At 41.7% G+C, this 60948-nt stretch overlaps 4 protein-coding genes across 6 annotated transcripts; all 4 read left to right on the plus strand.

Annotated features, from left to right (window-relative positions):
* The first annotated feature begins 3946 nt into the window (after window positions 1-3946).
* LOC107376785 (gastrula zinc finger protein XlCGF57.1) lies at window positions 3947-10168 on the plus strand. 2 transcript variants are annotated; one of them, XM_015946052.3, is made up of 4 exons: window positions 3947-4008; window positions 4124-4174; window positions 4457-4547; window positions 8308-10168. In XM_015946052.3, the coding sequence occupies exons 3-4, from the start codon at window positions 4538-4540 to the stop codon at window positions 9936-9938; spliced, it is 1641 nt and encodes a 546-aa protein (XP_015801538.3). In that variant the 5' UTR covers window positions 3947-4008; window positions 4124-4174; window positions 4457-4537; the 3' UTR covers window positions 9939-10168. The 2 variants fall into 2 exon arrangements, with proteins under 2 accessions (XP_015801538.3, XP_015801537.3); XM_015946051.3 differs by lacking the exon at window positions 3947-4008 and having other exon boundaries at window positions 4015-4174.
* A 6006-nt stretch (window positions 10169-16174) lies between these two features.
* On the plus strand, window positions 16175-19860 carry LOC107376786 (gastrula zinc finger protein XlCGF57.1). Of its 2 annotated transcripts, XM_015946054.3 has the most exons (4): window positions 16205-16289; window positions 16405-16455; window positions 16740-16830; window positions 17483-19860. In XM_015946054.3, exons 3-4 carry the CDS (start codon window positions 16821-16823, stop codon window positions 19027-19029), a joined length of 1557 nt encoding a protein of 518 aa, XP_015801540.3. In that variant the 5' UTR covers window positions 16205-16289; window positions 16405-16455; window positions 16740-16820; the 3' UTR covers window positions 19030-19860. The 2 variants fall into 2 exon arrangements, with proteins under 2 accessions (XP_015801539.3, XP_015801540.3); XM_015946053.3 differs by having other exon boundaries at window positions 16175-16455.
* A 4463-nt stretch (window positions 19861-24323) lies between these two features.
* Window positions 24324-51616, plus strand: LOC107376782 (zinc finger protein ZFP2). The gene is made up of 3 exons (XM_070548144.1): window positions 24324-24616; window positions 26936-27298; window positions 49078-51616. Exons 1-3 carry the CDS (start codon window positions 24445-24447, stop codon window positions 50025-50027), a joined length of 1485 nt encoding a protein of 494 aa, XP_070404245.1. The 5' UTR covers window positions 24324-24444; the 3' UTR covers window positions 50028-51616.
* LOC129165479 (piggyBac transposable element-derived protein 4-like) lies at window positions 28408-44958 on the plus strand. Its single transcript, XM_070548129.1, has 7 exons — window positions 28408-29604; window positions 29695-29871; window positions 30714-30803; window positions 30891-30980; window positions 31731-32101; window positions 40669-41951; window positions 42038-44958. Exons 1-7 carry the CDS (start codon window positions 29408-29410, stop codon window positions 42449-42451), a joined length of 2622 nt encoding a protein of 873 aa, XP_070404230.1. The 5' UTR covers window positions 28408-29407; the 3' UTR covers window positions 42452-44958.
* Window positions 51617-60948: the final 9332 nt, after the last annotated feature.

The following is a 60948-nucleotide window of genomic DNA, read 5'->3' on the forward strand; positions in this document are numbered from 1 at the left end:
TGAAAAGAGGACATGTCCGAGGGATAGAGGACATATGGTCACCCTAAGGGAAAGTCTACTCGGGCCAGTCAGAGGGTATAAATCCCCTGCCTCTTCCTCCACCTTGGCCTCCCCGCTTCGGACTAGCACCTTGGTGGCAGAGGGTTCCAGATTCCTGGAGGCTTTTTATTTACTTGTTTAGCTACGTGCCTGATCCACTGCATGCTGGCAATGTTCATTTCTACATTGTGTTTTCTCACCCATGTGCTGGTTCTTGGGTCTAATCCATTCAGTAGAGCCTTTTAAAATTGTTGTTGGTATGCACTGTCTGCAGTTTCATAAAAGAGAATTCCAAATGTGTGCGGAATTCCTTTTCAAACCTTATTCTGAAATCATCTAGCTCTTCGTCTGATTTCTGTTTTATTCCAGCTAAGTGGCTGTAATTTGCTCGTGTTCTCACGGACCCTGTTGCACATGGCTCTCTATTGTGCGAGATATTCCCCACCTAGGATCCTATCTTCAGAATATGGCAATACTACTGTTTGCGACTAACCTGCCAGTGCAATCTCCCCTTACTCTGGCCCAATCTTTTCCCAGACAGGATATCATAGCTTTTCCGAGCTCTTGTCCATTTAAGCGGTAAGAGTTTAACACACCTGTCATGTCATTAATATATTCCTCTGGGTCCTGTCGGGGGAATGTCACCGCCTCAACAGCTCTCCTTGCCTCCTCTAGGTTCCAGCGGAGGAACACATAGAGGGTGGGTGGCTGGCCTGGCCCCACATTGGGATTTGGGACTTATTGGCAGTTTTTCAGCAGCTAATTCTGAAATTTCATTTTGTTTCTTCAATTCAAAGATACTCTATTAATCCCAGAGGGATCTTTGTGGTTTTCTTACTTTTGTCCTGTCCCTTAAGTCATGTAGTTGTTGCAGAGGAGAGTCACTACTGGTAGCAGTTTCATAAGTTAGCAATTTGTTTAGGTTGGGGTACAACGGGGGAGGACTGGTGACACTGACACAGTGTCCCAGCATTCTCATTCTGAGCCTCTTGTTCGGGCTCAGAAGCAACACTTATGTAGTTTATCTACATAACTAGAATTTAACGCTGTGCTATTCAGCTTTGTTAGATTCTGAAAAAGATCAAACGACTTGGAAAACGAAACTTGTATCATATATAAATATATCCACGGATATTTATATAATCGATAGAAGTTCATGCACCAACTGGCTTGGTCTATATTTAATCCAAAGATTAATATTTAATTTAACAGATTTAAATTAAAAGCAAAAGTTTTGTCAGAACCCAAGCCCCCGGACCGGCCTCTCCCAGCTAACCGGCCTCCATCTTGGACCACATTTCCCAGTATGCTCCTCGCGGGAACTCCCGGCATTCTCCCAGTCACACCCAAGCCTATATATGGAAGACGCCGCACCGGCTCTTCACTCAGTCATCGTTTCATTGAAACCCATGATCAGAGTTCTCTACCTAATAATCCAGACATCAAACATCCTTACCAAGCTCAACTCCCGTACCCAGTCGACCATCGTGACAAGTTTATTTATTAAATCAGAAGATTTAAAGAGATCTTTGCTCGTTCAATGACCAAATATACACCGATCTGTGTTTTATTTCAAAGAAGAGTCAGGTTTAAAAATTTAAGAATTTATTACTAACAATTTAAAGATGAGAATTTCAAAGACAATTTATAAAAGCGTTGGTATTAAAACTTGGTATTGAAGCAACCTGTGTCTGGATGGAACTAAAATGAAACGTGTGTGTTTGGATGTGTGAATGTGTCTCAGAAGCTTTCTATCAGAGAGAGAAAACGCATTCTGGGTGAAAGAGTTTGTTGTGCAGCTGAGCTAAATTATTTCTTTAAAAAACAGGCATACGGACGCAATCTGTCGGAAGTGTCTACCTCACTCAGTTAGGAGACCCCCCTTCTTGGATCCGAGATGTCCGGAGGAGATGATGACCTCCGGACACGAGGTGGGTAGAAGAACCGTAGTGCGACCAAATCGGTCCTGAGATGTCTCCGGATCACAACGACTGATGAAACTGGTTGCGTCTGAAAAATCAATAACTCTGAAGGAGTTTTGCGTCAGCTGGTTGCAGATGGCGTTTTGTTGGAGCAATTCTATCAGCGTGACAGAACGGCCTAGTGGAGGCTTCGTGCGGCCGACCCGATCCTCTGGGACTCTCGTCGCCACGGAGAGATTTTGGTGAGCTCAAGAACTGAACTTGAACTGAGGAGTTTAGGTTTTAACAAACCTCAAAACACGCCCTCTCAGAGGTAGAAAGCTTTGGTGTTATGGAACAAAGACGTGTGAATGTAGTCACCTTTAACCGGATTTCAGTGTCCTGCATGGTGTGTATAAGTGCACGTGACCTTCTGTTACTCATCAACATTACTGATTATCATAAATAATTATCATTAACCAAAGAATAATAATTCATTTGAGTAATTAAATACATTTATAATGAACCTTGATGAGTATTTATGAACCTTGTAATAAGACAGTGAAGAGTTTATTAAAAATGATTCTTTTAAATCTTGAAGTGTCCTTCATCTTGCGGATGGAACAGCAGACAGATAAAAGGCAGTCAGATTAAAGATGGTTTACAGCAGACTTCGTGTCTCCTGTGATGGATAATCTGTAGATAGAAGTACAGCCAGGACAGCTCGACCCAGCTGAGGAAGTGTGACCTTTGGGTCACAAATGAGGCCATTCATGTCGCTACACTTGCCGCCTTCCTACAACCGTCTCATTGTCTTCCGGCCTCAAACATAGCTTTTGCCTCCTGTTTTTCCTTTTTCGCAACTTTACTTTTTATCATACTGTCTCGTCTGGCTTGGGACTATTTTAACCACAACTTAGCAAATTCTAACTCCTTTTCCTTCTCTTCTTTCTTTTTTTCTGTTGTAGAAACCATGCTCGTCTCTAGTTCTCCCACTACATAAGTCCATTTGTTTACATTCAGCTTCCCATCTATCTCATGCTTTCTTTTCCACTTATCCATGTATTTTAGATAGTCTGGATGTTTTTGTAACATGAATTTTTCATCCCCTTGTGGGTTTGTGTTTTTACTGACTTTTTCCTATGATTAATTTACAATGGTTCATTAAAGGTTTTAAAAGTTATTATTCAGGTTATTACCTTCGACTACATGTTTCAGGTAACACTTCTGAAAGTCACTCACACATACACACTACTTTTCCGTTGCAACACCAAGGGTCTCTCAGCTCTACGAATCCATTCAGCGGAGAAGACCTTTAACGTTCCATGCGGTTTACACCAAACTCCCAGCAGGTATTCTGTAATGTTACAATCTCACTGAAGCCATACTAATAAAATAATGTGGATTTACAGCGATTTTATAATCATTTGCTTGAGCGAATCAGCGTTAGTGTCAGCGCTGCTAGACAGAAACAATATTCACAAATGATTTAAGGTATTGGGGAAATATCACACAGTTACATTGGTTAGCCTGAACAACAAAAGAAAACTAACCACATTTCTGGGAATTTCCGAGAGAAAACCTCAAAAGGGACTCAAAACCTGGCTGGACTTTTAGAGGGATTTGAACACATAGTGGCAATATCTTGCTGACATCACATGAGTGCTAGAATTTTAATTGAATATTAATTGAGTCAATTTTTTTTCTTTTTTCTGTGGCCTGTATGGTTTGATTTGACTAATAGTTTTTTTTTCTCTGATGATTTTCTGATAAAGGTCAGGTTTATGAGAATGCATTATTGTAATCTAATCATCATGGGATCCTTAAATAAGCTGTTTCAGCTTCTTTGAGTCCCTTTCACAGATCTCATTTATGTAGTAGAGTGATATTGTGTATATTGTGTATAGGAATGTTGTGAAAATGGTCTGTGAACAAAGAATAAAAGAAAGAACACGGAATTATTCTCCAGCAGGTGGCGGTAGTGCACCTTTACGCTGGTTACCATCCACCGGAAAAACCAGAAACCGGAAGCTGCTAGCATATCTAGCTTGTTGTTCTGGTGTGTGAGGTGGGTATTTAAGGCTCTGCAGTAAAAATGTCTTCACTTGTGTCTCTGGGAGAGTTGAGCAGCCAAAGAGACTAACTTTAAACTTTCTTCTCCTCAACAACTTGGTTCTTTCCAGAACCAGAGAAGACATTCTGCAGTCTCCGTTGCAACCCGAGCTCCAAAATAGGTGAGCGGTCATGAAAGCTTTTTTCTAGACTTGGTCATGATGCAGGATCACTGCTCGCTCTCTGATCCATCCCGCTCACACTCAAACGGAAAAGCCCCGAATCTGAATGTGACTCGGGAGGAAAAGGCGGTTAGCTCTACTCCCGTGAACTCAGGTGACCAAAGGTCCTCTTGAAATCTGGATCAGTCGTCAGCTAATCAGAACCAAACCGTTAGATTTTCTTCATCTGTGTTCTTCTGAAGCATCATCTTAATCAGCTCCCCTGCTTTGTTTTTACTGCAGCTGTTAGCTAAACACGGCTAAATAAAACCTGCTACCATTTCTGGGATTTATCGTGATGTTCATCATCTGGATCTGGACAGCATGGATACAGGTACGTGTGTGTGTGTGTGTGTGTGTGTGTGTGTGTGTGTGTGTGAGAGAGAGAGAGAGAGAGAGAGAGAGAGAGAGAGAGAGAGAGAGAGAGAGAGAGAGAGAGAGAGAGAGATATAAATAAATTGGTTTCCGTCAATATCTCAGCTTATTTATTCAACATGTCATCTCATCAGAACTTCCACAAGTCATTTCCACTTGGACTCCACTTCCTGCTTTGCTCCCTGCTTGCTCACATTTTATTACTGGGATTGTTGTTTTTCCGCTCTGACAACCAGACTCTTATAAACCACTGAGGCCCTCTCTAGTAGACATAGGCGCCTACAACAGTGACCGACAGTTTGTTACTTTTGTTTCCACCAAGTTTGTGGATGAGAAGAAAACCAAGACAAGTTAAAGATTAAAGCAGTTTTATTATCAGATTAAAAGTATGTCTAAATTGTCCTTAGGTGTGAGTGTGTGCGTTCATAATTGTTTGTCCTGTGTGTCGCTGTCTTGCCCTGCGATGGACTGGCACTTTGTCCAGGGTGTACCCCGCCTGATTGCCCATTGACCACTGGAGATAGCCCCCCCGCCCCCCCAACGACCCTACTTGGACAAGAGGGTTCAGAAAATGGATGGATGGATATCAAAAGTATTAAATGAATAATATTCCCACAGGTGTACCTTGAGACCTCATAGCAGAAACAAACAACTTGTGTGTCCCAGAGAGTCTGAAGAGACACATCATTAGCTTCTAGTTTGAAGTGTGATCAGCCATGTGCCATCTAATAATAAAGACAAGATGATATCTTATCAAACTACTTTTTACTAACTTGGTAGCCTGTTAATACAAATGCTACAGTCAAATGGAGGCAGGCACCTAAAAGGCTCTTGTTCACAGTCAGGTAAGTTAGCATTTTGACAAGTTCTGGAGAAAGGATTGGTCCCTTTAGAGAGCAGACCTTCCCAGCTGCAGAGAAGATCCGTTCCAATGGGGTGGCAGGTGTAGCATTTAAATTGTCCAAAAAAGTTATTTGTCCACACCAATGTCCGAGGTCAACAGACCATTGAGTGAATAGCAGTTCTTCTGCCAGGACTGTTGTGTGCTCCTCCATACAGAACAGTCCTGTTCATCTTCCCTGACCGTGGCACTGGGAAGAGTAATCCTTTACATTCCTCTTCTGGGGTGCACTGACAGAGGCGAGGCTGCTGAACACTGGCGCCACCGGTCCCTCCGACCACCACTCATCAACAGTGGCGGTTCTACATGGAATTACTCCCCGGGCGAGGCCCCCTTTGAGCGCCCCCCCACCACACCACCCCACCTGCACGAACACACATGTTTTCTACAAACAGGCATGTTTTATTAGAACGAGTATTGAACATTCATTTTTCTAAGTTGCACATATTTACATTAATTACTATGAAGTTGTCAGAATGTAAAGCAATATACATTATATACTGTATCAAAAATATATAGAATCAAATATACAAAAACAACTAAACTAACTAAATATTAAGAATATATGCACATAATATATAATAAATATTCTAAATAGCAAAAATATTTCACACATAACAAACTAAAGATAATCACTACAGCACTGCATTTAGAACAGAAAACACAAACTAAAATTAAAACCTAACCTTGATGCAAAGTCATCAATAATGTCATCATATGAAATCTGCTCCCCTACTGAGTGATTGATACTAATCAGAGCCAGGTTAGTGAGCCGCCCCTGAAACATAGTTGACCTCAGGTATGACTTGATCAAGTTTTGAAAAGCTCCTCTCAGCTTGAGCCACAGTGACTGGCAGAGCAGTCCAAAAGTTGGGGTAGATCTCCAATAGATCTTTATCATGATCCATAATATTTTAGAATTGCCTCTGAAATTGTAATTTAAACTGACAGAAAAAAAACTGTAGACTAACAAAAATGCCAACTTTTACAGAACAAATCATGTAAAAAATAATCAGTGCAGCCATCTGCAATAAATAAACAGGATAGTTAGTGGTGACTGGGGAGTTTTCTTCTGCTTGTAGAGTTGTTTTATTTATTATTATGTGAACATGATCAACATGTGTGTGTTGTTGTTCAGGCAGGCCACGGGCTGCAGCGAGCATTTAACAAATCCTAGTTTGAATCAGTAAAAAACGATTCAAGGAATTTTTTCGAACCATTTGAATATTCGTTTCAATATTTCAGCCCTATTAGCTCTGTTAGCAACTAGTTGACCGCATTTAACCGTTAAAATCCCAGTTAACTGGTTCAAAAAATTGAAAACATGCATCATGAGAGCGAACATACCTTTATCTTTCTCCTCTTTTTTTTTCCTGAATCGGGCACCTGGTGGTTTTAGCCTTTTTATGTTCATCTCTTCTGTTTGGCTCTTGACTCAATAAGTTTCCTTTAGTCAGGACTAAACAATTTGGCCTTGATGGGGGGGTGACCACAAAATCGTTTTTTTTCCTTTTTTTATTCGGCCATTTCACACAATTCAGAAACACCTGAAAGAATGATAGGCCTGTGTTTATGATATTATGAATGAAATGTGGAAGAACATCAAGATGTGATTGACTTTAGCCATGTTAATACAGTTGATTCAGCGCCTACCCGCTCATTTCATTTGGACCCACCCAGAGGTGAATTCCCCCGCTGCATCCCTCCCCTTCCTCTTCTTCATAGACACACGGTGCACGGAGCGCCGGCAGCTGCAGGGGGCGCCAACTTGCTGTTTCCAATCCAGACACTGTCATATGACAGATAATAGAAAACCCTCGGTGCGGCGCAGGTTTCTTTATTTATTTATTTTTTTACTCAGCGCCTGTGTGCCCCTTTTGTGTCATGAAAAAATGCCGCCCCGGGCAACTGCCCTGTCTGCCCGTGCCTAAAACCGCTACAGCTCATCAAGCAAGACGCATCATGAGTTTAGCTTAATATGATAGAAATTCATGATGCAATTGTATCTACTGAAGATTATACTCACAAGAGTCGTGCACAGAGGATTTATTAGGGTGAACATGGCTGGAATCTTATCAGTTGTGACGCATATCAGCGATCATAATGTAATGACTCAGACTCTCTGGTTGCTCTTTTATGGGCATGATTTTCAAACTACTGTCGGCTGTGACCCGCGGCTTACAGACTCTAACCCTAACCCTTTTTTTAACAGAATTGCTCGTAATGGAGCGTTTTCTAGCATAAAAAGGCAGAAAAAACTGAACCGGAACAAACTCTCCTGCCCGCTGAACTCACCTTCAGAATAAAATGTTAAACCTAACGTTAACTATTCCAACTGTTACAAAACTTTTGAGGTAATTTCTGCTCCGGCTCTACCGGGAATGTACACGGGAAAGGGGTTTGGCCCATCTCTCTGCTCTGCTCTCAGGATAAACAAAACTCTTTTGGCAGCCACTGTGAAAAGGCTCGCTGAAACATGAGCGAACGTCCCCAAATAATTAAAAACCAGGAAGCCAAAAGCAAATTTTAAGGCAGAACATTGACCCAGAAATTTTCTGATTGAGCAGACTTGTGAGAATACTTGTAATGACCGTTTAGAGACGGAGCAAGCTAGTCGCTAGCGGCTTGACTAGTTATATCATCTTGTTCGAAATGAAATTGATATTTTATATTGTCCAGCCCTACTAGCGCTAAAGAGTTAGTAGCCTCTTTGACAAATATCAAGATCTTGCAATATTGTGAGATGTTACACCTCTTGTGTGAGTATGAAGTTCCATCAGTTGGTAATTCACGTCATGCATTTTTGTGTTTTTTACAGATATTCAGCAGGTGGTGCTAGTTAAAAAAGAAACTTCTGAAAAACAGAGTGCTGGTGTGGACCAACGGGACCAAGAACACCTCCACATAAAGGAGGAACAAGAGGAACTCTGGACCAGTCTGGAGGAAGATCGTTTCCATTTGAAGGACGAGAATAATGCTGCCTGGTTTTCATTCACTACTGTTTCTATAAAGAGTGAAGATGATGAAGATAAACCTATGTTCACACAGCTTCTTCAGCAGCAAATAGAAGACCGAGATGGTCCAACCAGCAACTCAGCTGACCAGATGACAGCAGAAACTGGTGGAGGAGCAGAAGCTAGCAGGAACCGTGATCTGAACCCTCATGACCAGTCATCCAATTCTTCAGAGACTGAAGTTAGTGGAGATGATGGAGATGTTGATGATTTGAATTTAAACACTGAGCTGTCAGACTCGGGGCCTGAAACTGGGGACAGAGACAATGACTGGAGTGAGAACAGGTCTTCTGAGTCAGATCTTAAGCCTGTCAACAAATCCTTTAGCTGCCCTGAGTGTGGTGAACAATTTCTCCACAAGTGGTCTCTCCAGAAACACGTGACAAGTCATTCAACAGCAAGGTCTTCAGGTTGTGTGGTTAATAAGAAATGTATCATAATAAAGCAACATATAGACAAGTGCAGGAAAGTCCAGACAAAACCAAAATCATTTAGTTGTGACGATTGTGGAAAAAGATTTGGGACAAAGTCAATTTTAAACAGACACATGAGTGTCCACACAGGACAGAAACCTTTTGCCTGTGAGCTCTGTGGAAGAAGATTTAGCCGAAAGACACATTTAAACCGACACATGCAAGTCCACGCAGGCCAGAAGCCTTTGGCCTGTGAATTGTGTGGACAAGAATTTAAAGAAAAGACAGATTTAAATGAACACATGAGAGTCCACACAGGCCAGAAACCTTTTGCCTGTGAGCTCTGTGGACAACTATTTAATTCAAAGGCATCTTTAAACCGACATATAAGAGTCCACACAGGACAGAAGCCTTTTGCCTGTGAGCTCTGTGGACATCTATTTAATTCAAAGGCATATTTAAACCGACATATAAGAGTCCACACAGGACAGAAGCCTTTTGCTTGTGAACTCTGTGAACACAAATTTAGACAAAAGGCAAATTTAAACGCTCACATGCGAGTCCACACAGGACAAAGGCCTTTTGTTTGTGAACTCTGTGGACAAAAATTTAGACAAAAGACAAATTTAAATGAACATATGCGAGTCCACACAGGACAGAAACCATTTGGCTGTGAGCTCTGTGAACAAAGATTTAATTCAAAGCCAAATTTAAACCGACACATGAGAGTCCACACAGGACAAAAACCTTTTGCTTGTGAGCTCTGTGGACAAAGGTTTAGCCAAAAGACAAATTTAAACACTCACATGGGAGTCCACACAGGACAAAGGCCTTTTACTTGTGAGCTCTGTGGACAAAAATTTAGCCATAGTTCTAGCCTAAACAGTCACATGAGAGTCCATACAGGACAGAAACCATTTGCCTGCGAACTCTGTGGACAAAGATTTAGCTATAAGAGAGGTTTAAATAGTCATTTGAGAGTCCACACAGGAAACAAGCCTTTAGCCTTGGAACTTTGTTGAAGCATATTTAAACAGATAAATGAGGGTCCACAGGTGGACGCAAATAACATATTTAACTGCCAAGTTTACCGAAAAAGGGACCATTGTAGTTTATACATCCCATAATTCATAGCTACACTACATATACCAAACCAGGGGTTGGCTACCCACGGCTCTTTCATCTATCTGATACAGCCCTCTGTGCTTGTTAAAGAATGAATTAATGTTTAATTAAAATGTATTTTATTTGACTGCATTCATTTTTTTCTGTATGCCAATTCTTAATGTACTGGAAAACTGAATGAAACAAATAACTAAAGCGAAACAGCGGCGCCTCCGGCCGGACCACAGAGCAATCGATCCTCCTGCTAGTAACGCCTGAGCAGAAGAGAACTCCCTGCCCAGAAGCAACGAGGATTCAATAGGCAAGCGATGACGTCACACCCAACACTGACCCAAACGCCCAAGCACAGTTGGAGCAGGGCGGATTGCACCAGAAACGCAGCCTGAGGACACAGCTACACAACAACAAAACACAGCGGCATAATGAGACCATCTGTTTCCCGAGCCTACTTCCTCACCGGAGGAGCTCCCCTTTTATAGTAGCAGCGCCCTCCTACGTACGGAGGGCGTACTGTTCTAGACCAATAAAATTGGAGCAGGCATTTCGTACTGCTACACTAATAAAATAATGTGGATTTACTGCAATTTTATAATCATTTGCTTGAGCGAATCAGAGTTAGTGTCAGCGCTGCTAGACAGAAACAATATTCACGAATGATTTAAGGGATTGGGGAGATATCACACCGTTACATAGACTTATATTTGTCAGCCTGAACGACAAAAGAAAACCAACCACATTTCTGGGAATTTCTGAGAAAACCTCAAATTGGACTCAGCTGGGCTTTAAGAGGTACTCCAACCCTGTTGGGACTCGAACCCCACAATATCCTTCACAAAATGTCTATGGGTCTTTAACCCAACACAGAAAGCAATAAATGGGACTCGAACCCAAAAACAAACTTTCTACTCACTCGCTCTGGAGATTTTTGGTATAAATGTATCCCATCAATCTGTCGTTGACTGAAGGAGTTGACCTATAGCGCCGGCCTGGCAAGGAATGCCACCTCCCGAGACTTTTATTATACGTTCAGGCACTCACAGAGCACAGAGGCTTCTGCTTTTGCTCCCTTATCTTTTTTCCCAAGGCTCTTTTTGTTCTGTCTGCCTACAGAGCGCTTCTCTGCATTTCTTCTGGAAATCCCTATTTTTCAGAAATGGATTTAATTAATATGTCATTCAATGCGATTGACAAGATTTATTCTACGATGAGAACGGAGGAGGGGGCTCCCACTTGCCCGCAAGGGACACACGCAGCGGGATATATGCTCGATTCCTGGAAGGAGTGGAAGATCGTATCTCTCTCTCAGCTGTCCATTGAGGACGTCGAAGATATGTGGATATTTGGCCTGATGATCACTGGATTTCCTCTGATTGGAGTGGGAGGATATCTGGTTTTCTGGAAATTTGGGAAGACGGGAGCGATTGGAGGGCGACCCGCACCCACGGGAAGCACCGCCAGGGTGGAGACCTCACAGACTGGGACGTTACTCGAGGTGAATCGTAAACTGGACAATGTTTTAGCTGCGTTACCGGTGTTAGTGCGCAAAGTGGATGTCATCTCGGAGAGGGTCACCGGACGGTATGGACAAGTGTAATAGCCAAAATTGGCTTCACTGAAGGACTGGAATGACCAGTTACAGACTGAAGGCAGAGAGGAAAATGATCTCTGCCTGACCCAAACACAGTCTTGTTATCCAAATCTGACGCCACGGCAGCCTTGAGCTGCTAACAACAACCCCCACGAAGGAAGGAATGCAGACAGATGCTGTGAAAACCCGTCCTACCCCCCCGCCTTCAGAGTGTGGACTTCTGCCTAGCGAGGTCATCAATCTGCAGGAACTCAAATGTGCTCTGCGCTCCTCCAAATCTCCCTCCCTCCTGTGGAAACAGCTGGCTGAGCGCCACACAGAGCTGCTCCCGCTGGGGAATCAGGATCCCAGCCCCCCCCCTTCCCCGCCTCCCTATCGGAGTCTCATGTTGTGAACTGTGATGTTCGTGCTTATATGTTTGAGGCGTTTTTTATTTTTTTGCATAGTAAAGCTACACCCTGCCGGGAGTAACTCTGGTATGCCTTTTTTCCCTCCCCCAATTTATCCTCATGTAATTCCCTTTTCATCTTTTTAAGGTAGCGCGACTCATGTTGCGAAGGACCACAGTCACCAATTCTTGTCATGTGTCTTGCCCATGTATGTCTGATCTCTGAATTGTGTGTACTGAAACTCAATTTCATTTCTCTGTATGTCTTGCACATGTGGTAGAATTGACAATAAACTGACTTTGACTTTACTTCAGAAGTCCTATTGACTCTGGCCGTGCACGGGCTTCGGCATGTCTTCCTCCTTCCATCAGCGATCGGGTATGTTGGGATCCCGAACGAGCCCCCAAGTTGTTAGGGTTTTGCCTTTCTAACGTAACGATCTTGCAGAAACGAGTATTGTCTGTTTTAGCTTTGCAGGAGTAAAAGAGCAATGGAGAAGTTAAACAGGATACAGTCGTGACTCCACCTCACTGCTCAACTCCAAAGTTCTCCCCCGCGTGGCTCGTTTTTATTAGGCACAGGAACACATGGGAGGGGTTACACATTACAATGATGTGGTGTGGTAAGATTGCGTTCAATCAGCTGCAACATGACTTGGAACTGAAACATAATGTTCCAGACACAAAGCTGTGGGTGAATGTGTGTGAATCGTCAGAATGAGGAACAAACATGTACATACATGGTCACACATATGAAATAAATGGTATTCAAAAACTCCAACATAAAAACTCTGATAAAGTCCTTACATGTGAAGGGATTTCCTCTGTATCTTTCTGGTTGTGGTTTCTGGCTGGGAATAATCAACTAGATAAACTGCTGAGTCCATGCTGGTCAGTACAACCTAGAGGACTAAAGCTGAACAAACAAAACAATAAGATGCAGAAACATAAGACACTAGAACTAAACGCTGAATAGGGAAAAGCTAAATAATGATGATTAAAGACACAGGTAAAACATGGAGCTGGATTATGGCAAACAGAACACAATGAACAGAAAAAATAATTATAACTGAACTAGAAGGATGAACAAGAAATGACTTGGAGAATACATGAACTAAATAGAAATCTGACATGGGGAAAACAATGAAGGGTGGAAGAGTGGCTAAAAGTAACTGTGGCTGGGGATGATATGGCTGAATTTATCTAAGGGGACAGGAAGCACATCTAAGAGAACAAAGGGGTCAAGGGTAAGGGACATATGAACATATGATGAGGACTAAAATGAATGCTGGGGAGACAAGGGAGAAGGGGTATGGCAGAGCCAGGGAGGACATGGACAGGACATGATAGAAAGTAGCTCATGGCTGAATCTAGAGCATCTACACACAAAGTAATTACTAAGTGTTCATTAATGTGGATTGTCCTCTTTAAAGAGGTAGTCACCCACTACCAGAGTATTACTCTGCTCCCACTTCCTGTTTGAAAAATGCAACAAACGCTGTTACCTAGCAGACCGAGAGGGCGTAGCCGCTAACAAACACACACACAGACTCACAACGACATTGTGACATCATATGGTACGAGCTAACGTTATAGGGTACTTCTTAGCCAATAGCGATGGCAGATTTAAATTCAAATGCAGCGCAGAGTTTTTACCTGACAAAGGCACAACACCGACAGTTTTAGGCAGAAAATTCTAATTTTAACTAAAATGCACTAAAGTGCAAAACTGTTGACTACAGGTATCTGCAGCACGATTAGACACACATTTATATAGATGACAATAAACTCAAATTAAATTTGGCAAAAACAAAGTTAATTATTTTTGGAAATAAAGACAATGATCTAAATGCTAAATTAAGGATAAATAATATTGAAAGGGTAACAACAATCAAGTTTCTTGGAGTGATAATAGACGATAAATAAAGGTTATCAATACGTCTTCTCTGTTAACCATATATTTTTCTTTTATTGTCCCTTACTTAATATATGGCGAAGAAGTATGGGGCAATACATACAAAACCAATTTAGAATCTCTGTGTACTGTACAAAAAAAGCAATACGAATAGTGGCTGATGCAGAATATAGACAACATATTCATTCACTGTTTCTTAAATTAAAAATTCTCAAGTTTAAAGATCTTGTTAACTATAGAATAGCACAACTTATGTTTAAAATACTTAACCAGGAAGCCCCTTGCAGTGTCCAGAAGTTGTTTCCACCAAGGGATGGAAATTATCCTTTACATGGAACATTTATTTATAAGACACCCAGAGGAGTACAAACACTGAATAATTGGAGTGAAGCAATCAAGAAATGTAAAACAATTAGTCAATTTAAAACTCTCTTGAAGATGGAAATGTTAAATACATATGGTATGAACACATAGTGGCAATATCTTGCTGACATCACATGAGTGCTAGAATTTTAATTGAATATTAATTGACTCCATTTTTTTTCTTTTTTCTGTGGCCTGTATGGTTTGATTTGACTAATTGTTTTCTTTTCTTTTTTGTTTTTCTCTGATGATTTTCTGATAAAAGTCAGGTTTATGAGAATGCATTATTGTAATCTAATCATCATGGGATCCTTAAATAAGCCGTTTCAGCTTTTTGGAGTCCCTTTCACAGATCTCATTTATGTAGTAGAGTGATACTGTGTATATTGTGTATAGGAATGTTGTCAGGGCCGGCTTTGCTGACAGGCGACACAGGCGGCCGCCTGGGGCGCCATCTGATGGATAGGGCGCAAAAAAAAAAACTAAGTTTATTAAATTTATGTTTGTAATATGAAATGCACTCTCTACATACTCGAAATTCCCCTCTGAAATGACATGAAATTAAAACATCAATATTTAAATTCTAATGATCTGGCTGCATGACGAGCTCCCGCTTGGACCACCGCTCCGATGCATTTGACCGTTAAGGGTGCCGTACATCATGTGCGTGGGTAGCACAGAAGGACATCCTGTTGTTGTCGCGTTTAAATTTTTGGTATTTTACGATGAAAAGAACACCTAAGCCATCGGGATCAGCATTCCGAAAGCGAAGGAAGGAGGAAGAAAAAAAAACCGGGCCCAAAGCAGAGGTATGTAGACTTTATAAATTTGGCAAAGGAACTTTTTGCGTTACAATTTTTAGCTAACTGCCTCTCCTGCCACGCACGGTCCACGGACGGACCCTTGCTAGCTGTTTACATACACAATACAGTATCTCATAACTTTAACCAATTATTTTTACTTTTGAATCGTCGTGTCCAGATGCATTGAGACAATATCTGCAGCCATACAGGCACCTGTTGACACCACGGGGGGTGGGACTGTCTTCTACACCTGTTGAGTCTCACTGTGAAGATGAAGAATGTAAGATGTTTTTCATAGAACAGATTAAAAAAAGATCAATAAAAGAAAAAGTCCAGTAACATTAAAAATAATGAAAAGCATCACTGCACATGACTGAAAAATATTGAATGTGAATGTGGCACTGTTCTTGAGTAATTCATTCATCAGAGGGTTAGGTTGCGTTGTGTGTGTGTGTGTGTGTGTGTGTGTGTGTGTGTGTGTGTGTGTGTGTGTGTGTTTATTTATTTACTCACAGAAGATGAACCCAACACCAGCAGACTTAGTGCTCCAATCCAACAGCCTGAAGAGACATCATCATCAGCTTCAACAGATGTCTGTGAACATGTATGAGCTGCTGAACCCATGGATCCTGCTGACTGGCCACCAGTCGAACAAAATGGAAAGTAGAACTTTCTTTATGATGACACTGATATTTGAGTTTTGCTTTTGATTGCACAGTTTAATGCTGCTTTTGATTTTGCATACCCCCAATGACATTTGCACAACATTTTGAGTTGTTGGTTATTGTAATATTCTCAGGTTACTTATCTTTCAAGCTTACATTTATTCTTCAGGCTGTTGACTTCAAAGAGTTACTGTGTGAATATTTAAAATAAAAAATTTGTAACTGAAGAATAACTGTGGAGTTGCTCTTTCCAATGTGTGGTGGGTGGGTGGGTTTTGGGTGAGAGGCATGCAGGCACGGGGGGAGGGGGGGCGCACATGGGCAGTCTCGCCTTGGGCACCAAATTACCTAGAGCCGGCCCTGAATGTTGTGAAAATGGTCTGTGAACAAAGAGTAAAAGAGAGAACACAGAATTGTGCTCCAGCAGGTGGCGGTAGTGCACCTTTACGCTGGTTACCAACCACCGGAAAAAGCAGAAACCGGAAGCTGCTAGCATATCTAGCTTGTTGTTGTTCTGGTGTGTGAGGTGGGTATTTAAGGCTCTGCAGTAAAAGTGTCTTCACTTGAGTCTCTGGGAGAGTTGAGCAGCTAAAGAGACTAACTTTAAACTTTCTTCTCCTCAACAACTTGGTTCTTTCCAGAACCAGAGAAGACATTCTGCAGTCTCCGTTGCAACCCGAGCTCCAAAATAGGTGAGCGGTCATGAAAGCTTTTTTCTAGACTTGGTCATGATGCAGGATCACTGCTCGCTCTCTGATCCATCCCGCTCACACTCAAACGGAAAAGCCCCGAATCTGAATGTGACTCGGGAGGAAAAGACGGTTAGCTCTACTCCCGTGAACTCAGGTGACCAAAGGTCCTCTCTTGAAATCTGGATCAGTCGTCAGCTAATCAGAACCAAACCGTTAGATTTTCTTCATCTGTGTTCTTCTGAAGCATCATCTTAATCAGCTCCCCTGCTTTGTTTTTACTGCAGCTGTTAGCTAAACACGGCTAAATAAAACCTGCTACCATTTCTGGGATTTATCGTGATGTTCATCATCTGGATCTGGACAGCATGGATACAGGTACGTGTGTGTGTGTGTGTGTGTGTGTGTGTGTGTGTGTGTGTGTGTGTGTGTGTGTGTGTGTGTGTGTGTGTGTGTGAGAGAGAGAGATAAATTGGTTTCCGTTAATATCTCAGCTTATTTATTCAACATGTCATCTCATCAAACCATCAAAACTTCCACAAGTCATTTCCACTTGGACTCCACTTCCTGCTTTGCTCTCTGCTTGCTCACATTTTATTACTGGGATTGTTGTTTTTCCGCTCTGACAACCAGACTCTTATAAACCACTGAGGACTTCTCTAGTAGACATAGCCGTCTACAACAGTGACCGACAGTTTGTTACTTTTGATTCCACCAAGTTTGTGGATGAGAAGAAAACCAAGACAAGTTAAAGATTAAAGCAGTTTTATTATCAGATTAAAAGTATGTCTAAATTGTCCTTAGGTGTGAGTGTGTGCATTCATAATTGTTTGTCCTTGTTTCTTTTTCGAAATGAAATTGATATTTTAAAACTATTGATATATTGCCCAGCCCTACTAGCGCTAAAGAGTTAGTAGCCTCTTTGACAAATATCAAGATCTTGCAATATTGTGAGATGTTACACCTCTTGTGTGAGTATAAAGTTCCATCCGTTGGTAATTCACATCATGCGTTTTTGTGTTTTTTACAGATATTCAGCAGGTGGTGCTAGTTAAAAAAGAAGCTTCTGAAGAACAGAGTGCTGGTGTGAACCAACGGGACCAAGAACACCTCCACATAAAGGAGGAACAAGAGGAACTCTGGACCAGTCTGGAGGAAGATCGTTTCCATTTGAAGGACGAGAATAATGCTGCCTGGTTTTCATTCACTGCTGTTTCTATAAAGAGTGAAGATGATGAAGATAAACCTATGTTCACACAGCTTCTTCAGCAGCAAATAGAAGACAGAGATGGTCCAACCAGCAACTCAGCTGACCAGATGACAGCAGAAACTGGTGGAGGAGCAGAAGCTAGCAGGAACCGTGATCTGAACCCTCATGACCAGTCATCCAATTCTTCAGAGACTGAAGTTAGTGGAGATGATGGAGATGTTGATGATTTGAATTTAGACACTGAGCTGTCAGACTCGGAGCCTGAAACTGGGGACAGAGACAATGACTGGAGTGAGAACAGGTCTTCTGAGTCAGATCTTAAGCCTGTCAACAAATCCTTTAGCTGCCCTGAGTGTGGTGAACAATTTCTCCACAAGTGGTCTCTCCAGAAACACGTGACAAGTCATTCAACAGTAAGGTCTTCAGGTTGCGTGGTTAATAAGAAATGTATCAGAATAAAGCAACATATAGACAAGTGCAGGAAAGTCCAAACAAAACCAAAATCATTTAGTTGTGACGATTGTGGAAAAAGATTTGGGAGAAAGTCTAATTTAAACAGACACATGAGTGTCCACACAGGACAGAAACCTTTTGCCTGTGAGTTCTGTGGAAGAAGATTTAGCCGAAAGACACATTTAAACCGACACATGCAAGTCCACGCAGGCCAGAAGCCTTTGGCCTGTGAATTGTGTGGACAAGAATTTAAAGAAAAGACAGATTTAAATGAACACATGAGAGTCCACACAGGCCAGAAACCTTTTGCCTGTGAGCTCTGTGGACATCTATTTAATTCAAAGGCATATTTAAACCGACATTTAAGAGTCCACACAGGACAGAAGCCTTTTGCCTGTGAGCTCTGTGGACATCTATTTAATTCAAAGGCATATTTAAACCGACATTTAAGAGTCCACACAGGACAGAAGCCTTTTGCTTGTGAGCTCTGTGGACACAAATTTAGACAAAAGGCGAATTTAAATGAACATATGAGAGTCCACACAGGACAGAAACCATTTGGCTGTGAGCTCTGTGAACAAAGATTTAATTCAAAGACACATTTAAACCGACACATGAGAGTCCACACAGGACAAAAACCTTTTGCTTGTGAGCTCTGTGGACAAAGGTTTACCCAAAAGACAAATTTAAACGCTCACATGCGAGTCCACACAGGACAAAAACCTTTTACTTGTGAGCTCTGTGGACAAAAATTTAGCCATAGTTCTAGCCTAAACAGTCACATGAGAGTCCATAAAGGACAGAAACCATTTGCCTGCGAACTCTGTGGACAAAGATTTAGCTATAAGAGAGGTTTAAATAGTCATTTGAGAGTCCACACAGGAAACAAGCTTTTTGCCTTGGAACTTTGTTGAAGCATATTTAAACAGATAAATGAGGGTCCACCGGTGGACACAAATAACATATTTAACTGCCAAGTTTACCGAAAAAGGGACCATTGTTGTTTATACATCCCATACTTCATAGCTACACTACATATACCAAACCAGGGGTTGGCTACCCACGGCTCTTTCATCTATCTGATACAGCCCTCTGTGCTTGTAAAAGAATGAATGAATATTTAATTAAAATGTATTTTATTTTACTGCATTCATTTTTTTCTGTATGCCAATTCTTAATGTAAAGATGGTCATCTTTTAAAACCGACCGCTCGCTGTCCACCTTATGTGCGCACTGACGGTGAGCTATACAGAGTCCAGTATAATGCTCAGATGTTCCGATGGGAATATTTTCTTGGTTTATTTATGCCTGGGGCACACAGAAGACAGATGCGCTGCGCCACAGAAGCACAGCAGTTTTAGAAAGTCAAATGGTCACATAGGACTTGCTAGGCCGCCGGACGCTTCTTGGAAAATCGGGCGATAGTCAAAACATCACGCGGAACTACAACAAGAAGCTGAAAGGGATTTTTTTGTTTAAATGAGATCAGACTTACCATTGTGTTTTGTGAGACACTAATTCATTAAAAATGGGTAAGCATGCTGTTTATTAGAATATGTTAAGATCAGTAGTACTTTAAAGTTTTCAATACTGTAATCAAGTAGCATTTATGAGTTCATCCATGTTTTGGCGGTTGGGTTTGTGCAGTAGAGCCGCTCTGCATCATAATGTCTGTTGTAAAGTACTCCAGAATGTTGTAAACAGCTATGCCACGATGCTTGAAATAAAACAGGCACCTATCTTCAGTGCCTCTGTGCGGACCAGCGTTTCTGGGACGTGGCGTTGCGCTGCCCATGTAGCCACTGTCAGTAACTATAACGACTTCTTTTTAAAATGACGGCATGGGCAGGACGTGGCGGCGCAGCTTATCTGTTTTCTTTGTGCCCCAGGCTTTAGCTACCTACGCGATGTGCATATCAATTGAAATGTCAGTGCATCTGCATGCGTCGGGGTAATTCTTTCAAAACAACCAACAGCCTTGAGGTTTTTCCCTCAAAATAAACGGTCTAATACGGCAAATATCCGGTCAATGCGAACCCTGCCATTTAGCTGTTTTTGCCTTCTAGGCACTTACGGGCTACAACTTCTGGATCAATTTTATACAAACTGTTTTATTATCTTCGGTTGAAAGAAAACTTTGACGTACATGAGCGAACGGTCACCTGTTGTGATCGATTAAAGCAGCTCTTGGCTGTCTTAGTATGGGCCCAAGTGCAAGTGGGTAGGCCCATTCACAACGCCGAACTTGTTAATGTTGAATGCATGGTTTCCACTCAATATCAGCAGATTCTGGAGACCAATGTCCAGGAATTAGTGATAAAGCTGAAGCTGTGCTGGGGCTGGATTTTTCAATAAGACAACGACCCTAACACTGCTAAAAATCTACCAAGGCATTCATGCAGAGGAACAAGTGGAACATTCTGGAATGGCCGTCTCAGTCCCCAGACCTGAATATTATTGAAAATCTGTGTTAAAGAGAGCCGTTCTTGCTCAGAAGCCATCAAACCTGAATGAACCAGAGATGTTTCGTAAAGAAGAATGGTCAAAAATACCTTCACCCACAATCCAGACTCTCATTGGAAGCTACAGGAAGCATTTAGAGGCTGCCATTTCTGCAAAAGGCGGATCTACTAATTATTGAGTTTGTTTCTTTTGTAACGTAATGTAAGTGGTTACTTTTAATAAATGATCAATAAGATTCCGTATAAATATGAATTAGCAATGATATTGATCTTTTGAAATTTAAGATGAAACCAGGGGTCTCATTTACCAAACATTGCGTAGAATCCTTACTAAAACCGTACTTAAGCTCAGCAAATAAAATGTATGCCAAGTAGGTTTGTTATCTATCAAACATGGAGTACACACAGCTTTACGCAATCTCCGCTTCATAAATCTGAAACTATCTAGAAATTTTCTCAGCTGCTTTTTAGTCACATCCCGCCCTCACCACGCCCTTTTACTGCCATAAATGGTCAATGCAAAGTGCCTTTTGGATCTCGTGCAAATACATAAGCCGGCTGTTGCAGCACTCCGCCAATGACATGGCGACCGTAGATCAAGGCAGATCAAGGAAGCACAATTTCACAGAAGCAGAAAATGAGGTACCTGTGGGTGAGGTGGAGAAATGAAAGGAAGTGCTTTTGCAAAACAAATAAGAGAAAATCCACGGAGTGGCACAGCGTTGCTGAAGCCGTCAATGCGGAGTTCTTCAGAGAGATCTGTGGCGGATATAAAAAAAATGGTCCAATCGGGATTCAATCCCCAGACTCCAAGGTGAAAGTCATGCGCGCTAACCAGTCACCCAAACGGAGATCTCCCTTGTCCAAGTAGCCTGCGCGCATGGTCAATCGGGTCACAGTGACAGGACACACACAGACGCATGACATTCTGTCTCAATCTGTCCCCCTGCTGATTTTCTGCATTCCGTGCTCTGCGCTTCAGGCTGTGTGTGTGCGCCATCGACATATAAATATTGGACAATGGGTTTCCATAAGCTCCAATAACACGTTTTTGAAGAAAAATGGGAGGTGGCCACCACCGCCATTTTGACCGTGTCACAGGTTCCGTCAAGCCCAGACAATTCCACAAAAGGGAAGAGAGGTGGAGCTGAGGGTGGGGCTGTAAGGCTGGGATCAACTGACGACACCCGGTCGAACTAGCTACTAGCTAACCTGAAGCTAACCCAAAGCTAACGCGGAGGTGGGAGCTAAGCTAACAGTGGTAGCAACCTAGCTACAACCGAAGATAACTGTGCACAACACCAGAGCTTCTGAGTCAGAGATACGCCGGGCTGACCGCTGGGTAAAACCGGGTGGAACACAGAGGTCTTCGAGAGCTCCACAAGCCGGCAGCCGCACAGCAGACAAGCGCCGCTGCGATCTGAGATTCGCAGAGCTGCCGCTGGGGAGAACCGGGTGGAAAGGTTTCCATCCGAGAGCTCCACAAGCCGGCAGCCCGCGCAGCAGACAGAAGCCGCGATCAGACAGAGATGCGCCGAGCTGCGGGGAGGGGAGAAACGGGTGGAAAACAGAGGTCTCCCGAGAGCTCCACAAGCCGATAGTCTAACCCAGCTCCACCAACATGTTATATTTCAACCCATTTCCTAAAGTGCAGCATTATGTTAAATGCACTGGGTTTTACCCTATTACATTTAAATTTCGTGGTTAAACAGTACATGTTAAAATCTAAGCTCAGCTCGGCAGTGACCTAAAATACATAAATATAATTTTACTTACCGAAATAAGTGGCGACTCCTTGGACGCTCTATTAGTGCAATTAATGCCACAGCAAGTCATTTTGTCCAACATTTGCACAAAAAATATCCAAAAAAGAATACACAAACGCTACAACTAATGGTCTAAGTTGAGAGACTGAAAATGACCGAACAGTTTTCAAGCCAGACCGAGGCTCAGACTGAGGCCTTTCTCCGGAGCTAGCTCTGTGGTCACGTGGGTCTGATGCTCATTAATTATACAGAATTTTAGGCTTTAAATACACTTAAACAGAAGAGTGAGAAAAAAATTCACCCCCCTCAGAGTTGTCATGAGTGTAAACTAGATCATTTAAACCAAAAACATGTTTTGGTACCAGGCTGTAAACATGTTTATTTCTGCTATGAAATTGGTATTTTTAACATGGGAGTCAATGAGGATTTGCTCGCTTCTGACACCAGCCCCTAGTGGATGAGGGTGGAACTGCAATTTATTTCATTTCTGCGTTTGCTTCAATTTTTCATCCGCATTGTGGGGGCTTGGTGTGTGCGCGTGTGGGGGGTCTTGTTCTGTGTGAAAACGAAGCAGTACAAGTGATAATGCTGCAGGATTTCATAATTTTATCCTTCTCAGCATCAGCACTCCATGTCCAAAATGTGCGTAAGCCAGGTCCTTAGTCAACTTGAAGTTGCGCACATTTTTCTGCTAAGTTTTCTTTCAAAAATCCCAAAGTTTGCGTGGAAAGTTGCTTACGCAGTTTTCCGACCCCGTTTTGTGCGTAAGCAAGCTTGATAAATGAGGCCTCTGGTCTTTTTAGTAGTTCAGGGAAATCACACTTTCATAATAATTTGAGACAGAGGCAAACATACAGTTAATAAAAATCTATTTAATACTATATTTCTACTATTAATGATGACTGAACAAATTATGATGAAGGTGGTTGAAACAAGAGAACTGAGACAATGATTGAAATGATGGAATGTGAGCTTAAATGTTGTGCAGCTAAACCTAATTAAATGCCTTAGAAAATTGTGATGTCTGGGTTGTAAAATCATTCTGATTGGTATTTATATTGATACACAGCTTCTTGACTCGGAAAGTAATTTACTCTCTTACACTGACTTCCTAAATTTATATGGTTTACCTGTTCCACCAAAAGAATACGCCATGGTTTTTGATGCTATTCCTGCTGGAGTTTTAATGCTCCTCAAAGGCTCAGTGGTTGGGGACTCGGCCCCACTGCCGCTGGAGCCAGCTGTCACCTCTGTGGGCAGGATCTGTTTTTCGAGGATGAAGAAAAATAACAATCGTGATATAAGGTCTCTGTTTCTAAAGGATAAGACTCATACTCCTAATGCTTTTGTATAATGGAACAACTTGTTTTATGACCTGCACTGGGAAAAAGATTTGGACTCTACCATCTGTTTCTATTGACAAACAAAGTAAAAGAGGTTTCTTTCAAGATTATTCATCGTTTCTATCCTACAAAATCTTTTCTGTAGAGATACAAAAAGGATATTGATGTAAACTATGTTCATTTTGTTACCTCCAAGTCAAAGATGTTATACATATTTTCTGGTCTCGTCCATTCTCTAGTAAGTTCTGGCAAGAGTTTAATATTTTTGTAATGAAATATTTTACTGAAGATGTTTCGCTTTCTTTGGAAATTTTGATATTTGGTTTCTATAACTACCCGATGAATAAATCAGACCAATTGTAGATAACCAATTTATTAATATTGTTGGCTAAATTCCATATTCATAAGACAAAGTTTTCTAAAGAAAAACCTTGTTTTCAGCAATTTCTCTATGAAACAAAACAGTATCTGTTATCCATTCAACATGCCCACAATGCAGTGGAATCAAAACCGTGATTATATGCTCATCTTTTTGGCTTATGTAAATTTTATCTCAGCTGACCGTTTGTGTTATGAGCCCCTGATACTGTGTGTTATATGTATGCTCTTTTTTGGTATTATTTGTAACTATTGTAACGTTCAATCTGCAAATAAAGATTTTTTAAAAAGAAAAAAAAGGAAGAAGAAACCGGAAGCTGCTAGCAGCGTTAGCTTATTTTTCGGTGTGTGAGGTGAACCTCTGAGGCTCTGCAGCAACAATGTCTTCAGCTCAGTCTCTGAGAGAGTTTATTAGAGAGCGGCTAACTGCTGCTGCTGCAGAAATATTCTCCGAGTTTGAACAAACCATCGTCCGCTACGAGGAAGAGATCGATCGTCAGCGCAGACTGCTGGAGATCAGCTGGAAACCACAGATCAACTTACACAGAATAGGTATGAAACAGCAGCGGGACCAGGGGCGGCTCCATTGTTTATTTTTATTTATTTTTTTTACCAGCAGTTGGTGTACAGCTGCTTAGTCCTTGTGTTGTTTTGGGATTGCTGCTCTCAGCCGGTGCAGGCCGAAAAGCCAGGAGGCGGCTTATGCGGCCTCTCGGTAAGGTGACCAGATCCAAAGTTGCCAAATGTGGGACAGAGACACGTGATGTGGGACAACGTGAAATTGGAAATGAAGTACAGGAACAGGTGAAAACTTTTATTCTGCCTTTCAATCGGCCCTTGTCAGGCGACGTACCGTGCCGCGTTGCATGATGGGATAGCTTGGTGTGTAAACAAAGGAAACATCTTTCGTTTAGTGTTGTTGTGAACTTATTAAACTGCAGAAAATGCGACACTCCTGTTGTGTGAAGGTTGCCATGCTATCGTCACAATAAGGCAAAATATTAAATGTAGGCAAGGATTGCGTTAACTGGATATTTTTCGTTTTTGACCGTTTATTTTGACTGCGAAATGTCAGGCGTGCTGAGGAGTTGTGTGAGCAGCCAGACCAGCAGCAGAACGTTCCTACTTCAAGTTAAATCGTTTCATTGTAACATTAATATGGACACGATGGTCATTTTGTTTGGACTAAATATTAATGAAAATTAAATTGTGACTTTATTTTTGTGTGAGAAATGAAAATGACGTGAGGAAACGATCATGACCGCTTTTTAAACTCTGGCATTTAAAATGAAAACTAACATGTCTAGCGCAACCTTTGATGTACATACTCTTTTTGTACCTGCTTGTAACTCAATTAAGGCCCGTTCAGAAAATAAAACCTGTGTTAGTGGATTAATGTTTTAGGATGGCTACTTTTTACTTGATTATAAACACGTTGAAGGAGTGCTACACTTACTCAAATGATGTATTTTCAGTAGTAATGAAACGTCTGAGCTCCGTTTGGTTCCTTTGATGCCGTAGGGGTCTACAATGTCGACTGTAGACAATTTCCAAAAGCCTCCTTCAGAAGTTTAATCCTGTAAGGGATGTTCTTTTTAACTTCTTGTGCTGCTTCAACTTCAGCTGTGGCTTACTCTAGCAACGTGAATCATACACCTAAAATGGAGCCAAGGGGGTACGGTTGACATGAAGGTCACGTGTCTGACAAGGACCGATATAACTATTAAATATACATGCAATTGTTATTAGTAGAGACTTTATCGGCATCAATATCGGTATCGGCCGATTTTAGTCCTTTTTTAACATAACGGCCTGATAAATAAAACCGGGCCGATATAAACAACCCAAATTTTTTCCATCTTGTCTCCCTTTGTTTGCCGTATCAGAGGGTGAGGGGGGTGACGTGTATTTGTTTAGTCATGTAACAGTGGTTGTAATCATCTCAGAAGTGTAAACGTGTGATGTGTGTACATAATAATGTAAATTCAGCTTTAATAGTTTTCACTTTATACAACATCTGATGATTTTTAGAAGCATTAATGTCAGCATATCAGTATCGGCAAATATTTGTTATCGGCCATAACAGTGATATTAATATCGATATCGGCCCAAAAGTGTCACATCAGTGCATCCCTAATTATTAGTATCATTGTTTATTTCATGTCTATTTGAATTCAACTTAAACAGCAACGCTTTCATACTTTTTCACAGTTCTAAGATAACTCAGGCTCTTTGGACCTTCTACGGTGGCTCTGAGTAACTTTAGCTATAATCATTTAAAAACAGTGAAATCCTTTTTTTAAAATGTAAATCAAATTCAAGAGTTTGGGTTGCTAACTCCAGCTAACCTCTAGCTACTGCCTGGCACCGCTCATGAGCTGACTCGTGTGGTTCTACTGAGGACACAGTCTCAGGACAGTCTGCTTGGGTCCGTTTGCTGTTCTGAAGCTTTCTGACACAAGTGAGCTGAAATCAGTCGGTAAACTTTGTTCCACTTTAGAGAAATAAATCAATAACATTTCAGGGGCTTTAGGAAGTTTTCAGTAACATTTTCAGGAACTCCGCTGAATCCGTTTAAAAGAGACAAACTTTAAAGACGTAGTGAATGTTTTCAGCGGATGTTCTACAATCAGACACTTGTTTAGAACAGTTCTGTTGGTCTGATCTGTTCGTGGACATGACCAAATAAAGCTGTCAGCAGCATCAAAGGGGAGATGATTCCATGAGAACATCCTCAGTCCTGTTTTCATCAGAGACTGATGCATCTGAGGACCGTCTGGATGCTCATGTCTCTATAAAACTAACCTGTAGTACCTGTGTGTCTTATCGTCACCTTACTCCTCATTTAGTCTGGTCCGTTTGTCTGTCCAGAACTCCCGCTGCATTATGCCAGGAGAGATGAGGAGGTTCTGACTGACCAGCAGCTCTGGAACCAGGAGAGGACCTCCAGTTTGGACCAGGAACAACCAGAACCTTTACAGGAGGGACCAGAACCTCCACAGATGAAAGTGGAGCAGGATGATCCAGAACCTTTACAGAGTCTAGAACAAGAGGAGCTCAGCATCAGTCAGGATGAAGAGCAGTTTGTACTGAAGCAGGAGACGGTTACCTCCCTTGTGACTCCTGCTGATGAGGAAAGAGACCACGATGAACCAGAACCAGACAGACACCAGCTCCTTTATTCACTGTTTCCTGAGGCTGAGATCAGAGCTGCTGCTCCTCCAGGACCAACAGGTGAGGGGGTATCTATGCTAATTTTCCGTATTGTGACATCACAGTAAGTGACATGTTTTAAGCCAGGGGTCGGCAACCTTTTCTCATCAAGGAGCCATTATTACCAGTTTCCCACGGTAAAGAAAACCCTGGGAGCCACAGCAGCCGCGGCGTTGTGGGTGGGCCTACTGGGCCTGGGCCCGCCCTAAGACAGCCGAGAGCTGCTTCAACCGATCACAACGGGTGACGGCAACCGACGTGCAACAGCATGTTGTTGAGATTAAAAACACACTTAACATGAAGGCTCAGCATCCATTTGCTAAATCCTAATTGCTTAAAGGAGCATTATGGAAGTTTGACAGCCAAAACATGTATAGAAATAATAAATGTCTTCTTCATACATTCTCCTGCAATGCCCTGGTCCTGTAGAATGAGCCCTGGCATGTTTACTGTGATTGCCTGTTTTTCTGTAAAATCACAGAAAAAGAGAGATGCTCGGGTCGAGCAGGCTGCTTCATGCGCGTTCACGCTCAGGCATCGCCCGTAGCATTTGCTATCAGTAGCTTTAGCAGCAAAGAGAGAGGCAGTGCCACTTTGTCGCTGTTCCTAACGCCTAGTGACAAAGCTAGCTACATTTCTGAGGACCCTTAGCTACTTTCTGTAGAACTTTCTTCTAGATATTTCCTGCAAATTAGCAACAAAATAGCCATTTTCGCTCCGAACCGTTCTTGAACGTTGTTTCAGCTGTCATCAAGGATATAAATATTACAGATACAAAAGACGTGACTGGGGCTTTAGCTCACCTAGTAAGACGTTGGACTCTCGTGCAGAAGACCCGGGCTCGGTTCTGGGTGTGACCGTAGTTTATTTAGAGTTTATTTTTTACATTAATTATATATTTTTTTACAGTAAGATGCCCAAATTTTTATTTGAGACTCGCCGAACGGCATTGAAATCACAGATAAAAAAGATGTGGGTTCAACTTTCATTTTGGAACAATTTTTCAAGCAAGGGAAGGGAATGATCTGAGCATGCAGGAGGACTGACCCATCTTAAACCTTTGTCGGCTGTGCTGAAGAGAAAGGTACAGAACCAAATTATTTAATTAATTAGCTGCACGTTCTCCTGTCCTCTGTCCTCCGCCCCCCCCCCCCCCCACACACACACACACACAAGGGACTGTCTCAGCTGTTATTTTCGTTAAGGAGTGTGCACGTACAGCATGCGCGCCTCGTGCACGAGCCTACTACTGAAGTTGCCGTTACGCTTTTGGCCTGAGGGGGCAATCGCGAGCATAACAATTCAAAACTCCGTAAAGTCCCTTGAACTTTTGTTACAACTTTATAAACAATTTACACTGAAAAAGAATTTTACACAAATGTAATCAGTGCTAGCAGTAGGGCTGGGCAATAAAAAGAAAATTTATCGTAATCAAAATTTCTAACTCTTATCTAGATAATTTTTCTATAAAAACCCTTATGTTGCATTAAAGCATTTTTTTTGTACTAACATGTGTATTTTTGTGAATAACTTTAGCTATTTTAATGCAATTTATCTAATTTTTATGGAGATTGTGTATTTTGGAAGGAATTACAAAAAAAAGTTAGAAAAAAAAATTCATCTTCCTCTATTATAACGTGGACAATTTTGTACAGTTAAGCATCTTTTAGCATTTTTTGTGCCATTGACTTTCATGTAAATCATATTTTTCTAATTAGCATCAATATTAGCATAATAAAAAAATATTATTGTGTCTTTGTTCACAGGCCTCTCACAAATTTAATATGCAGTTTTACTCTTTTCCACTAGATGGCGTACTTTCTCCAAATATAGCAGGGCAATGACTGACACAGCATTTAAAGGTTGAGTGTGGAAGATTTTAATAAGATTTTGATAAAACGCTATATTTATAAGAAATGGGAAATCCACAGGGCATTTGGAGGTGTGCACAATGCTTAAAAAGCTATATTTTAATAGAAAACCGAAAAAACATTTATTAGGTCTGGCACGACCCAGTGTTTGTTTACATCTAGCCAGGTGTATGTTTACAATTACAACAGCCAATAGAGGTCGCAACTGAGGGTTGCCAAGTACGGTCCGCTCTGCACAGCCAGGCTGGCACTGGGGAAAATGGCGGACACAGACACAGCAAGTAAACCAGCTGCTCCTCAGCCCAGAAGACCTCGTAGTTCAGCTCAGAAGAGGAGCGACCAGCAAAGATCGAAAACCCGAGTGAGTTTGGGAGAAGCATACACCAGATGGACCCAAATAAAGAATTTTCACCGCATCCAAACACACGCAGATATGGCTAATTTTCTCATGGATCGGTAAGCTAATTCGCTAGCTAACGTGTAATATTACTTCTCGGTGAAACCTCTTTGCAATACTTCTGTTCATTTTATCATGTTTTTTTCTAGATATGAGAAATCTGAACATGGACATGAACATGGACCATCAACCTCCACACCCACTAAACGGAGGCGGCTAAATCCTCCTGCTCTGTCCAGTATTGCTGGCTCACTTTCAACATGCCAGCCAGACAAGAGTGGCGATGACACGCTATCAGACTCCGAAATTACATGCCTAGAGGACAGGTAAAAATCATTTTGTTGTATTTGTCTTTGCATTAAAGATGGGTGATATATGCAGTTACTTTCAAAATATAGAAATAATTTCAAACAAACAAAATGACTCTGCTGCTGTTAGCATTAGCATTGACCGCTAACATTAGTACTTTCCGATTGTTTACTCCGTCTCTCAGTGGTCATCACATGTAATCTTACTCGTCTGGTCTTTCAGAAATTATTTGGCTTAATGTTCAGCTCTAAATCTTGCATTTGGCTTCACTGTTTTTTATTATTTGGGAACGTTTGTTGGTTTTTTCAGATAGCAGCTTGCTCCGTCTCTAGACCTCGGTCAAGTGAGCCAACACTTGGAAATACGCGTTATCACATTTTGTCTAACGGGTATGCTCTGTAAGGAAACCTCTGGCTGAATGTTTTGCTCTAAATGTGGCATTTGGCTACATGTTTTTTACTTGATTCAGACGCTCTTTTTTTCATTTCTTTCATTCCATTTGCGGTTAGTTGCTAGCTTGTGTGTGTGTAAGGGTCCTGTGACTCGATTGATCACGCGCCCTGGCTGCTTGGCCACAGGGATGTCCCTTTGGCTGACTGGTTAGCACACGTGTCTCTCACCCGGGAGTCTGGGGATCGAATCCTGCCCGGGCTGTAGTTTTTCCACCTTGCCACACGTGCTCGTTTGTTTCTGTGATCCTCTTCAGTGTATGCCAAAGTGAGTTATAACTCATATCAAGATATGGTTCATGTCGTCTAGTCCTAGTTTGTTGTGTTTATTTTTCCTTTTGTATATTGTTTTAGTGGATATTGTATTGAGCAGTGCTTTTGTTGAACCTGTGCTTTTATTTTTTGTTCAGCCAGCATGAAATTAATGTGCAGGAAAGTACACAGTCTGCCCTGGGTGTGGATGTGGGCATCGAGGAGATCAATGATTTGAGGAACAGCATGTAAGTGACTTTTACTAAACTTGATGTGGCTATTTTTATTTCTTATTTATTGTGATCATCGTCATCATATATAATTTTCTTCTAAAGTGTTGACTGGTCACAAGGACAAATTGATGAGGTGGATTCTGCTCCAGCTGACAGTTCAGATGAGGACTTTGTTCTGGGTATTTGCATTCGGTAGGTAATTTCTTACAGCTTCATGTGACATATGTGATGAAAAACACTTTCCTACTTTCAATAGATACATTGAAAACAGTGAGTGTTGGAGCTATTTAGTTTATTATAGGCTTAAGTTATAGCCTAGTTTATTTTCTTTATTTTATGCTAAAGGTAATTTCTTTGTTTTGCATTATGCTTTTTATTTATTATTTTGGCTAATTAGTTTATTGTTTATTGGTCAGGTGCGGGTGATTATTGTATAAATAGGTCAAGGTGGGTGGAGCAGCCAGGGCTGTGAGGGAACATGGTTTTTTTACCACACACACACACAGAGAGACGGAGAGGACGCAAAAATCTGTGCTCTTGCTGATGGAGTGAATAAACCACCACCAAACGCAATTTCGGCATGGACATTGCTTTATTTGAAACCTTTTTTTTTTCCGTGTGTAAAGCCTAACCCTTGACGTAGCCCAGTGGCCATTTGAAAGTATTTGATTATTTTTTGTTTAAGTTTTATGGACAAATAGCCACTACAGTGAGTAAAAGCTAGTTTCAGGAAATGGTATCCGTCAGTGGACAATATAAGCACAAGCTATGGTTATATACAGTACACACTCTTTAGAAAGCTAAATTGCAATAACTGAAAACAAAATATGTGCATTTTAACAACCCTGAATGAGAAAACTGTAACGACACCTTCAACAAAAGTAATAGCGATTTTTATTGATTTATAATTATTTATTTTATGTCCCACTCATGCATTTCTAGGATGGGTGGAGCATTAAAGTCACCGGTGTGCATCCAAAATCCACCCATCATAAATTTAGAGGAGTTCACGACATCCCTGATGACACAGACCAACCACCGCTCAGTGTTCCAGGAAACAGAGGTGAGGGTGTCAGGCTGCAAACATGAGGACTTGATACTTTTAATTCAAAACTTTTTAAAGACTTCAAAATATTACGTTTGTGAATTACTCCAATCTCTGCCAGGCAAAACAACACCCACGTTCCCAACACCACTAACTGTGCAATGTGAGGAAGATCTCATTGGGAGGCGTGCCGTCATTATTTATGAAGACTTGCTGCGACAGCTGGCTTCATTCCTGATCTTACCTGTCCAAAACTGTCCATACAAGGGTGAGCTAACTGGAATGCAGTGCCAGTCCTTCCCCCCGTATAGGGATGGGTACTGAATTCGGTACTTTTTAAGGTACCGACAGAATTCCACAGGACCGACCGAGCACAGATTCACTTCATTTGAAACGGTGCCTCGTTTCGGTGTCCGTCCTTCACAACGAGAACTTGCCTAGACAGCTGCGCATGCGCAAGAGCGTTATGTCATCGGTCGCTGCGAGCCAGTTGTAAACAGAGCAGCATGGTAGAAAGAATGAAAGCTAAAGCTTGGGTCCACTTCACTAAATGTGATGGGTAACTGGGTGATGATGAAGCCAGCGACAACGATCTAAGTGAGACATCCTCATCTTAATCTGCTCCAGTAGGTAAATAAAATGTTTAAGATAACGTTAGCTTGATTTGTTAGCTTCCGTTTCACTAATGGTGCGTTCGCTTTCTCCTCGGAACTCCGAATATCCGACTAGAAGAACAAGAACGTGCTCTAAAGTTTGGCTTCACTTTACTAAATGCAACGGGTGATTGGGTGCAGATGAAACCAGCGACAACGATCTAAGTGTGAGGCATCATCGTTTTAATCTGCTCCAGCAGCTAAATAAACTGTTTAAGATAACGTTAGCTTGATATGTTAGCTTCCATTGCCACCATTGTTATCAGCTAATGGTGCGTTCACTTTCTCCCCGGAAATTCTAACTTCCCAGTAGGAAAAATCAAATGAAAAAGGACGGCAAAAGGAATGAAGATACACAGTAAATTTAGTTCACAGTAAAGATGTTTGCTTCAGTTTAATTATCAGCTTGTAAAACTACAAGGACGATGTTAAAATACAAACAGTTGAATGTTAGTGATCGTGATATTTATCAAATATTGTTATATATTGAGAAAAATATATATTTAATTATAAAAGAGAATTAAAATAATAAACACTCAAAAGTATCAAAAACTGGTACCGTTAAGTACCGGTATCGATTCGTAGGTACTGGGAATTAGTACCGGATCGATTCAAATGTCAAAGGTACCCATCCCTACCCCCGTATGACATCTCTATCACCTCACGTGGAACCGCTTGCATTATGGACTGGGTTAGTAATTTAACCTGTAATACGTCTACTGCCCTTAAGTGTTAAAAACTAGTATTTGTATCAGAACTAACGAAGGGCATAAAGTGATTTACACTAAGCAATTGGCCTTCTCCCTCCTGTATCGCCACCACCAGTAGAAGAACTCCTTCGCATACAAGTCAAGCGAGGTGTTGGTATGTCAAAAAAGTTTTAAACCTAGATTTAGAAATATAGTTTTACTTTTTTCCTGCCCTGCTATTTGAACAGAAATATTTTCTCGCCTCCTCCTCCCTACCCCATTGTTCTTCAGCAGCAGCCCCAGCCTAACAGCAGTGACCTTGACCTCCAACCAGACCCACCTCACCTCGCATGGCTTTTGGGTTCAAAGAGACTGGGACCTCGGGATGTGAACGTGGGCCTAGCCTCACTCAGAGTACAAATAAAAATATAATATTTTTGGGAAACAATGGCTGAATTATTTATTTACATTATTTGCTTAGTCGTTTGTGAAGATTTTGATCTGTGTAAACGTTCCAAAGCCAGGCCTGATATGACGCCATGATAGAAATGTTCTACATTGGGGCTGGGTAAAAAAGTTATTGACATTTAGTCATTTCCTCTCACAATAACACAACAAACAGAAAATGAATAGACATAAAAGCTCTGTATTTGATGATGCACAACTCTGCGACCAACCAACCAGACCAGCGTGTCCAGTAACATATTAATGTTACAATTAAACTTGATTAACCCCAGAGCCATGCGTACTGCGCTGTACTCCATGACTGTAAATGAGGGGAAACGATTTAATCGGATCCTTTTCTCTTCAGCATGGTTTAATGTAAAGTTTCATTCAGTACAAACTTTAGTTACCTTACGAGACAGAGCCTGGATTTGTATTCTGAACAGTTTAAACATGTTTAAAGGCCCCGTGTGTGAAATTCACAGAAATCATAGTAAAAAGATCCGACTCTTTAGCACCACGCAGTTTAGAGTCGGTATTGCAGCTATTGGAGCCCCCGAGGATCAAAAAGGGTTTTTTTTAATCATTATTTAAAACTTTATTAACAAATATAACAAATACAATACAAAATCGTGTTGCTGTAAACGGCAGCATGTCATCATCTAATTCCAGCTTTCAAGTCAGCGAACAGGTTAGTTGTTTTCATCTAACTTATTTTATTAATTTAATCTAAATAGGTTTTGAATAAGAAAAACTTTTTTATGTCAGTTATGTTTGCTAATAGCAAACGGCAGCTAGTTAGTGATGACTTCTGACTACAAAAAATGACAATATTTTGTTCATTTTATTTGAGAAATGTTATATTTCTATTTGCCATTTTGGAAATATACAAGGTAGTGTAGTCTGTAATTGTTTTCTCTCCGTAAACAGAGTCAGATATCATCCGATGGTTCATCAGTGGAGACAGACAGAGGACGAGGGAGAGGAAGAGGGCGAGGAAGAGGGAGAGGGAGAGGACAGACGTGTGCCAGCGCACAGAGAGGCAGAGGTGTTAGACATGCGACAGAAGCAGGGCAAGCATCCCAAGATGAAGGAGCCGAATTTGCTCAAACCAGCCGCAACGTAAAATATGTGTGATCCTCCATCGCTAGAAGTACGGTGTGGCTAGTTTCTTCTTCTTCTTAGTTAAGCCGGGCGTACACTGTGCGACTTTTTCACTTTTTGAGCCGATTTTCCAGTCGTGCGAGAAGCCACGACATCGGGGCGAGTTTTGCGCCGAGTGGTCGTGTAGTGTACAGGGGGTTACGAGGTGATCAACACCACGTGACCAGCCGCCGATCAGCAGTCGTGAGGTCGCAGGGACTTCTGGTGTGTTTAATATTTCGCTCGTCCCTCGTGAGGGTATCGCACTGTTAAAGCGGCGCTGCGAGCAGCTACGATCCAAAAAGTATCAGAACCGCTCACGGCGCATGCGCGCGCAATCCTGCATCAACGCCGGCCGGTCGCTCGCTATTTCCCTAATAACACACGCTGTTCGTTTTTGTTTCTACACGTTTTTTTTTTTACTCACAAAGATTGTCAAGAAAGCGTGTTTGTCGTGTTCATGTCAAATTAAACCGATCACAAAACACAGATTTACTTTATTTCGTTTTCCTCATCCAACCCCCATAAATCCCCGTGTGTCCTCCTGCAGCACTCCCGAAGGACAACAGGCAAGACAAAAAAAGTCTGACGTGTTGAGTAAAAACTGCTATTTTTAGCACATTTATAGGGCCGACGTGTTGCTACCAGACGTACAGCGTGAGCAGTCAGGTCGCATGCGAGAAATGGGTCGTGCAGTGTGAGCACACGACTCGTGAGATCTGCTCTGCGAGGAAGTCGTACAGTTTGAGCTGAAGCTGAACGCTGCGAGTGAAAAAGTCGCACAGTGTACGCCCGGCTTTACTTTGTCAGACTGCATGCTTACAAGGCGCACTTCTGCCCCCTGCTGATTCTTTGAGGTTACATCATTTAAAAACGCAAACATCAAATGCGAAGCTTAATATGTTGTATGTCCCTAAAAGGTCACTGTATTTTAAGATGGCGCATGCCATATGGAGCACCGGTCTGCTTCTTTTGTCTAAAATATTAAAATATAAAGCTAATAATAATGCTTAGAATAAATGCTTGTTTGAATTATCATTAAAAAAAACAAATTTGAGAATGTGATACAAGAAATTTGATAACTTATAAGATGAAATATCACACATTGGGCCTTTAAAACGGAAACATGCGTGACGCGTCTAAAATTAGCACCTGCTCCGCTATTATGGAAATTAAACTAACAAGATGAATAACATGAAATTATTTTAGGCACAGACAACATCTCCCACACTTTTGAAAAGCTTGCAGCGTGCCTGATCGCTCGTGTACGTCAAAGTTATCTTTCATTAGACGATAATCAATAAAACGATTTATATAAAGTGGATCCAGAAGTTGTAGCCCGTCTCTGCCTACAATATTTTGGTATTTTTCACCCTGTTGATGGTTTTACTGAGCAGGTGCCACTTTTGTCATACTTTTCTTTTTAAAACATGCTTAGACTGTTCAGAATACAAATCCAGGCTCTGTCACGTTTGATTGTTGTAATTAAACTTTGTAGGTGGGGAAGGTCAGAAAGCAGCTCCGAAGCGCATATGATTACGCACAAGCGTGACGCGTCAACCCGGTCTCACAGTAAGACCGGGTTGACCTGTTCAGGTTTACGCAGACAATCTTTACATTTAGAATTGGCATACAGATGTAAAATTAATGCAGTAAATATAAAGCATTTTATTTAAATATCCATTCATTATTTTACAAGCACAGAGAGCCGCATCAGATGGATGGAAGAGCCGCATGCGGCTCCAGAGCCGCGGATTGCCGACCCCTGTGCTAGCCTACTTTATTGCCCCCAGCAATTTTTAAACCCCACTCAAGTGTCTGGTTATCGTCCCCAGCAATTCTGAAAACAAACTGACGCCCTTGCGCTGAACTCCTTTGTCTGGACTTTAGACGTCAAAAAAGATTTAAAAACAAGAATCGAAAATGAACAACAAAATAAAATGCAATTTGACAATAGTCATTATTACTGTTTTGACCAAAATATACTTAATTTTTATTTTTATTTGGGCCACTTAGTGACTCAGTTTATAGTACAAATTATGTTAATCACCAGAAATGAAATATTTGGGTCGTGTCCAACCTTTTGATGCACGAATTGTGAGATAACACTCATTCTCATTCATCTTTGTGTGTGAATGAAACATTTCAACATTATTTGTAACATTTAATAATTTGCAAATAATTTATGACATGTTCACCTCGGTGAACAGCGTCAGTTCTGAACATGAAATACAGTGGCTGGACTTTCTGAAATCCTCACAAATGCAAAAAAGTAATCAACAGCTGTGCTTGATAGCAAAAACAAATAAATTACAATTTTGAGAACATGTTCAAATCATCGTTTTCATCTTTATATTCTAGTTATAACCTCCAGGCCTCAATTGATAAGACTTTATTTGCTCAGAGCTCAGCAACCGTTTGTTTGGGTTATCTATAGCCTGGCTGTGCTCTCTCTCGGTTTCACAACTACAACCATTTTTCCTCTCCACCGCTTTGTGGTTCCTCGCAGCATAATACATTAGTGACACGTCAGCGGTTTACCAAAATCACGTTTTCCATCAATTCTCTGATAATTGTCAGACCATTTCCGCATTTACTCAAAAGGTAGTTTGTGAGTCCTTTTTTCCTCCATACATAGATACCACACGTACAAAGCTTTCCATACACTCGCTCATTCATCCAAGCAACAGTTCAAGCAGACAACATTCAACACAACAAACACTTTCAAAAAAGAGATAAAAAATAAAATGATTAACTTATATAGATCCGTTACATAAATGTGTGAGGGGAGGGGGGTGGGGGGATGAAAGGAAAAAAAATAACCTAGTATGTATTCGTATGTGTATATATGTATGTATATAGATCTATAACTTAATGATTCTTTCTGTGTAAATTGTTTTCTTTTTCAATTTTTTTTCCTCAAATTCATGGGTTGAGATTTTGTCGGCCAACAGGTCCAGGAACTATATTGTTCAATTTCGTTAAGAATCATATGATTATTTCATTTGTATTAATGTTATTTTAGTTAAAAGGGGCAGGCAACATACGTTTTTCTTCTTTCTGTCCCCTTTTTCATTTTGGCTTGCAGCAATTTAGTTCTGACTGTATTTTTATTTTAATGTCAATAAATGAAAATAAAAGATAGAAAAAAACAGATAACTAGAGCTCATTTTTAGTTCTCCGGCTAAAATGCTCAAAACCCAAGCCAAATACAGGCAGCGTTCAGAGAATCTGTTAAACCATCCTATTCACGGCGGACAACACCATATTTTGAATCTCTATAGTTATCATGCCGGTTTACAAAACCATCCTATTCACGGCGGACGACGCCATCTATTTGTTACACCAGAGTTGCATTTCCAATTTTGGCTAAAATGCAGAAAACCAAGCCAATACAGACAGCACTCAAAATAACCCGTCAAAACCATCCTATTCATGGCGGACGACACCACTTTATTCTCTGGTCACCTAGAATTTTCTCTCGGTACCACAAACAAAGCGACAAAGACAACAACAAACTTTTCTCATCGAATCTCTCTGCACTCAGGGCTTGAGTAGTTCATGGATCCGCATTTCTCCTAACGACGTCAAGGCCTCACCGACCCCCCCCCCAGCAAACTCAGCGCTGGAGGAGATTAGGTTGTCGACAGTCCTCCGGCGTCGGCTCCTGGCGCCGCGAGGTGACGGGACCCTGGCTCTCAAAGGACCAAATAATGTTAAGGATTTAATCAATATGTTTATCAATAACCCATTTCCTATAGTGAAGAGAGAAAGGAGACAATAAGCAAGCAAGTCAAACCGTTATAACTGTGGCAAATGCACGAAGCGAATTGCATCGAACATCTGCTCACAGGCTTTATTTGCAGACAAAGATAAGAAAGAGAGTAAGGTCATTGAGTGAGAGAGAGGGAGTCAGTGTGTGTATGGATTCAAGGATGTGTGTGGGTGTGTGTATGAGAAGAACAGCGTGTGTGTGTGTGTGTGTGTGTGTGCTGAGAGGCATAGAGCAATACATTTACAGTCAATTGATTAAGTCCATGATCAGGAATTAATAAACATAGATTATTCCATAACACTCTCACAATTTTACTTTTGCAAATGGTTATTTCAACAAGTACAAAGCATTTGCATGGATGAAAGCTAAAAAACTTCTAAGGCGTACATTTGTTTTGCAAAACAAATTCCTGCAGAGCCGAGTTTGTTTACATAGAGTTAGGTCCAGTTTACACAGGTGCACCAATTGACTAAAAGTACATACAGGTGCTGGCCAGTAAATTAGAATATCATCAAAAGGTTGAAAATATTTCAGTAATTCCATTCAAAACGTGAAACTTGTACATTATATTCATGCAATGCACACAGACCAATGTATTTCCGATGTTTATTACGTTTAATTTTGATATTTATAGGTGACAACCAATGAAAACATCAAATCTGGTATCTCAGAAAATTAGAATATTCTAAAGGCCAATGAAAAAATGTTTGTTTCTCTAATGTTGGCCAACTGAAAAGAATGAACATGAAAAGAATGTGCATGTATAGCACTCAATACTTAGTCGGGGCTCCTTTTGCCTCAATAACTGCAGTAATGCGGCGTGGCATGGACTCGATCAGTCTGTGGCACTGCTCAGGTGTTATGAGAGCCCAGGTTGCTCTGATAGTCGTCTTCAGCTCCTCTGCATTGTTGGGTCTAGCGTATTGCATCCTCCGCTTCACAATACCCCATAGATTTTCTATGGGGTTAAGGTCAGGCGAGTTTGCTGGCCAATCAAGGACAGGGATACCATGGTCCTTGAACCAGGTGCTGGTGGTTTTGGCACTGTGTGCAGGTGCCAAGTCCTGTTGAAAGGTGAAGTCTGCATCCCCATAAAGTTGGTCAGCAGCAGGAAGCATGAAGTGCTCTAAAACTTCCTGGTAGACGGCTGCATTGACCCTGGACCTCAGGAAACAGAGTGGGCCAACACCGGCAGATGACATGGCACCCCACACCATCACTGACGGTGGAAACTTTACACTGGACCTCATGCAACGTGGATTCTGTGCTTCTCCGCTCTTCCTCCAGACTCTGGGTCCTTGATTTCCAAAGGAAATGCAGAACTTGCTTTCATCAGAAAACATAACTTTGGACCACTCAGCATCAGTCCAGTCCTTTTTGTCCTTGGCCCAGGCGAGACGCTTCTTGCGCTGTTTCATGTTCAAGAGTGGCTTGACACACGGAATGCGACACCTGAATCCCATGTCTTTCATGAGTCTCCTCGTGGTGGTTCTTGAAGCGCTGACTCCAGCTGCAGTCCACTCTTTGTGGATCTCCCCCACATTTTTGAATGGGTTTGTCGTCACAATTCTCTGCAGGGTGCGGTTATCCCTAGAGCTTGTACACTTTTTTCTACCACATTTTTTCCGTCCCTTCGCCTGTCTGTTAATGTGCTTGGACACAGAGCTCTGCGAACAGCCAGCTTCTTTAGCAATCACCTTTTGTGTCTTGCCCTCCTTGTGCAAGGTGTCAATGATTGTCTTTTGGACAGCTGTTAAGTCAGAAGTCTTCCCCATGATTGTGGTGCCTTCAAAACAAGACTGAGGGACCTTTTAAAGGCCTTTGCAGGTGTTTTGAGTAAATCTGCTGATTAGAGTGGCAGCAGGTGTCTTCTATATTCAGCCTTTTCAGAATATTCTAATTTTTTGAGATACCAAATTTGGAGTTTTCATTAGTTGTCACTTATGAATATCAAATTTAAATGTAATGAACATTGGAAATACATTGGTCTGTGTGCATTGCATGAATATAATGTACAAGTTTCACGTTTTGAATGGAATTACTGAAATATTTTCAACCTTTTGATGATATTCTAATTTACTGGCCAGCACCTGTATATGAGATTCAGATCCGGATTCATTTCTTTCTACAGAAACCATGAGAAGAAGTTGGAACGCAAATCAAGCCCTGGAGCTGTTTCAGCAGCTGGAAGATGAGGGGGAGCCAGCCTCATCCACGGACGACAGCTCTTTGGATGAAGAAGCTGACGATGAGACCTTTACCCGGGGGCCTGATTCAGGGGAAGAAATGGAAGATGATTCAGATGAGGAGGTGGTTGCCGCAGAGGAGAGAGGGGACCATCCTTTGTGGGAATCAAAGAGCGGGATCGCCTGGTCCCCGACACCTGACACCAGGATTCCCTTTCGGGCTCCAGACTCCCGCCATTGTGGGATCACCCGCCTCGCGTTCAGCCAAGTCCAAACAATCGAGGACAGCTTTGATTTTTTTTTAACAACAACAGTCCTTGATATAATAATGAAACACACTAATATAGAGGGGAGGAGAAAGTATGATAATTGGACGGATGTTGACCGCGTGGAACTCCGCGCATTCTTTGGGCTGCTCATCCTCGCTGGGGTGCACCGTTCCCACGGGGAATCAACTGCAAGCCTCTGGGGGGAGGAAACGGGGAGGCCGATTTTCAGAGCCACAATGAGTCAGCGAAGGTTCCGCTTGCTGGCGGCAACAGTGCAGTTTGATGACCGCTTGACCAGGGCAGCACGCCAGTTGGTGACGCAGGACAAGCTCGCTCCCCTGCGGGAAGTGTGGGACCTCTGGGTGGCCCGGCTTCCTCTCGCCTACAACCCCGGTGAAGATGTCTGTGTGGACGAACAGCTCATCGGATTCGGAGGTCGCTGCAACTTCAAGCAGTATATGCCCTCAAAGCCGGCAAAATATGGCATCAAGCTGTGGGTGGTGTGTGATGTGGCCACTTCTTATGCCTGGGGGATTATTCCCTACCTGGGCAAGATGACTAAAGACGCCCCGGCAGAAAGGGGGCAAGGGAAGCGGGTGGTGCTGGAACTCACCGAGGGACTGGGCGGCCGCACTGTCACCACCGACAATTTTTTCACTTCGCTAGCCCTTGGAGAAGAGCTGCTACACAAAAAAATCTGTCTTGTGGGAACAGTTAGACGCACCAAGCCAGAGTTGCCCCCACAGCTGCTGCAGACGAGAAGCAGAGCGGTTCTGTCCTCCCTGTTCGCCTTCACCTCCACCGCCACCGCAGTGAGCTACATTCCGAAGCACAGGCGGAACGTGCTGCTCCTCAGCACCAAGCACCATCGGGTTCAGATCCAGGAGGGACCGCAGCAGAAGCCGACCCCATTCATTGATTACAACCGCTGCAAAGGGGCTGTTGACAACTTGAACAGGGTAATTTATTTATTTTATTTTGTTTTATTATAATTCGCCAACCTATTTGCATATTTTATTTATTTATTCATTTGTTTTGATTCCAGCTCGTCGCAACATACAGCTGCCGCCGCAAGACCAGGCGTTGGCCCATGGCGCTCTTTTGCAACATTTTAGATGTAAGCGCGTACAATGCCCTGGTCCTGTGGCTGTCTGTGGAACCGGCCTGGAACCAGCAGAAGAAGAGCATCCGTCGAAGGCTGTTCTTGCAGGAGCTTGGGAGCTCCATGGTGAGACCAGCCCAGGCGAGGCGCACTCGCTTGGCGCTGTCCAGCAGTGCTGCAGCTTTGTTGCAGGTGCAGCAGCAAGCGGAGCCAGCTCCAGCCCAGGAGCAGATAAGAAAGAAAAAATGCCACCTTTGCAGAGGGAAGAGGAGCGTGCATGCACGCTTTTGCAAAACATGTGGACAGGCTGTGTGCAAGGAGCACTCAACAGTTGTGTGCTCAACCTGCAGCTGTTAGCTCACTCCCCTGTGTGTTTCTCTCTTTCTCTCTGTCACCCACACACACACACACACACACACACACACACACACACACACACACACACACTTTTTCTTTGTTCATGTGCTATAAATAAGTGTTCAACTGGCTATCTTTATAAGTGCATTTTTTGTGCTCAAAGGACTTTAGCAGTGCGTATTTTAGAAAATATGACATCACAAAAACTACAAAGTGAGCAAAAAATATTTTTATGCCTATTTGTGACACTCCAAGGCTGTGACAACTTACCCACAAAAAAGGTCATCTGGACATAACACACAAAATGATTTGATTTTTTTCATTTTTTTTTATTTTATTTTTTTACGGTTTTCAAACTTCTGGTTTTGATAATAAACCTGGGTATAACGGGGTTAAATCTGAGAAACACACACATATTTTATTATATTTTGTTAGGGCTGAAGCCAAGGATGAAATTCATGTAAAAAATTTGGGACTTATGAAATATTATATAATATTTCTATGGGAAGCTTTGCAAGTGCTTTTTTTGTGCTGAAAGAACATTAACTTTAGATAATAAAAAGGAACGGTAAGGGTTAAAGAAATGAAGAGACGTGTGTAGGTTGGCAACATTCAACTCCCTTTAAGATGCTGTACCACCTTGAGTCACATTTTTATGAAACTACAAAGTGAGCAAAAAATATTTTTATGCCTATTTGTGACACTCCAAGGCTGTGACAATTTACCCACAAAACAGGTCATCTGGACATAACACACAAAAAATGATTTGATTTTTTTTTTTATTATTATTTTTTTTTTACGGTTTTCAAACTTCTGGTTTTGATAATAAACCTGGGTATAAAGGGGTTAAATCTGAGAAACACACACATATTTTATGAAATTCATGTAAAAAATTTGGGACTTATGAAATATTATATAATATTTCTATGGGAAGCTTTGTAAGTGCATTTTTTTGTGCTGAAAGAACATTAACTTTAGATAATTAAAAGGAACGGTAAGGGTTAAAAAAATGAAGAGACGTGTAGGTTGGCAACATTCAACTCCCTTTAAGATGCTGTACCACCTTGAGTCACATAAAAATGTGACTCGACGTAATACATGTGGTGAGATTAACTGACGGCGCTAACCCTTTAGCAGCTTATTTGTTACTTTTCCACACAACCAGCTTAACTCGCCTATCAAAAACAGTAATACAGAAGCTTAATACTTTAAACAAAAGCCTGGAGTGCTTTTAAAGAGAAATATTTGATACGGTGAAAGCCTGAAGCCAATACGATTCATCCCTGCTCACAATTTTTTATTGATTTGAAAACAATTTTAACTTTTATACAATTCATGTTGAACTTTGAAATGATCCAACACATTAAAAGAATTTACCAGCCCATATCTGGTTTTATAAACATTATCACAATGTGTTTCCCTCTCTGTGAAGGATGTACTTGATATTTTGTTGTTTGATTTATCAATAAAGTCTGCATAAAAAGACAATGCACTTTATCAGTGATATTCACACGTTATACATATTTTTATTGCTACAATACTCTGTTGAAAATGAAGGGTTAAAATTAGGTTTAGACAGTCACTCTGCTCAGAAAAATAAAGCAACAGAGTCAGAAATTATTAGCATTCATCTTATAATTATTAGGAATTATTATGAAACACTAAGCATCTGAACATAATTTTAAAAAATTGTAATGATCTATAAGGGGCTATTATGAGAGCTGTTGAAGCCTAAAGTTACTGTTCCTTTAAGAGCAAAGTGAGTGTTGGAGATGGGGGGGGGGGGGGGGGGCAACAAAAGTGGCTCCCGACACTTTTCCATGGAATTCAAAACTTTCAGAACAAATACACACCTCCAAACTGTACTGTACATTTCCCACAAAAATAAACGATCAGTGATGAACAAGAGTCTGCTTCTAGACCTGCAGAAAGAGAAAAACAAACAAAAACAAAAAAGAAGGGGACACACAACAATACAACTAGAGCAAACTATGCTCACTGCATAAACCTGATGAGGAAATATAAAATCAACATTGTTTTACTGAACAATCACACGATATCGCAGTGCAATTAGTGCCACCCACAGTGCACTGACCATGTTAGCTTCTGTGTGTCTTCTGTAAGGGGGGATGGTTAGAGTTAGGGTTAGACGTAGACATAGCGTGACCATATATGATTAATTGAGGGCATTTCTTTATGTAAATGACCTGTAGCAGATCAAAGGTCAAATTTACATCTAAAAAAATGATAAGAAAGTAAGACAAAAACATCCCATCTGTCTGGCCTCCATCCCGCCCGCTGCTGTTTCTCACCAGTATCAGCTGATGGAGGGCTCTAGTTTTGTTGCGCTGTTCATGTCAGCAGACACGGTAGGGTCGGTTTGATTCTTGTCAAACTTTAGCCTTAGTGCCTATTCCTTACCAGTCTGAGCTTTAGAAACACTGGTACAGCTGTCTGCTGACACCTACACACACACACACACACACACACACACACACACACACACACATACAGTTGAGAGCTAGAGGTGTATCAGATGTCCCACAGGCACTTTTTAATTTTATATTTATAATTAATGTAAAATTATTAATATTTCATCTAGAGCTGGGCCATATCGTATATTTCTTGTCCAGAGAGAAAAAATATCTGTCTTGTTAAGCTAAATGTATGATGATGTAATTGCATCTACTGAAGATCACATGGGTCATGCACCATAGAGTTATTAAGTTATTAGGGCAAACATGGCTGAAATCTAACAGTGTTGGCTCATATCAGCGATTATGCTGTAATAACTCAGAGTCTCTGGTTGCTCTTTTATGAGTATTATTTTCGGGCTACTGTCGCTGTAACCCACGCCTTACAAACTCTTAACTTTTTCAACAGAATCGCTCGTAACGGAGTATTTACTAGCATAGCAAACCAGAGTGGAAAAACCGGAACATTTCTCACCCGTTGAGCTCGCCCTCAAAATAAAACGGTAGCCCTGTAGTTTACTATTCAAACCCTTACAATATGTTTGAAGTAATTTTGCCACTCCGGCTTTCCGTAGATGTTTCCTCATTACACAGGGGAGGGAGGGGTTTGACTCGTCTCTCCGCACAAGCAGGATGGATAAACAGAACTCTGTTGGCATTGAACATCCCCAAATAATTAAAAACCAGGATGCCAAATGCAAAGTTTAGAGCAACGCATTTACCCAGAGGCTCAGATTGAGTAAACTTGTGAGAATACATGTAACAGCCGCTTAGAGACGGAGCAACATGTCGCTAGCATAGCGGCCAATCGCTAGTATAACAGTTTGACCAGTTAAATCAATATAAAGATATAAAGTCATCTTATATCTTGTTTAAAAATTATACAGATATTTTAAACATATCTAAATATCGCCCAGCCCTGTGTTCCAGACACAAAACTGTGGGTAAATGTGTGTCTAAATGTGGGTGAGTCATCAGCATGAAAGTGGGGGAGCATGAGGATTGGTGTAAAGTACTTGTACTTGATTACATTTGCTGGGTTTTTCATATAGGAAACTTTTTACTGATGGGCGTAATGAACTGACCTGTATTGGAATGTTTACTGTGTGACTCTTGTTGTGATTTGGTGCTATATAAATAAACTTGAATTGAAATAAATTGGGTGAATCGTCAGAATGAGGAATAAACATCATGTACATGCATGGTCATACATATTATGAGATGAATGGTATTTAAAAACTCCAACAACTGCGGAGAAATGTGCGTACGAATGGCCACCGCATGTTTCATAAATCAGTGTTTTGACCGTTCATACAAGCATTCTAAATTTCATTCATAGGAACAGTGGCGGTTTTACCATTAGGCATAGGTAGGCGGCTGCCTGGGGCCCCCTTGTGTTGGGGGGCCCCCTAGCCCTGACCGCCGGCACCCCTCTGTTAATGCCACAATATTCTTATTACCAACCTGTCATTGCAGACAGGATTGGACACACACACTTCACATTACCATAATTTCTGAACCGTTCAAGATATCATTAAATTTCCAAAAGTGCTGAAAAGATTAAAAATTGGGCTTTTCATGCATATAAAATACATTACGGTAGCCACCGGGATTCCCTGTCTTGAGCGCAACGAATCACAACACAGATTCAGAGACATGCTGTTTGTCATCCAAAATGCTCCGTTTTATAACTTTTGAATGGCTGATCAGATTCAAAGAATTCCAACAGTTCCTAAAAGTACATAAAAGCAGCTTTCCAACAATCTATAGCATGAACTTCATGCCATGAAGCAATCAGTTATGGAAAATATCGCTATGAGGGGAAATCCTGCTGTACAGACTGAATGAAACGGACCGTAGAGCCGCGGTGAAAGCGGATAACGGAACGGGGAAGCTAATCAGCATAAAAAGCCGGCATGAAATTATGGAAATGCCTCAAAGAAAATCAACACAATCTATTAGATGTCCCAGAAGGCTTATATCTGAAGACAGTGACCAGTAACTTTATGAGTTACCTTTGAACTGCAGTTCTAAAAGATCTACCGACCGCAGAAACAGCGGAGTGCGTGCTGCTCGCCGGCCGCATCAGTGACGTGCATCACCGGATGATAAGGTGATGCGCCCCGATCCACAGCAGCGAAACGCATCAGGCACAAAGAAAAGAATAAAAGACAGAAAACATAAAAGGAAATGAGCCGACATGAACGATCGCGTGTTAAATTAGTTTTTGAGGTGTTGACACCTAATTTGATAATGTTACTGTTACTCAGGACGCAGATGTCTGGAGCGCGTCAACAATCAGAGCTTTGCATGCGCAAGCTGGTTAAGGTTAGGATGGGGGTGAGGGGAAGGTTAAATTGCAAGAGGGTAAAGGTCACAATTTGGTTAAATGTCCGTTTTATGGCGGGTGTCAGTACCGACGCTCTGGCGCAGCGAGTTGCCTCCCGGCACGCAGAAGCTTGTCACCTGCTGGCAGCAGGCTGCTGTCTTTTCTGAGGACTGCATCTTGCCGGTCATTATCACGTGACAGCGACTAGTCGATGACAGGCATAAAAAGTCACTATAGTGAAATCGACTAGTTCATACAACCCCTATTGCTCCCCAGAGGGTTCTGCAGCATAATCAGCACATTCTCTTTGAACTTGATATCAAATTTTCGCCTCCTCTTTGTCTCCGCACCTGCCATGGTTAAAGTTACCCTCGCGGTCTATCACTGGCAAATCAAAAGTTAGACGGATGACACAACCGCCCCCCTGTGGTACTTGCTTGTTACCACATTCCACCCGGCCACAATAAAAAAACGGCCATTATTCACCTCCGCCGACTCCGACACCGGCCAAAATGTGATACCCGGCCGTTAATTGAATACAGGCCAATATTAGAGGATTTACGGTGTGTGTGTGTGTGTGTGTGTGTGTGTGTGTGTGTGTGTGTGTGTGTGTGTGTGTGTTTGTGTGTGTGTGTGTGTGTGTGTGTGTGTGTGTTAGTGTAAGAGGCGATAGTTTCCAGAGTTCAGCTGTGTGGTAATGTTATATTCTTGGAAAGGGGGATGTTATGGTGGTGGCTGTAATAACATGCTAGCTGAGAGCGCCCTCTAAAGGGGGTTGAGGGGTTGGCGCGAGAGAGAAATAAAATTGGCGTCCAAGCACGTTACACAAGCAGCGTCGTCTCCTTTCTTCGGGACTAGTGAACACCGACAAGAGACAAGACACTCAGCAGATCCTCCACACTCTATTTATCTCCCTTGAACATCCACTGGAAATGTGGGTTTAGAGGTGGTGAGCACAAGAAGAGTTGGAGGAGAATGAGGGACAAATTTGTCCATGTTAAAAAGGATCGGAAATTTAAAAAAAAAACATAAACACAATAGTGAATGCACACTTTTGGACCGGATACATGACAGAATGCCCCAGAACAGCACTACCCCCTCCGTTCTCGTGGTGGGTAATTTCTTTGCAACATTCCTCAGACAGAAGTCCAAGAGCAAAACTTCTCTTTCAATGAGTGTGCATCTCTCCCTTGTGGAGATGATGCAGAAGCATAAACTAGGCTTTAAAGGAAGGTAGGGGTGACAATCTGGACTCATATCTTGGGGGCTATGCTTCAAAGGGACGGGGGTGTATATTAAGCTGCTTCTTCTGCTCTTTAAAACCGAGATCTTTGGACATTGGGAAAACAGAAAAACATTTATGGCCATCATATAACCCTTTTTTTCTGGCCTCACAAATCGTCAAATTGTTTAATTGTATTTCAAAATGAATAGAAGAATGCATTTCTCCATTACAGGTTTTAAAGCATTGCATGGTCTTGTACCATCATACCTGTCTGACTTGCTCACCCTCTTTGTGCCAGTGCAGTCACTGAGATTAGTGGACCGCTTGCTACTGTGCACTCCAAATTTGAACTTTAAGGCAAGGGGGAGCTGATACTCATTTATACAGTTTATCGTCAAATAAGGTTGATTTTGGTTTGCCTTGCTCTTTAAAACCATAAGAAATATTAAAAATGTCATTCCAGGGATATATTTATAATTTGTAGTGAATATCTGGTTAATCTTGAGTTAACTATGAATCATGATTTAAATGAGTTATCAGCTGTTGGCACTAACCTTTAAATTAATCAAAGTTTCCTTTTGTCTTTTGGCCTTTCCAGAACTTGTACAGCGTCGTGTCTGGGAAAAAGAGGAGGTTCTGACTGACCAGCAGCTCTCTAACAAGAAGACCATCTCCTGTTTTGACCAGAAGGAACCAGAACCTCCTCTGATCAAAGAGGAACAGGAGGAACTCTGTATCTATCAGCGTGACGGGCCGTTCATTGAGAACCAATGTCAGGATGGATGCATCAATGAAAACTCAAAATCAAACAGCAATGAAAAAGTGACACAAATTAGAAAATGTCCTCAAACCAAAGATTATAGAGACAGTGTAGCCAGTCAGAAACTAAAAAAGCACAAGAGGGCTTACAGAGATCATAGACCATTTTCATGTAAAGTCTGTTGGAAGTCTTTCAGTGGCAAGTGGGATTTAACTCGTCATATACGAACTCACACAGGTGAGAAACCGTTTGGATGTGAAACTTGTTGTAAATATTTCTCACAGAATAGTGACTTGACTAAACACATACGAACTCACACTGGTGAGAAACCATTTAGATGTGGAACTTGTTGTAAATACTTCTCACAGAAAACTCACTTGACTAAACACATTAGAATTCACACAGGTGAGAAACCATATCCATGTAAAACTTGTGGTAAATATTTTATTTCCAACAGTGACTTGACAAAACACATTAGAACTCACACAGGTGAGAAACCATACCCATGTAAAACTTGTGGTAAAAGTTTTAATCACAGTAGTCACTTGTCAAAACACATGAGAACTCACACAGGTGAGAAACCATTCAAATGCAAAACTTGTGGTAAATGTTTTTCCCATAATGGTACTTTGACTGATCACATGAGAACTCACACTGGTGAGAAACCATATCCATGCAAAATTTGTGGTAAATATTTTTCCCAGAGTGGTTCTTTGACTAAACACATGAGATCTCACACAGGTGAGAAACCATATTCATGTCAGGGTTTCTCCCAGGAAACTTGCTAGGCCTGGTGGTGGGAAAGCCCACTGTATTTATGTAAAAAGTCAGACATATTTAAGTTATAATTTAAATAAATAAAGTTTGTTTCACTTAAATTAAATCAAATTAATCCCAAAACTAGCCATACCTGGTCACATTTAAAAGTAATATAAATTAGCATAAACAATTAAATGCAAAGAAGGCCAGTAGGTAAAACAAGGGAATTGAAGATGTATGCTGTGCTCTACCTTTAGCTGCATATGGTACAGTGCCAGTCTCTGTCATCAGTTTTTTTTAAACATTTCCAGAGCCTTATTCAGATTCAGAATCAATTTTATTGCCATTGCCCCAGTGTCCTGGAGCGTAGGAATTTGTCTCTGCAGCACAGCCTGACCAAGGATGAACCTACAGACATGTAGAACAAAAAAGATACAGGCAGATCACAAGGGTAGCCATACACGCCACTTATATAATCCAGTTCAGCCACAGAGGCTCACAGGTAGTGGTTTTGGGCATTGAAATAATGAAAAATACACCTGACCTTTCAGCCTGTTTATGTATCGATCATAAGATTACGCTATTGCGCTCCCATATCACCAGATGAGGTAAAAGACGGACTTGCTGGTTAAGGATACCATTTTGATTTAACTAGGGCTACTGCTCCAGCTGTGAGTGTCCAGACCGTTGCTAGCTGCAGCCATCTACATAAACAGGATAGTGGGGATTTTTATTTTACTTGTGAAGTTTATTCAAGCTTAGTGTGAACACGTTTATAATTTTTTTTCTGGGCCCCACTTAAAGCAGAAGTTAAAGGGAGCCTCCTCCTACCCATTAGCGTTAGCTTACCTGGTTGTGGATTTTCTCCTGAGGCTGGCTGAAGACAGCGGGTGTTTCCTGTTAAAGTGCCTTTGGATTGAAGTTATGCTGGGAAAGACAACTTAATTGTGGTCTCAAATGGTCTCGATTGTTGCACCGTTTTCCCCGTTTATCATTTTCTCCATCTTCCTCCATGGTTCCATGATCACCAATGTTGTGCGCCAGTAAAATGGGTTCAAGTAAAGAGTTTGGCTACAGTGTGCATATTTAACAAAGTTTCGTATCAGTAAAAAACGATTGAAGGAATTTTTTTAATCAAACTGCTTGAGTATTCGTTATAGCTTTAATTTAACCATTTTAAATGTTAATTTGGTGCATAAAAACGTTTTTAGTAAATGGGTGGTGCTTAGTGCTGTGGTAGCATTACTGTGACCAGCATTTAAATTATACTGACATTAAAGTGTGTGAAACATGTACAGTAGGGCATAAAAGTATTTAGTCACCCACCAATTGTGCATGTTCTCCCACTTAAAAAGAGAAGAGAGGCCTGTAATATTCATCATAGGTATACCTCAACTGTCAGAAGCAAAATGAGAAAAAACCTCCAGAAACAACATTGTCTGATTTTTAAAGATTTTATTTGTTATTTATTGTGAAAAATATGTACTTGGTCTCCTACAAATATTTCTTCATCATCATCTTTATTTCTAAAGCACTTTCCATCATCCAAGAGGCAAACCAAAGTGCTGCTCATGTACAAAAATTTTTAAACACATGGCCAACAATAAAATATACATAGTAAAAAAAAAACAAGTGTAAAGTGCTTTTTATGTGTGATCTGACAATTGATCAACCATTGCTTAAAAATTAAATACAGCTTAGCCAGTCAATTGCTGTGATCATAAAGCACGTAAACGGCAGCTGACTTGCTAACTCTAGAGTTAAGGGAGTTGCAATAATCGAGCCGAGAAGTAATGAAAGCATGGACTACAGTCTCTAGGTGGGCTTGCAACACTAGCGGCTTGATCCTGGAAAGGCAACGAAGATGGGAAAAGCAAGAGCGTATCACTCCATTGATGCGAGTCTTTGCTTTAGGGTGACTAGCTAGAGAGGTCAACTTCCTGCTTAGTGACACATCTAGCACTCAAACTAAAAACAATTACTTCTGTTTTACCCTCATTAAATCCTAAGAAGTTAGAGGCCATCCATGCTCTAACTTCATCTAAGCAATCTAGGAATAGATTGACTTGGCCTGCGGAACTCTGTCTCAAGGGAACATAAATTAGGCAGTCATGGGCATACAGATGGATATAGAGCTCCGGACGTCACGTGACTCTCAGAGAGTAGACGCCATGTTGGCAGGCAACAAATTGAACGGGATCGGCTTGGATTTTACTTCGTTGGAGTTTACTTCACACTTAAAAACCGAAGAAATTGTTTTATAGTCAGAAATTAAATAGACTAGACATCTCCGACCCTTACCTGGCGGGGAACCCCTTGGGATTCCCCCGGAGGAGCTGGCCCAAGTGGCTGGGGATAGAGCCCTGCACGGGCCTAAAATCCGAGCCCGTGTCTGGCCCGGCCCGAGGGGGTGGAGCCTCAGCCCGACCCTGCCCGAAAAGGTTTTCAGGATTCTCTGGCCCGACCCGAGCCCGACTTTTTTTTAACCAACTTAATGAAAACAAAGTGCGTCAATCCTGACGTGCAGGATCCGATCAATTTGTTTTTCCCTTATTTACGTCACGGAGATAACGGCGCACTGGCTCTGGTGGTAATCAAGTAAAATTTTATCTCTTTCCAACAATTTTCACAAGAAAACAAAACAGTTAAAAGCAGGGCTTGTGTTGTGTTGACCGGACAGTTCCCGTATTTGACGGTTTATTTTGACGGAGAAAGAATAGAAAGAATTACCCCGACGCATGCAGACGAACTGACACTTTATTCGTTACGCACATCGCAGATGTAGCTAAAAGATTCCCATCTGAACATCTGAGCTGCTCAGCGCAGCTCGCTGTCAGCGCATATATGCACAGCGAGCTGAAGTTGTGGAGATTGGCTTGGAGTGCGTCGCAGAACCAGAGCACATGCGGGAAGGTTCCTCCCACTGAAGCGAGTGTTTTCCAAACCCTGTCGCTCAGAGAGACTTGTCACTTAGAAAATGTTCCCTGATTATGAAACTTTGGCTGAATAGTGCTTGTTCCTGTCTCCAATGTGGCGACACATCCAGGAGGAGAATCCCAGAATCTCTTCAGCTCAGGAAGCGCCGATATGATTACGCACAAGCGTGACCCGTCAACCCAGTCTCACAGTCAGACCGGGTTGGACCTGTTCAGGTTTACGCAGACAATCTTTACATAGAATTGACTTACAGATATAAAATTAATTCAGTAAAATATAAAGCATTTTATTTAAATATCCATTCATTATTTTACAAGCACAGAGAGCCACATCAGATGCATCTGATGCGGCTCTCTCGTCCATCCATGGATGGAAGAGCCGCAGGTTGTGATATGTTTTCTCCAGGACTAGAGAGGACGCAAACTTGATACATCTCTTTTATTGTGAGTTAATAATTTCTCTGAGTTTTGCGGTTGCGGGCGGGAGTAGACATGCACGCTGCAGGTGCGGGCGGGAGTGTAGCACACACATTGCAGTTGCAGGCGGTAATGGTCAGAAATTCAGCGGGAGCGGGCAGGAGCGGGATGAAGAAAACAGTCCCACGCAGGGCTCTACTGCTGCATTTGTGTTTCAAATTTTATTTAATGAATTCGATTAAAAATAAAGGCGCCCGGCCCGGCCCGTGTCCGAGGTAATTACACAGTCGTTGGCCCGAAGCCCAGCCCGAGGGCCTAGGGCTTCAGTGCAGGGCTCTAGCTGGGGAGAGGGAAGTCTGGGCCTCTTGACGCTACTGCCCCCGTAACCCGACTCCGGATAAGCGGATGAAAATGGATGGACAAATAACAGATTTACATGTAAGTAGTTTAAATAGAGTGCTGTGCTGTTTGAATGTACAAACTGAACGCCAAGAGAAATCACTAGTTTGATTTTTTTTTTTCCGTGAATAAAATAAATGTCAGGCAGGAACGTCTCAGGATCTGTCTGAGATCTGTTTTGGTAAGACAGATAATAGCAATCCAAAGTGCTTTTTATGTGTGATCTGACGATCAACCATTGCTTAAAAATGAAATACAGCTTAGTCGGTTAATTGCTGTGATCATAAAACACGTAAACGGCCGCACGCAGAACTCACAAGGTCACGTTTTACGTGACGTTTACTTGTTGCTATGAGTAATAAGACAGAAAAAGCCACGCCAAAATAAGTTTAGGAAGCCCACTAAAAATCGTAATGACAGCATTTAAAATAAATACCACACACAGTTGAGGAAACGTTGGTTTAAGTACCTGATATGAAGTGGTCGCTGCATAAGCGAAAACCTTTACTCTCGGGATCCCACAGTTTCATTTTAGCCCGGTCACTAGCGCATTTTATTACAATGATCCAACGTTTTCGGCGCTCCGTATCTTGGGGAATCCTGTAGATGGCTCATTCCTTATGTCGTCCACGTCTGTTCTGCATCCTGGGGCACAACAGGAATCTACCATATTTCCCGTTTGACTGAGTTTTCTGACAATAACAAATAGTCCAGCTGCCGGCTTCTGCCTGCCAATATGGCGCCGTTTCGATTTGAACTGTTGCATGCCGGGAGAAGTGACGTCAACTCCCAGAGCTCTATAGACCTAGTGCTTCCAAAAAAATTAACCAAGGGGCAGCAGATAAAGAGAAAGAACAACAATGGGCCCAGAACAAAACCCCCCAGGAGAGGCTGGCACAGGTTGAAGAACAGTTGTTGCCAAGCTTCATGCAGACGCTTCTCTCTGAGAGATATGACATAACCCACTCCAGGGCACATCCAGTAATCCCCGCCCACAGCTCAAGCCAAGATGACAGGATATTGTGGTCCACAGTGTCAAAAGCTGGTGAGAGATAAACAACAAAAGAATTGCAGTGTCCCCTGAGTCATTGGCTAAGAAAACATCATTAAAAACCTTTAAAAGAGCAGATTCAGGGCTGCGTCCAGCTTTAAAACCAGACCCGGTATCAAACACTGACAACACAGAGTCAAGAGTATTGAACAGAATGCGATATTGGTGAGGAAGCTACACTTTGCTAACTTTACTCCTTAGTAGTCAACCAGCTTTGTTTCAGTATTTCCAGAGACACCTGTAGCCTGTCCTTCCTCCATTTTTGCTCTACCCTCATGCACTCATGCCTGAGAGCCCTTGTCTCAGAATTTAGTCAAGGCTCACTCCTGCGCTTGCGCGGTTTAAGGCGAGCAGATGCAACTATGTCCAAAGAAGTCCTGCATATTTCATCGAACACAGTTCAATACATTTCTGGCTGTCACAGACCTGTACCATCTTCTGTAAGAGGCTCCTCTATCCTCCACCTGATACCTGTATTATTGGCACCTGTTGGAACTCGTTATTGGTATAAAAGACACCTATCTTCAACCTCAAACATCCACATTCCAAATTCCACTATGGCCAAGACCAAAGAGCTGTCAAAAGACACCAGAAACAACATTGTAGACCTGCACCAGGCTGGGAAGGGTGAATCTGCAATAGGTAAGAGCTTGGTGTGAAGAAATCAACTTAGGAAGCAATTATTAGAAAGTAAAAGACATAAAAGAGCAGTTATATTCTCCCTCAGTCAGGGGCTCCATGCGAGATGTCACCCTGTGGGGTCAAAATGATCACAAGAACAGCGAGCAAAAATTCCAGAACTACATAGGGGACCTAGTCAATGATCTTCAGAGAACTGGGACCGAGGTTACAAAGGCTATCATCAGTAACTCACTATGCCACCAGGGACTCAAATCCTGCAGTGCCAGATGTGTTCCCATGCCATGTTTAAAGAGACAGTCAGCAGATTTTACCCATTTTCTCTGAAAATGTTCATCAAAACGTTGAAACTGAATAAAATGATGTCCAGTTGTTGAAAAATATTGGCAACTTCTTGCCATACAACCATAAAAATTGGGTCTAAAGTACTTAAGATGTGGGTCTGGCCTCTTTAGAGGACTACATGTTTCCTTCTGGTGTAGTGACATGAATGGCCTCATTTGTGACCCAAAGGTCACACTTCCTCTGCTGGGTCAAGCTGTCCTGGCTGTACTTCTATTTACAGATTATCCGTTACAGGAGACACGAAGTCTGCTGTAAACCATCTTTAATCTGAACTGCATTTATCTGACTGCTGTTCCATCCGCAAGACGAAGGACACTTCAAGATTTAAAAGAATCATTTTTAATAAACTATTTTCACTGTCTATTACAATGTCCATAAATAATCATCAAGGTTCATTAAAAATGTATTTAATTACTGAAATGAATTATTATTCTTTGGTTAATAATTATTATTTATGATAATCAGTAATGTTTAACACTGACAAGAAGATCATGTGCACTTATACACACCATGCAGGACTCAGAAATCAGGTAAAAGATAACTGCATTCACATGTCTTTGTTACATGACACCAGAGCTTTCTATCTCTGGGAAGGCGTGTTCTGAGGTATGTTAAAACCTAAACTCCTCAGTTCAAGTTCAGTTCTTGAGCTCACCAAAAATCTCTCTGTGGCGACGAGAGTCCAGAGTATCGGGTCGGCCGCTCGAAATCTCTACTAAAGCTTTTCTGTCACGCCGATAGGATTGCTTCAACAGAAACGCCATCTGCAACAAACTGACGCAAAACTCCTTCAGAGCTAATTTTAAGATGCAAATTCCACACCTGTGTGCCTGCGGCAACTCTAGGACCAGAGAGTCGGTACCACTGGTCTCCCCTACCAGACCGAGTACCCTGAGGCTGATCAGCATCCTCCCTTGACCTCCGGATCCAAACAGAGGGTCGTCTGAACGGTGAGGTAGAGCACAAGATTGCGTCTGAATGCCTGTTCTTTTAAGAAATAACTGTAGTTTAGCTGCAAACCAAATTCTTTCACCCAGAATGCGTTTTTCTCTCTCTAAGATAAAAACCTTCTGAGACCTACATTCACACATCCAAACACACACACTTCATAAACACACACACTTCATTTTTAGTTTCATCCAGAAACAAGTTGCTTTAATACCAAAGCTTTTATAAATTGTCATTTATGAATTGTCTTTTAAATTGTCATCTTTAAATCGTTAGTAATACATTTTTAACTTTTTAAACCTGACTCTTCTTTGAAATGAAACACAGAGTGGTGCATATTTGGTCACTGAACGAGCAAAGATCTCTTTAAATCTTCTGTATTAATAAATAAACTTTTGCTTTTAATTTAAATCTTTTAAATTAAATATTAATCTTTGGATATAATATAGACCAAGCTAGTTGATTCATTCTATCGATTATATAAATATCCATTGATGTATATATATAATATAAGTTTCATTGCCAATTCGTTTGATCGTTCTCAGGATTTAGCAAAGCTGAATAGCAACAGCGTTAAATTCTAGTTATGTAGATTAACAACGCTACACTGGCCAGCTTGGTGTCCTGCACCTGATGATGACGTCACACCAGATCACTGGCTGAACATACAACTTTTGGAAGTAACGTTGCCTCATTCAAAAACATTTAGGCAGTAAGAAACACAAATATAAAAACAAAACTACTAAACTTTTTCCAAAACATACATTAAAAACAGATTTGAAAGAGATGCAAAATGTTTTGGCCAAGCAGGATTGCCGTAGTATGATAACGTCTTCGGCAGGCGCAAGCCTCCCAGCAGATCCAGGAAGGACAGCGCCTGAAAACTACAATTGGCATTGCATTCTCTTAACTGAAACACATCCTCACATGCCTGTGGATATCATATATTGCAGGGGTGTCAAACTCAAACTCACACGGGGCCGAAATGAAACTCTGGGACGGAGTCGAGGGCCAAACTTAATATTTTTTGAAAAAGTGACGGCAAATTTGCACATTTTCTTTATCAACATATATGCAATTTTGAACCTTTAAATTTGGAAACAAACTTATTTCTGCATTAACACTGAATGTGGAATAACCAAATTACACACGAGCATGTCAGTTTTAAATAAAACACATCAGTGGTATTCATTACTTGTGGTATAATCAGCATTTTTAAAATCTATTCAGGATTTATGTTTTCTTGTTTATTCATTTTTCTTATTTTTTATTCTCCTTTTTTCTCCTGTAATACGTGTCATCCCTGCTGTGACATCTAGCTTTCCCCACTGAGGAACAATAAAGGGATTTTCTATTCTATTCATCTATCTGCAGCCTTTCCACTTCCTGTTTACTGTAGGTTAAATCTTTTCTCACGGGCCAACAACAAAATAAAAATATCATTTTATCTTAAATGAAAATGCAACATCTCACCTGTTAACTTTCATGTTTTGGAGCAGAAAAAGAGCATAAAACCAACATATTTAAAGCTCAGTTTGCTCCACTGGTTTACTGTGATGCTCACCTGTTCCAGCCAGATACCTGCATCATGGGGTTGATCTGAGCTGAGGAGACTCCTGTTGTTTTGTTCATCTTCATCATAATAATGACAACATTAGATGACAACAGGTGCTCACATAGGTTTGTGCTGCTGAACATGTCTGAGCAGCTTGACCACGTTGTTGTGTGTCGGGGAGGAAACACAACCACAGCAGCCACAGAGTCGTGCTGGTTTGAGCGTGTCGCTGCTCGCTGGAGTTATATCAGCTCTGTCTGGACGTTAGTTGGAAAACTTTCTCTTTCAGTCGTGAACACATTACTGAGCGGCTAGAATCTCCGTTTCTGGGCTTCAACATCAGAAAATAGCTGAGTGAACTCGGCGCTGTGAGAGGAGTGTTTCGTTTGTCCGAGACAGCGGAGCTGCAGACACCGGCAGCAGGCGCTGGAAAAAAACACAAAGGAGGGGGCGCGTCGGCTCCGTGCGGACGCCGCAAAGCATCATGGGAGTTGAAGTATTTGCGGTAAAATCAGCCAGCGGGCCAGTTTTAATATATTTTTGATATTTATCTCGTGGGCCACATAAAAATGCTCCGCGGGCCGCATCTGGCCCGCAGGCCTTGTGTCTGACATATGTGATATACTGTATATGAAGATATGACCGTAATAATAAGTAAAGGTTATCAGCTGTAGGTTTAGTGTGCTCATAGGAAACGTGACAAAAGAACACAAAACACATTTCTCTTCATGGCAGATTTTGGAGCAAGGCGCTGCAGTTGCTCTCCACTGGCTGCAAAACCTAGTGGATGACGGGAAACGCCTGGCTCTCACCTGATCTAAGATCTGATTGGTTCACATTTTGATCCAAACATCCGGTGGTAGAACATGAAATGTTAGTTGGTCACATGCATTCTGTAAATCATGTTATGTTGATGATGACAACAATATAGGCCATAAAGAGAAATGTTCTTTTGTTACGTTTCCTATGAGCACACTAAACCTACAGCTGATAACCTTTACTTATTATGACAGTCGTGTCTTCATATACAATATATGATATCTACAAGCACGTGAGGATGTGTTTCAGCTGCTAACAGGCACCAGAATTAAAATTGAAAATTAAACGAGTGTGAACGCTAACGCGATATCTTCATCCATAGTCACCCGCGAGCTACACACATGCAGGAAATTGTGTCCAACTTAAATGCCGGCTTTCAGCCACTCCCCCTGCTGCTTCCGTCTGCTCTCGTCTGTTTCCCAGGCGAGGCGCAGCTCAACTCGAACACGGCCATTTTTTATAGCTTTTGGGTTAGTGGAGTTCTTAATTGAGTTAAGATACTGTACAAGTTCAAAGGAGAATACATAAAAAGAGGGATGTCTTCCTAAACATTTGGACTTGTGAATATGAAATTTAGCCATTAAAATCAACAGGTTAATCATATATCTGTTATCAGAGTTACTCTCGTCTGTTCTCCAGGCGAGGCGCAGCTCAACTCAAACACGGAGAGGCGGGAAGATGGCGGCGAGGGGGTAACATTCTAGAGCATCTCCTGTTTGAAATTAGACTCCAACCGTTATAAACTTTTTAAAACCCCGAAACCACGAAAAAACGCCTCGGAAACACATTATCTAAAGAACTGACATATTTTTAAGACGGTGGCAGATGGATAAACTTTGAAAGAAATAAGGAACTGCAACGGAAAACTACTCGGTGAGTTGTAAGCGAGCAGAATGCACCAAGCTAAACCAACAAAGGAGAAAATGAGTCACCAACTTAAAAAACGGAATTAAAGAGAAAAGACTCAACTCCAACTAAAATGAACTCTGTGTGCATTGCTTAGCGACCATAATTACGAGGCTTCACAGGAGGAAGAGATGGAATCCACCAACCTCCATGACTCTCCATGGAGTAGCCCAGCTCCCAAGAAGCTTAACAGCGGACAACCGGAACCATCCATGTATGAGCTACAGATGACAATTTTAAAAGCTGTAAACGAAAGAGCCGACGAGCTGGCACATCTGATAAGCAGCACCGCAGCAGATATCAAGGAACTGAAAGTTTCTCTCGAGTTCGCACACGAAGAGATAAATGATATAAAATCAGAAAATGCAGCCCTAAAGAAGCAGTGTGAAAAACACCAGATGGAGATAATGTCACTGAAGGAGCGGGTGACTGATGCTGAACGCTACAAGCGACCTGAACAGGAAAACGAGGTCATCAAACAAAGAGTGGCGGACATCTGTCAGAAGATTTCGCCAGAAATGGGAGCCAAAGCAGCGGAGGGAATCGACATCGCACACAGGCTAGGGAAACGAGCTGACGGCAAGAACCGCAGTATCATCATCCTGTTCGCCTTTCGCTCCGTGAGGGATGAGGTCTGGAGAGCTGCAAAAAACAACGCTACGGTTTGGAGAAGACTTGACTAAAGAAGACAAAGAGAAGAGAGCTGCGCTGTGGCCCCTCATCGAAAGAGCGCACAAGGATGGGAGCAAAGCTTACTTTGTGGGAGTCAAAGGTTACATAAATGGTAAGGAAATCCACCAGGTATCTGAAAACTGAACTAAATCATTAAAAAAAACTGCGTATGGACTGGTCTTGGTTATCTGTATTTCACATCCTTCTTACACTGACTGTTGAGAGATATCTGGGTTAAGTTCTCAGCAGTGATTTGTTAAACC

The sequence above is a fragment of the Nothobranchius furzeri genome, chromosome 2 (assembly GCF_043380555.1).
Source record: "Nothobranchius furzeri strain GRZ-AD chromosome 2, NfurGRZ-RIMD1, whole genome shotgun sequence".
Classification (NCBI taxonomy): domain Eukaryota; kingdom Metazoa; phylum Chordata; class Actinopteri; order Cyprinodontiformes; family Nothobranchiidae; genus Nothobranchius; species Nothobranchius furzeri.

Bases quoted from the DNA above. Each gene is read 5' to 3' on its own strand.
- LOC107376782 (XM_070548144.1), top strand. From the start codon at position 24,445: ATGTCTTCAGCTCAGTCTCTGAGAGAGTTTATTAGAGAGCGGCTAACT. The intron at 24,617-26,935 runs GTATGAAACAGC...TTGTCTGTCCAG, and splicing joins GATCAACTTACACAGAATAG to AACTCCCGCTGCATTATGCC. The intron at 27,299-49,077 runs GTGAGGGGGTAT...TGGCCTTTCCAG, and splicing joins TGCTCCTCCAGGACCAACAG to AACTTGTACAGCGTCGTGTC.
- LOC129165479 (XM_070548129.1), top strand. From the start codon at position 29,408: ATGGCGGACACAGACACAGCAAGTAAACCAGCTGCTCCTCAGCCCAGA. The intron at 30,981-31,730 runs GTAGGTAATTTC...ATGCATTTCTAG, and splicing joins GTTCTGGGTATTTGCATTCG to GATGGGTGGAGCATTAAAGT. The intron at 32,102-40,668 runs GTGAGCTAACTG...TTCTTTCTACAG, and splicing joins CCAAAACTGTCCATACAAGG to AAACCATGAGAAGAAGTTGG.